Below are 60,948 nucleotides of genomic sequence, written 5' to 3' on the forward strand. Positions count from 1 at the left end.
AGAATCAGAGATAATATTTATTATTATAGAGATAATAATATTATTTATTATTATTTATTTTTATTCATTTATTTATTTATTTTATTATTAAATATTTTATTTTAACATTTATTAAATATTTTATTATTAAATATTATACTTTATATTATAAATATTTATTATTTATTATTAATATTATAGAGATAATATTTATTCTCAAGCCTACTCTTTTTACCCTTTAAACACTGCTTTTGTATGTGACCTGTTTATCCACAATTATAGCAAGTTATTCCTTTTTTTTGCGCCATCAAAACTGAGGCAGCCAGCCCTGCATTTGAAAGGGGTCCTCCTATTTCTCTACAGGCTTTCACCCACGCCTGCAGTCCTTTCCCTTTCCAAGGTGTGATAGCATTTCTGCATTCTTTGGTACATTGCTCATAAACTAATTGTTCAATTAATGGCATTGTGGCCTCAGAATCACCAAATATATGTCCAGCTGCTTCCATCATGCGACCCACAAATTCAGAGAATGGCGCATTAGCTCCCTGAATAATTTTTGTCAGATTACCAGATACCTCTCCTCGATTAGGCAATGCTTTCCAAGCTTTCACTGCTGCCTGATTGATTTGATCATAGACCTGCACTGGGTATCCTAATTCATTGTTTGTCCATATACCCTGACCTGTAAGCATTTCAAAACTTGATGCTGGTTGCCCTGCAGTAGCATTAGTGCGGGCCTGACTCAAACACAGATCATGCCATATAGACTTCCAGTCTAGATACTGTCCCATAGTACAGTATGCCTTTACCACACTCATCCAATCAGAAGGAGTCATGGCATGGTGAGCCAGTCTATCAATTTGGGACTGAGTAAAAGAGGCATTAACTCCATAGGTCCTTACTGACTCTGCTAAATTTTTCACTTGTTTATGCGATATTGGCTCATAATATCACTGTTGAGCTTGATCCTGAAAAACAGGAAAAGCCTGGCATATTTTCCACAACCCTCTAGGAGTGCAAAAAGAGTGGCCATTGCCAATTGTTTTCTTATCTGTATAAGGCGGAGGTGGAGGGGGAGCACTGATACTCCTCCCTATTGGACCATATCTTTCTGCCTCATACTCTGCAGCAGCCTCCTCCGAATCTTCCTCCTCCCCTGCTGATAATTCCGAGTCCTCCGAGCTAGATAATTCTAATAACTCAAAGTTCTCGAGAGGAGGGTAGATTGACTTAATTTTTTGATCTTCATTCTTTATATTATCTTTTGAATCTCTATATTTTGGTATCTTTTCCTTTTCTCTTTTTAATATCTCTTCCTTTACTTATTTTTCTGTGCGTTCCTTCCTTTTCATTTCTCTCTGTTTCTGACATGCTTCCCTGGTGCTCCTGCAAAAGTCGCTGCCCTTCCTTAACAGTTGGTTCACATTTCTTGTCCTGGATACAAGCCTTAATCAACTTCCATAGCTCCTACTTTCACTTTCCCTTCAGCTTCCTCTCTCGCTATATCTCTCCCTACCTTTTCCCAACTAGGTAGCTTCAGCGACCCAGTGGGGGCAAACCAAGGAGCGAGTCTGTCTATCTCTTTTAAGAACCCTCTCACTGTACTTTCAGAAATCTTTAGACCTCGTTCGTTAAGTAAGGTTTGCACCGGCCCTACTAACGGCATAGACTGGCCAGTACCCATGATTGTCCTGGACTAAAGTGTCCTCGAAACACTCACTTATCTATGTGCAATTCTTAGTCCCAAGATCAACTCACGAGTTTATCTACACTCGCTTTATGATCTTATGTATCTGCCAAGCTATTCCCAGCAGATACACTCGTGTCTAGGGTGATGAAAATTAAGACAATAGCACAATATTAGGACAAGAAAGAAAACAAGCAGCACAACCTCAGCAACAATTACATAGGAAAGCATACCTCTCAGAGACTTACATTAATTTCTTTTTACTTACTGGTACTGCCATTCGCCAGCTGAAGAGTTCTGAATCCAAGAAGTCGAATCCTTCTCAACAGCCTTTATTGCGGGAACACTTCTACTCCCCATGATGCAGTTCTGAATTCTCCCTGTAACAGGGGGTTTTCGCTCGTGCCTGAAGATGTCTTGTCCTGGTTTTCGGCACCAGTTGTGAGCGCCCAACTCTCCAGCAAGAAAGATGCCACAACAGGATCCTTCTGCACACGTTTATTGGGAGAGCTTGATCGCAGAGGCGAAAAGACCCCGACCCCAGAACTGGCGCTGCTTATATAGGCCTAGGAGAGGCATGTCTACACCTGATTGGTTACGCTTTCAGTACCTCATTTGCATGCCTCAGGCCCAGGCAGTGACTCGGCAAAAAACTCTACTGCACATGCGCACATTGGCTGTTTACTCAAACTTATGGGTGGTAGCCAGTGCCACCTTGTAATGGCGTATGTGGCTTCCCACACTACCTTCTGACTTTTGCCAAGACAACAGGCACCATATTCCCAGCATCCACTTGACTCACCTGTGTTACATCATTTTCCATATAAATGAGGAGAACACCCCTTCCTCACTCTCTCTCAACCTCTTCACTTTCTGCCACTACCTTGTCTCTCCCTTACAATAAAACCTCTTCCGCATGGAACTGCCTTGGCCGAGTGTGCTGTAGAGACCAGACCCGGCATTTTAACACATCAGACTGGGCCATATCCAGGCACCTAGCTTCATGGTCATTAATTTATTCTCCTAGACATTAGGTGCAGAGCTCAGAGTGATAAAGGGACAAAGGAGCAGGTCAGCAGCATGGAGATAAACTGTTACCTTGTTTCAACTTCAGTGAACTCTGGCTATTCATCTGATGTGTCAGCACAGCAACTGATCTGCAGGCCCAGGTAGAGCTCTCACAGAGTCCACACCAGGACTGGAAAGAAGTTCATGTCAGCAGGTTCTTGAATTCCAAGAAGGCCAGAGGAGTCCCTGGTCTGGAGCAAAGCAGGGATGTGTCCAACTCCTGTCAATTGAGTGGCACTGCTGAGACAGGATTGCGGAGAACAGCAGGAGGGGGGCTGCCTCTAACACTTGTCTATTATATTGAGAGAGAGAGAGAGAGAGAGAGAGAAACTGTGTGTGTGTGTGTGTGTGTGTGTGTGTGTGTGTGTGTGTGTGCGCTCAAGCACAGGCGTGCCAATGCACATATTTGCTGAGGTTTTGAAACAGTGCCTCTCACAGAATCAGAACCTCTCTGCTAGCAGACTAGTGAGCCTCAGGACCTTGCTGTCTCTGAACCCACCCCAGCCTTGGGATTACAGGTGTGAGACTCTGACTTAAAGTGATTCTCCCTGAAAAGTAAAGCCCCTAAACGTTCCCCCAAGCTTGTTTTCCCTGATCTCTAAAAATATAGCCAGAAAGAAGCTCTTTGTTCTCTATAGCCAGCAAAAAGCCTTTTTGTTTCTATACCTTACAACCAGAGATGCGATAATTGTAAAAAGACCTACCCAGGCACTTGCCTGGCTCCCTGTGCCAAAGACACAGAGATAAACTCCACAAAGAAGAGCTACAACTCACTCCCCAACCCGCATGCCTTGTATTTTACCAAGTACACCTGCCAGAGAAGAGCTGTAGCCAAACTCCTCCCAAGTTCTCCCAACTCCTCCCAATTCCTCATTTTTTTCCTTTAAAAGCCCCCTACTATTATAGCTAGTGGGTTGAACTCCCCTGGCTGCTCAGCTAAAAGGAGTTGATCCTCAGCTAGCTGACAATAAAGCCTCTTGCAGTTTGCATCAGGTGTGGTTTTCTCTCAAGTTATTGGGGTGCTGGCCAGCTCATCCCAGGACTTGAGCGGAGGTCTTCCCAGTTTCAGGGATCTTACACAGGCACACACTGCCATGCCCAACTTTTCACTGCAGATTCAAATTAACATCCCTGTGGTTGCATAACAAACCCTTCACGGAATAAGGCATCTCCTTAGGCTCTTAATTTGAATTTTTATTAGTCCACAAGGTGTCATAGACATACAGGCTGCTTGCTCTCCCTAGTGTGGTGCCATCCTGGACCACAACAACAAGAGAGTAGGTGTACAGTCTCCTGGCCAATTAGAATAGCGTCATAACTGAATAGCCCTCTGACCAGTTATGCCCATGATATTGTATACAAGGATGCTGTGTGGATGCTTCTGCTGTGATACTGCACTGCAGATTAAACAACAACCTGAAAAGCAGAACAGTAGCGATGAAGGAGGGGACTGGAATCCACTATTCCCTTGTTAACTAAGCTGATGCGGGAGACAAGATGGAGGCAGTAGGAGCCATAAGTAATAACGGAACCAGTGACAGAGGGATGGGAAAATACTAAGCATGGAAAGCCAGGTTTAATGTTCCTTTTAAAAATAGCATATCACACTGTAGCAGGAAACCTGGGCCACCTCTGTGTAAATGCTGGGAGCCTCAAACAATCACAAAAGCATCTCCTACAGGAGGACCTAATTGAAGACTGCCTGATGGGCCAAGGATTGCTGGTGCAGACAATGCCAGCCAATTGGGAGCTGCTGTGTAGAAGAAATGCTTGCTTTGGACCAATGTGGCTGAGGAGGAGGGTATGAAAGGAGCTTGTGCAGTTTCTCACTTGCTCCTGGAGTCTGTGTTATTCACTCCTATGCCATCTCACCTCCTACCCCCAAGAGCAGATAGGATCCAGCAGTGGGTAGTCCAGGGCACAGGCAACAACATCACACCACTAAAAGTTTAATAGTTAATGCATGAAATTATTTCACCCTTGTCCTAGTCCTTATCAGGGGAACATGTTTGGCCTTTTCCAGGAAGATGTTAAGAAATAAACAGTTATTGGTCTTAGAAAAAGTCCCCTCATCTACCAAGAAACATGAACAGCAGCTGAGGCACAAAGGCCAGCTCTGACTTTCCAGCCCTGCCCAATCTATCTCTCCTCACACTCCAGGCTTGCCTTGTGGCTGGGGATATGGGACTCAGGAAGGCGTACCTGGTGGCACTAACCATTTGTCTTCCCAGTTAGCTTGGTCCTCCAGTAAGATTTGCCTGTGTGATAGAGGTTCACAATTCCACCACCACCAGTGACTGCATAATGGCAGACAAGATCTCAAGTTTTTTCTGACTGGCCACTAGCCATTTCTAGTTGTTAAGGATGATACTTGTGGGTTCTTCCATATGGATTTCTGGGGACATGCTTGTTACATGTCAGGAGTAAATAAATAAATAAATAAATAAATAAATAAATAAATAAATATGTGTTTACATCAGCGCAACTACTGGCATGAAAAAGGGGGCAGGGCTTGTGTGGAGAGCAGGCTCAGAGTTCAAAAACACTTGCTGCTCTTGTAAAAGACCTGAGTTTGGTTCTCAGGCACCTACATCTGGTACCGCTCTCCCCAGTATGGGCAAATATATGGAATGGAGAGCTCTATGGCAAGAGGCTGCACAAATGCAGGCCCGAGCAAACGCTGCTGCTTTGACTCCAGAGCAGAGAGATTGGACTTTTGACCTGTTAACGGGTCAGGGAGCTTATACCGCTGATCAAACAAACTATCACTGGGGAGCTTATGCCCAAATTTCCTCCATGGCTATTAAGGCCTGGAAGGCGCTCTCCCGAACAGGCGAAGCCACTGGACAATTAACAAAGATCATCCAGGGACCCCAGGAGTCCTTCTCAGATTTTGTGGCCAGAATGACAGAGGCAGCAGAGCGTATTTTTGGAGATTCGGAGCAAACCGCACCTCTGGTAGAACAGCTCATTTATGAGCAAGCCACACAGGAGTGCCAAGCAGCCATAGCCCCAAGAAAGAACAAAGGCTTACAAGACTGGCTCAGGGTTTGTCGGGAGCTCGGGGGACCTCTCACCAATGCAGGCTTAGCGGCCGCCATCCTCCAATCCCAAAAACGCTCCATGGGCAGAAATGATCGGAGGACATGTTTTAACTGCGGGAAGCCTGGGCATCTTAAGAAAGATTGCAGAGCTCCAGATAAAAGGGGGGAGGACCCTCACTCTTTGCTCTAAGTGTGGCAAGGGCTATCATAGAGCCAACCAGTGTCGCTCTGTGAGGGATATAAAGGGCCGACTCCTTTCCCTGCCTGATAACCAATCAGCTGATGTGTCAAAAAACGGGCCATTGGGCCCTCGGTCCCAGGGCCCTCAAAGATATGGGAATCGGTTTGTCAGGACCCAGGAAGCAGTCAGAGAGGCGACCCAGGAAGACCCACAAGGGTGGACCTGCGTGCCGCCTCCGACTTCCTACTAATGCCTCAAATGAGTATTCAGCCGGTGCCGGTGGAGCCTATACCATCCTTGCCCCCTGGAACCATGGGCCTTATTCTCGGCCGGGGTTCACTCACCTTGCAGGGCTTAGTAGTCCACCCTGGAGTTATGGATTGTCAACATTCCCCTGAAATACAGGTCCTGTGCTCAAGCCCTAAGGGCGTTTTTTTCTATTAGCAAAGGAGATAGGATAGCTCAGCTGCTGCTCCTCCCTGATAATACCAGGGAGAAATCTGCAGGACCTGAGATAAAGAAAATGGGCTCCTCCGGAAATGATTCTGCCTATTTGGTTGTATCTTTGAATGATAGACCTAACCTCCGCCTTAAGATCAACGGAAAAGAGTTTGAAAGCATCCTTGATACCGGAGCAGATAAAAGTATAATCTCTACACATTGGTGGCCCAAAGCATGGCCCACCACAGAGTCATCTCATTCATTACAGGGCCTAGGATATCAATCATGTCCTACTATAAGCTCCGTTGCCTTGACATGGGAATCCTCCGAGAGGCAGCAAGGGAAATCCATACCTTATGTGCTCCCACTCCCGGTTAACCTCTGGGGAAGGGATATTATGCAGCATTTGGGCCTTATTTTGTCCAATGAGAATGCCCCATCGAGAGGGTATTCAGCTAAAGCAAAAAATATCATGGCAAAGATGGGTTATAAATTTTCATAACAATTTTCATGTGACGGCTGAAACATTACGCCGTTGTTTCTCCTTGACCAGAAAAGAAGCCTGTGACATTGTTACTCAATGTCAAAGCTGCTGTGAGTTCTTGCCAGTTCCTCATGTGGGAATTAACCCACGTAGTATTCGACCTCTACAGGTCTGGCAAATGGATGTTACACATGTTTCTTCCTTTGGAAAACTTCAATATCTCCATGTGTCCATTGACACATGCTCTGGCATCATGTTTGCCTCTCCTTTAACCGGAGAAAAGGCCTCACATGTGATTCAACATTGCCTTGAGGCATGGAGTGCTTGGGGGAAACCCCAACTCCTTAAGACTGATAATGGACCAGCTTATACATCTCAAAAATTCTAGCAGTTCTGCCGTCAGATAGATGTGACCCACCTGACTGGACTTCCATACAACCCTCAAGGACAGGGTATTGTTGAGCGTGCGCACTGCACCCTCAAATCCTATCTAATAAAACAGAAAGGGGGAGTCGAGGAGGCTCTACCCCGAGTACCAAGAGTGTCTGTGTCTATGGCACTCTTTACACTCAATTTTTTAAATCTTGATGCTCATGGCCATACTGCAGCTGAACGTCATTGTTCAGAGCCAGATAGGCCCAAAGAGATGGTTAAATGGAAAGATGTTTTAAGTAACAAATGGAAAGGACCGGATCCTATTTTAATAAGATCCAGGGGAGCTGTTTGTGTTTTTCCACAGAATGAAGACAACCCATTTTGGATACCAGAAAGACTCACCCGAAAAATCCAGATTGACCAAGGGAATACTGATGTCCCTCGTCTTGGTGATGTCCAGGGCGACAACAAAAAAGGGAGAGCAGCGTTGGAAGATACAGAATTGGACGGCTAAATTTGAACAGAGCCTTCGAAAATTGAGACTTGCCCCACGCACTTGGACCTGTCCCTGACCAAAGGATTATCTCCTCAACATTTTCCTTCTTTAAAGAATGGGTTGGGGTGGGATTATTTGGAGCTACACTTTGCTGTGGATTAGTGTTGCTTCTCTGGTTGGTCTGTAAGCTTAAGGCCCAAACTAGGAGAGACAAGGTGGTTATTTCCCAGGTGTTTGCAGCACTAGAACATGGTGCTTCCCCAGATATATGGTTATCTATGCTTAAGCAATAGGTCGCTGGCCACTCAGCTCTTGCACCCCACAAGGCTAGTCTCATTGCACGGGATAGAGTGAGTGTGCTTCAGCAGCCCGAGAGAGTTGCACGGCTAAGCACTGCAGTAGAAGGGCTCTGCGGCATATATGAGCCTATTCTAGGGAGACATGTTATCTTTCAAGAAGGTTGATTGTCCAAGTGTCCTTCCCCCAGGAAAAACACAGGACCAGACCAGGACCCCTCCGGGTGATGAGCCTGGGAAGAGGTTTTGTGTACGGCTCCTTTACCTGCACACTGGGGATTTGACCTCTATCTCCACTCTCATTAGAATGGGTGGCCTATTGCTCTTAAATAAAAGAAAAGGGGGAGATGTGAGGAGCCGCCCTCACATTCGCCATTACAAGATGGTGCTGACATCCTGTGTTCTAAGTAGTAAACAAATAATCTGCACATGTGCTGGGGTAGTTTTCCACTCCATGTGCTCTGCCTTCCCCGTGACGACAACTTGGCCGATGGGCTGCAGCCAATCAGGGAGCAACATGTCTGAGGCGGAGGACAATCCTCCATAAAAGGGACAGGGTTTTGCCATTCGCTCTCTCTTCTCCTCTGCCTCCTGAAGAAGTAAGCAATAAAGCTTTTGCCAAAAAGCTCTGGATATACCACTTTGGGTGTGTGATTAGAAAAAGCAGAAGAATAAAATGTTTTTGAGTAGCTCAGTGGAAGTTTGTAAGAATGACCCACCTGCTAAGGCTGTTAAGAAATCAGAGACAGAACCCAATGTGAAAGGGGTGAAAACCAGAAAGTGCTGCCACAGAAAAGCACAGAGGGAGTGAGGACAGTCTCTAAGGAGACCCACACTCCCTCAGGGTGCACTGCACCTCACAGTCCACCTCACCTCAGGAAGCTTCTCTTAGGGCCTGACCTGTCACCTTTTCCTTTGTGCTGAATTCATCAATGTTAGCTCTTACACTGCAGCTCATTCCTCACTCTCCCTCAGGCAAATGGTAACACCATCACTCTTACACCCTCCAGGCCACAACCCAGGAAGGCTCCTTCATGATTTTACAAAGAAAGGGGTAAACTGAGCAGCAATCAGGGACACCAGGAGGTTCAAATACAGCAACATGAGAAAAGGAATTGGGAGGTATTTTAACCTCTGAATTAGATCCTACCTATCCTGGCCTCTCACCCTCAGGAAGCAAATATAACTCATATGTTAATTAATATCAGATAATATTAATCTATACATTTTGAGCAGATAAATCAAGCAGCAGACCAGGCCAAGGTGATTCCACATGAGAGAGGTTTATTGTTCAGGGATGGGGGAGGGGGCGGCGAAGCAGGTAGAAGGGCAGAGAAGAGGAAAAAGAGAAGGAGGAGGGGTGACTTCCTAATTTATACAGAAATGACATCACAACAGTGAGGGTGGGAACTGAGACAAATGGGTTGTGGGATTGAGGGTCATTGTTCTGGCAACACAGGTCAAGGGTCACATAGTTAGGCCAGGACTTGGAGTGTCCTGGTGCTAACAATAACCAGACAGTGAATGAACTCTCCCAATCCTTATCTGGATGAACAACCCTGCTTCTCTGATAATGACAAAATGTAATTTGTGACAAGGACTGCACATCCCAGGTCTGGCTGCCTTCTATCCTGAATAGAATATGATAAGACTAAATCGCAATGGTCTCTTCCCACCTAGGCCTTATCTTACTTCAGAGGCAGAGTGCAAAGCTGGCAAGAAAGCTGCTCTCGTGGGGTCCCCAGGTGTGTGAAGGAGTGGGTCTGTTTCCTGTACCTTCTCTTGGTATTTTTCCCCTTCTGTTTGTTTTGTTCTATTCTGATGTGTTAGTTTTTGCTTTCTCTTACTTTATTTTATTATTGTTTCTAGAAGCCTGTTTCTTTTCTCATGAGAGGGGAGATAGGGAGGAGAATGGGGAGGGAAAACTGCAATCAGTGTTTATTATATTTGGGAAATAATGTATTTTCATTAAGTGGGGATTTTTTTTCACAATAGCCCGACCCATTTCTCTCAGACATACTTACGAATGTAAGAGAAAAGTATCTCTCCACTAGGTTATGAGTTTGTATGCATAATGTGTAAAAGCAGTTTCAGCAGTAATCAACTGTTTTATGGGCTTTTTTTTAAAGAGAAGGCAAGTTTTCTTTGAAGACAGCTTGGCAAGGGTGCCAACCATTATTCCCATACTGAGCTGTGTTTGTTTCTGATAAATACTGGAAATTCCCTTCTCCTCCCACCTCTCTCATACTCAGAGAACCTTAGCCATGGAAGCCAACAGGACTTTCTAAACTACAAAGCAAACAGAGACTACAAAATAAGTTGAGCCTACACAGTTAAGGCGATTTCCACAAGGTTGTCAGATGGAAAGCTTGGAGGTCACTGCCAGGCTTTCACAGAAATAGCTCATTGTTGCAGAAAGAGAATTTTTTATTATTATTTAAAAATTGTTTTAGGCATAGTTTATTTTATCTCTTTTGAAATAGGGTGGTATTTTCTTTGGTTTGAAAGCAAATACTGATGTGTCTTATAAAGCCAAGGATATGTTTTATAAAGCGCTGTATGGTGTGGTGGGAGGGGGGTACCTCAGCAGACCCATGCTCAGGCATCCCTGCCCATTCCCCAATTACCAGCCATAGAAGGAGTCTAATGTAGAATAGAGTATATACTGGGGCATGGGAAGGAGATTTGAGAGTGGATTAGAGACAGGAAAAGTGAGGAGACAAAGATACACACAAACTCATGCACCTGCACACAAACAGAGAGAGAGAGAGTGAAGAAGCAGAAGCAGAAGCAGCAGAAGCAGCAGCAGAAGAAGAAGAAGAAGAAGAAGAAGAAGAAGAAGAAGAAGAAGAAGAAGAAGAAGAAGAAGAAGAAGAAGAGGAGGAGGAGGAGGAGGAGGAGGAAGAGATGGAGGAGGAGGAGCAGGAGGAGGAGGAGGAGGAGGAGGACATGTGAAGAGAGAGGGGAAGGGGAAGGGCAGAGAGGGAGAAAGGGGTTAGGGAGAGCAAAAGGAGATGAGAGTCAGAGAGAGTCAGAGATGCCAACAGTCTCTTTTATAGCAAGCTAGGCCTACCTGGCTGTTGCTAGGTAACTGTTGGGCAGAGCCTAGAAGATATGCCAACATTCCTCCATTTTGGTTTGACATTAAAAAAGGAGAAACTAGAGAGAGGTGGTGGTGAAGCAGGAATAAGGTCGTCCTGATCTTTAGTTGTTTTCTGCTGACTTTGGGCAATGTGTCTCTGGGAAATCTAAGAAAATGGAGGTGAGCATGTAGGTCCAGTCTCAGAGTTAGCTGTTTCTTTGCTTTTCTGGGGTCTGTGGAACCATCTGTGGATAGGAAGGAGCAGGTCCAGTAGAAGTGTCTGTGTCTGTGAGAGTAGATTCGAGTGTTTCTGGGTTGCTTCTCTGGAGCTGTCCTGGAACAAACATTCACACACTCCCCCATATATATAGAAAATAAAGTTTAGTAGGTTTGGAAGAAAGACTTTTCTTAGGTGTATGTTTGAAACCCTTAGGTCTTGGTGGTTGAAGTAAGGGGAGGCCCAAAACCAGGGAACAGGGGAGGAATCCCACCCTCTGGAATAGGTAACAGTTAGAAACTTAGGCTATTGATTAGCAGGTATATTTATTCAGATGGAGTCTGTTTGGTCCATGAGAGGTGTGTATTCCTTAGAGCTTATAGAGAAATTTGTTAACAGCATGAACAGTTTTTAAGGTGAGCTTAGGGAAGACAAGAAACTTTAGTGGAGCCCAAGGAGGAAGAAAGGCTTTTCCCCTTTTTCCCAGGATAATAACTCTATGAAAACTTTATCTTAATTGGAAAGTGTCTTTGGAGACCTTAAATCAGGCTGTTGTAAAATGAGAGGACAGTGAAGAACTACCCATACCGAAGATGGTGGATAGCCAGGCGACTGCTTTTAACGAAGAATGGCAGTGAACTACAGCTAGCCTTCTGACTGCCCTTAGATAGGATAGCACTGACATGATAGTTCTGCCTGTCAGGGGAAAATCTTGTGTTTGTTCTACCTTAAAATGGAATGGCAGAAGTGTGGCCATGTATCAGCAGGGACAAATAGACACATTTTCTCTAGTGGACAGGGCAATTTGTGCATGTGAGGCAGCCTCTCCCTGTCACTGCAGGCAGCTCCTGCCACTGTGCTTGGAGTGGCAGAGTGGTGGGGCTCAGTTGTACACAGTGCATCTTGGTTGCTTCTTCTTTAGTCACAGCTGTCAAGGGCCAGAATCGAAAGAAACCAGAGATAAACTTTTCCAGGAAGTAGAAATCTAAGACTGGAGCAAGAGCTGGCAGCTGTGGTGGCAGGCTGTAGCTGCTCATTAGGGCAGGGAGCAAGAGAGCAGGAGGGGAGGGGTAGAAAGCAAGTTAATTGGAGCACAGGTGGGGAGAAGCATGCACATAGAAATCTTTTCATTTTCTGGATCACTGCTGAGGATTGTAAAAGTTTTTTACCTTTTAAGCACCATAAAGCAACCATTTAGAGTTTTCACTTAGTGGGTATTAGAGGCTAATTTAGTCTGAGAATTCAGAGGCCTTTAAGACTGGGAGGTATCTCAGTAGGGAGTCTGGAAGTAACAAGGAAGACTTTCCCTTTTGAGTGAGAATAGAAGTTATCCATTATCCCTACCAGTCCTGAAGGTAAATTAATAACTAGGAGCAGACATCGAGGCCAGATCATCAGGCCTTCATGACGTGAAACTAGAGACTGAACTCTGGGCCAGCACCACAGTGGAAGGAGAACGCTTTACCTAGGCCTAGGATTTTACAGCAGCAAAACCATCTCGAGGAGAGAGAAAGATCTCAGCCAAGGGAAAAGTTGATGAGTTGAAAGACTCCGAAAAGGAGCCCCTCGCTCAGGCCTCAGGACAATAGCGGACACCCAAGAACTCATGATAGACTGCGCTTGTTGCAAACCACATGAGGCTTTATTCGGGGAAAGCCAGAGCTCTGGGGACATCTCATATCCCACACAGGGGTAGAGGAGTCAATCTCGAGGGGAAAGAGGTCCCAGTTTTTATAGGCCCTCAGGGGAGAAAGGAGAAGGGGGGTGAGTAGGGAATTTCCAGATCTAAACAATGTCTGTTCTCAAGAAATGGGTATGGGAGGGGTACAAGGAAAGAGTCTGGTGCAGGTATAGCAACTCAGGATTGGCCGGGCTGTGGTTGCTGGGGAGATTTTCTGACTCTTTCTCAGCAACCAATATCACAAACACCTGGCAATGGGCTTCATCAGTGGGCACACACATGAGTCAAGGAACGGTCAAAACATTGGCAGACACACGGGTTCAAGGAGTGGCCAGAGCATTGTGTGCCTCTATTTTTCTAAATCAGTGAAGCTAGTTCTAACACTGACATCTATCTTGCCAATTTCAGGGCTTCTGTGACCTTTTACATTCTGTCAGGATCTTTCAGAGTCATCAGGAAGGCCAGTCATGACTGAATACCTCCATCAGGGCACCAGAAGGTTGCTATGAATTCAATGCCCCCCCCCCTTTGAGACCATGAGCCATTTAAGCTGACTAGAGGTGAGGGGAGCTTACCAATCAGCCAGTGATTAGTCTAGCAATCCAATGGCTGGAAAGTCCATGTGCAAGTGGTGGGAAATGGGAACCACCCATTTGTAAATTCAAGTTTCAGTACCAAATGAGGTGCTTTATAAAGCCAAGGATCTGTTTTATAGACTACATTATGTAGCAGTGGGAGGGGCTCAGTGGTCCCATGATGAGCCCAGCATAGAAGGAGTGCAAACAGATACCAACTGAGGCTGCATTCACATGGAATAAAATTTATTTCCTTGTTAGTAGAGTGGCCAGGGCACATAGGGTCCCTTTCGTTGGTTCTTAAATTCCTCACATAAAGGAAATCAAGAATGGGCTTAGGGACAAAGAGAAAGACAATTTTATTGGTGTTCCAGAGCAAGAGGGCAAACAAGCTGTAAACCTCATCAGCTACACAGAAGAGGGGGAGCAGACCAAGAGGAAGGAGAGTGGGTCATGCTTTCTGGTTGTGTACCAAGAAAGCAGGGAAGACCAACAGTGGGAGTTGCTAAGCGAAAATGGGGGAGGGATGTTGAGAGAGAGAGAGAAAGAGAGAGTATGAGCATGCCCACTGCCTCACATCAGGACAGCAGGCTAGGGATTTGGACTGGTACCCCTTCCATCCAAAAAAAAAAAAAAAAAAAAAAGAAGGCAAAGAAAGAGTTACACTTTCTAACTGAGGGTTGACTAACAACTACACTAATAGTACCATCTATAATTATGTTTGAGTATAATATGTGTTTTAAGTTACAACTTTTTGAGCGATATTTTCCTGTCCAGGTAGTTAGATAGGCTCATTTGGAAAAACTCTTAAAGACAGGAACAATAGCATGTTTTTTTATTACACCTGCCTCTTCCATACCTGCCTCTTCCACACTTGCTTCCTCCACTCCTGCCACTTCCACAACTGCCTCCCTTTCCTAGATAATTTCATCATATGTAAGGTTAATCATGCTGCTTCTTCCCTCCCTGCCCTGGGGTTTGATGTTCTTATGGGGAAAACTGTGATACTTTCCCGAAGTTCTCATGGTATTTCAAATTCTAAACAGACACGTGGGAGCAGGAGGCAATCACACCCTTCCTTAAAATGAGAGAGAGGGGTCCAAAGCTGGTTATTGGACAGTCCATTCTCAGTTCTCCAAAACCTGCTTATGTCTGAGTAAAGTGATGCCTAATTGTATATTCAGTAAGTAAGAATGATACAACTGTTTCTATTCATTGTGTGCCAGGTGGTACGGAGCACTTCTTCCAGCTGGGAAGGAGGAAGGAGCACATTCAGCATTCAGCATGTCACTAGGTTTTTCTGTATCCCTGTTGAGTTAATTATATCAACCATGATTACAATACTGTGGGTTGTGCACTTAGGAGTAACCATTCACTTTCCATTGGATTTAAGGCCTACTCCATGACATGGAGCCTACACATGGCATTAATAAAGAGATCTAGAACCTGAATTGCTATGCAATAGACCTAGAGGAAAATCAAATACTGATGTTCCAACAGAAGACCACAGCAATAAAGTGACTCCTTATGACATACCACTTTGCCCATGGAGTAAGGTCCCATGGGCTACCCTTGACCCCGTTCAGTCCACTTCAGAGATGCTTTCTCTTGCAGTAGATAGAAATCAACATAGAGACCTACAATCTCTTGGAGTAGATGAAAATCAACACAGAGACCTACAAATGGTCAATGTGCAGACAGGAAGACACTTTGGAACTCTCAGTCTTAACTGGGACAAATTCATCAAAACACTCTTCGCTGGGTTCTGGGAACTACGTGGAAGAGGAGGCAGAAAGATTGTGAGATCCAGAGGTGATGGGAGACAACAGGAAATGAATGTCTTTTAGACACAAAACTGACACACATATAAATTCACAGAGACGGTTGAAGCATGCAAAGGACCTGCACAGGTGTAAGTCAGAGGGGATCCCAGTGCTGAGATGGGACATGAGCACAGTCTCTATGCCTAACCAAGAAGGTATCTCTAACTGACAACTGCTTGCAAAGGAAACATCTGTTTTCTCCAAAGTACTCAGTGGGTAATGAACCACATTGATGGGTAGAACCCATGCCCAGCATATGATGGCTAACACAAAAGGAGATCAATGGTATTTGTGTAGACATTTTACCTCAAGTTGCTTTGGTTTTGTTTGGTTTCATTTTTATGGTGTGGGGGCAGCGCGTTTTCTTTTCTTATATTTATTTAATTTTTTTTCTTTCTTTATTCTGTTTTGTTTCCAAGGATTCTGTGAGAACACAAGGAGATCAACAAAGCACTTTTTTTCCCAATAGGCAATTTTACCCCCTGTATGCAGCCAATTCCAAGCAGAGTTAGCATCCCTGTGATGGGCTTGCCCTCCCCTTCCTGGGATGTTGCTCTCAGAGATCCACTAACACACTTGTTTCCCAAGGACTCTCTCATCTACTGAGTCCACGTCGGGTCTAACTTGAACATGCAGTCTCAAAGTACATGCCCACCAAAAGCAAAGGCAAATCAAAGACTCTTCCATTTTCCTGTGGTACTTGAGTAAGCTCAAAGGCTGACTCAGAAGCTACTGTGTCCAGATCTGAAGCCTGCTGCAGCAGACAAGATGCTGTGCTCAGGAGTGTGGCCCTGGGCTTGGAAACAGTGGCATCAGCTGACACAGAACTGGGTTCATTATTTGTGGGAACCTCACTTCCAAATGGGAGACCCCAAAACTCAAAGACTAGTGTGAGAATCTCACTGAAGATCTGGAATGCCATTTTTCTAAAGATGCTAACTGTCACAAGTGAGGGAACCCACAGGCTCTCAACCCCTTACACTTGGCTACACACTCTCCTTTACCTTCCTCTCCCACTCTTGTTGACCAGGAAAACATTCTCTAATGGGACTGTGGCGTCACTCTTTCATTGTTCAGGTCTCTTCTGGTGTTCATATTCTTATTTATGCCCCAGGCCTGCTCTGAACGTATGTCGAGAGATTTTATACATCACTTTTTATAAACATTTTTATCAAGAATTTTCATAGGGTCTTAAAATAATAAACTTCTGATATTGCATTTTTACTATGTTTTCTCAGTAGCTATTCTCTGACAGATGACAGGAAGACTCTGTGAAAACACAGACAGCTGAAAATCACACAGCCACACTCACTTTGAAAGCCCTGTGGGAGGTTTTCACTATGGAGGTCAGGGAGACAGCAGACACTGAAGGGTCACAATGACAGTTGTGAGACGTCAGTGAAGTTTTCAACAAAAACCACCAACCATGCCAGGAAGCCTTTCTAGATGTGACACATAGGTATGACAGTGGGAAAATCCAGTGTCTACAAGCACTCTGCAGAAGTACCCAGGGTGTGGAGACATGGCTTAGTTTGAAGATCCCTGGCCATTCAAGCCTGAGGACCTGAGTTTAGATCCACATGTGAGGCCACTTGCTGCAGTGTGCATATGCAACCTCAGTGCTAGTGTGGCAAGGCATGTGACAGAGGCAAAAAAATACTGAGAAACAAAAGACGTGCCCTGCCTCACACAGCATGGAGAGCAAGAGCCTCCACCACAGTGAGGCACACATGAACATGCATGCATTCATACAAACATGTGTGCACACAGCATGCACACACATATAGGGACAGAGTCAGGAAGAAAGTAACAGAGAGACAGAACGGAAAAAGGGAAAGACACAGAGACTTTTTAAAAACAAGAAAAATGGGCTGGTGAGATGGCTCAGTGGGTAAGAGCACCCGACTACTCTTCCAAAGGTCCAGAGTTCAAATCCCAGCATGGTGGCTCACAACCACCCTCTTCTGGTGTGTCTGAAGACAGCTACAGTGTACTTACATATAATAAATAAATAAATCTTAAAAAAAAAAACAAGAAAAATACCACAGGAGTAAGAAATTTAATAACCTTTGTACTTTAATTTTGTAGTTGGCTACCTTGTTGGAGCCTTCAAAAAATCACTTTCCTATTTTGCTGACACAAAAATCAACTGAGTTTCTAGAAATGCCTCGGTTACCACATCCACTCCAGTAGTGAGTGACTCGTGTGACAGGCCCAAAAGCTTGGACGCAGTCTCAAGGTGAAAAGTTAAATACAAAGGGGCCTCTCTTCCCAATGATGCAGAGAAGTGGGAGTGGGTGGGTAGGAGAGCAGGGCAGAGGGGAGTATATAGGGAACTTTAGGAATAACATTTGAAATGTAAATAAAGAAAATATCAAAAAAAAAAACCCCAAAAAAAAAACCTAATGATATTAAAGTGAGCTTCTGTTTGCAGAGACCTCCTTTGAAGTAGGGTGACTAATGCTTTGGGGGTGAATCATCATAACAGAATTGTGGGTAGTAGTTTCATCATAGCCTATGAACTAATTTGCAATCAAAGAACACTTTTATTTCTTTGTCTTATATAATCCAACATTGAAATATAAGAAATTTTCAATAAATAAAATAAAAACAAGGGAAGGATTCTGAATACTAAAAAAAGAAAGAAAGAAAAAAAGAAAAGAAAAATTCAAGGAAACTTAGTCTCCTGGACCCGTGGCATCCTGTAATAACGAATGCTCCAAATCTGTCCTTTCTTTAGTCGGTGAACAGATCTGTGTGCTTTTCCTCAATATTGCTTTATTTTGAGTGCCTCTAAGGACTGATTTTGACATATAGCTAAGTTAGGCTAGCCTCCACCAGTGTTCTAATGTCCTACCTAGGCAGTCCTTGAGCCGACCCTGGGCTTGGAATTCAGTAAGAATGTTACCTATACAGTTACATTCAGATTTAGCTCTAGTATTGTGAGAGAGATATTGAAAGAAATCAGGCATTATCTAGGAAGAAGGAAAGTTGTGGTTTAAGAAGGAACTAGAGTAAATATTTAGAACTATAGATAGTTGAGCCACTCCCATACACAGGAATTTACAATGGCCTAGAGGGAATTTGAACTATGGCAAGGGCATGAAGCCCCTACCCCTGGGCTTCTTTTAAAATTAAGCTGACCTTAGGTGGGGCTGCTTTTGATCCCAATTGTTAACATTGATTTTATCCCAGTTGGTTCCTGTTAGCTTTTAAGTATGCATTCCTCTGTTTTGTTGTAAAAGTAATTTTGCATCAGATAATTTCAATGTACCTTGAATGGCCTTAATGTATCAATTAACTTCTTTGTCTCCTGTAATATAAAAGACTTATGCTCACTTTGACAAAATACATTCAGATACACTCTCTTTGTCCTTGTCTGTTTGTCACCCATCCACACCAACTCCTTGCTCGCCTGTAACCAGGTCCCTGATTTTTTTCCCATTAATTGAAGTGGGGCAACTGAGGCCAGTCTGCAGAAGATTACATAAGAGCTCAGTTCCTTTCAGTTTCAATGAGAATCATGTTCCAGGAAATGCCTTTCAGGGGCTGAGCTGTGTCAGGGTTGTCTCTCTGGCTGCACAGCAACACTGCTAAGCTGAAAGTGCATTCAGTTTGGATGGTAAATTCTCAAAGGTCAAACCCCCAGACTCACGATTTCATGGTAGGTGTATGTATGACACACTTAAAATCTTTCTATACTTCAACTGCATGTAGACAGGCCTGCTGCATACATGAGCATGAACAGTCACACACACGTGCACACATATGCACATGTATTACAGTGTACAGACACACACACACACAAACACATGCACACGCACACATACATGCACACACAATACAGTGCACAAAAATGCACACCCACACAGACACATACATGTACACACATGCACATACATGATCTTGGGTGGTATAATAGGTCATCATTCAGGTCACTGAGTTTGGTTACCAAGGCTGAAAAGGGTAAGGTGCTTTGTTTTCTCAGGTATTTCAGGAGTTGTAGTGTGTCAACACCATCAGACACCTCCTCATGCTCACCTCATAGCTTCCGTGCTCCCTGCTCCTCACCCTCACTCCTCTCCTGTGCTCCCTGCTCCTCACCCTCACTCCTCTGCCATACTTCTTGTTCCTCATACTCACTCATCTTCATGCTCCCTACTCTTTATTCTCACTCCTATACCATGCTCCCTGCTCCTCACCCTCACTCCAATCCTGGGCTCCCTGTTCTTCACCCTTACTCCTCTTTCATGCTCCCACCTCCCTACCTTCACTCATCTCTTGAACAGCCTCCAATAGTTATGCTCAGTCTTCTCCCTCATGACCTCCAGACACTGAAACCTTAGGGGCTGATTTCTCTCTGTGAGAGCCCTTTAAAGCAGATCCAACTCTCCCTCGGTGTTCACAGATGTTTCTTCATTATTTTAAACACTGCCCCACCTTATATGCTACTGTTTCCTACAAGAAAAAATGTACAGAGATGTGACCAAATGGAAAAAAACCGAAAAGAACTTTCAAAGAAGCCAGTAAAAAAGTCATTTGACTACCTCTCATGAGAAGTAGTTTCTGGTGTATTAAGACTTGGAATAAGTCAAGAATCAAAAATGTGACTTACTCACAACTGAAAAGACAACAATGACTTCCTTCTCACAGGTTGTGTGACCATCAGCAGCCTCTGGAGCATGTCTGAGGGGACCCTCAGTCACTGTGCCTTCTGCACAACTACTGAGTTCTCATGCAGGACTAGAGTTGTCCCCAGACAAGGCACTAAGTATAGTTTGGGCAGCCCATACACTCTTGGGTGTATTACATTCACTGGATGTTGGTCATCCCACCAGGGGCTGCAACACTAAAAAATAAAAACATGACTCCCCAACCCCCACCAGTAGCTATGATTCCTTAGCTAAAAGTGAAATTCTGTGTCCCCTTCCATCTAGCCTGGACCAACAACAGCGATAGTATTTCTAGCACTTCTGTGACAGAAATAACTTTTCTATTACAACTGCTAAATTATTAATGGCATCCACCTAGGTGGTCACCTGAGTCCTCAAATCCTCTGTGAACTTTGTGAAAAGATATATAAATATCAAATCTCCAACTTCATTGCACTCTTCCATGGATTCTATCATTAAACATAGGTTATCATGTCTGTTGGTCCAGGCCAGTAGGAAATACAGTGTGGGGAGAAAACAGGGACACACAGTTTCATCCGTAGCTAAGGAGTCATAGTTACTGGGGAAAAGAGTCAGGTTTTTATTCTTTAATGCTGCAGAATCTGGTGGGATGAACCCCCTGAAGAGTATAGGGGCAGCACAATCTGTCCTTAATGGGACTGAGAGAAAAGATAGGAAGTTGGGTGTGTGGGGAAGGAAGGAATGTCAGTGGAGATGGGATCAAAATCAATTGTATGAAATTCTCAGAGAACTAATAAACTGAGAGTGTGGGGAATTGCAGGCTGGTCTAAGGTCTGAACCCCGAAGGGTGATAATTCACCTTCATGACACGGTAGGCATTCCCTCATGCTCCTGGAACTCTGGCTCCTGCCTAAGTTACCACTCCCCACAGCCCCCACAAGAGAAGCATGAAGAGAAGTCACATAGGCAATGGCCCTAGCTTCTGACCTTCAGGCTAAACTTTTCCCCAGTTACCTAGAAACAGTAAAGACCATTAAAAGGGCTGTTCAGCCCCACCTCACTCTCTTACTTGTCTCTCTTCTTACTCTCTTATCTCCCTCTTCCCCCTCACTCTCACCCCTCTCTCCTTTCTCTTTGTCTTCTCTCCTCTCTCTTCTCCTCTCCTCTCTCTTCTCTCTTACTCTCTAGCCCCCCCCTCTCTTTCTACCTTCTCCCTTTCTCCATGCCTTTCTATGATAAAGCTCTAAAACCATAGAATGTCTCTGCTCATCAAGGCCCACTGTGCTTGGAGGATGGGACAGGCTTTCTCATAATGAGCCATTTCTAATCTCCCAGTAGAAGGCCTTCCTGTGCTCCAGTCAAGATCTGCTGCCCTCACTCTCACAGGTGATGGGAACCTCTCTTCCCTCATCCCTCTCTCCCATAAGCCTGATGGCTTTAGCAAAGTAGCTCTGGGAATCCCAGGTAGGGCTTTCACTTGCCACCTCCCGAAGAGTGGGTCAGAGGTTTAAATGCCCACCTGTGAATGAGTGGAAGGTAGAAAGCAGCCCTCCAATGCCTGAAAGACCAGAGAATAGGTAAAACTCTGGCGGGGTGTGGGTCTTCCCCATCCCCCTCTCCTCTGGACCCCCCTTTTAGTTCCCAACACTGATGGAAAATAAATTATCAACTTTCTAAAATCATCAAGTTGTCCACAAAAAAAAATACTTTCATATTAAAAATAAAATTTGAGGGGATAAGACAGAGCTGGCAGGTGAAGCCACACTGTGTTCATTTAAAGTAATGAAGCATATGAATATTTTCAGGACCTTGTAAGTTGACACTTCCTTTGCCATGGTTAGAAATCCCAGTGGTCTTCTTAAGAAATAACTTCTCTATTAAAGGGACAGAGATGGTCAAAGGTTAAAAACACTGTCTCTGGCAGAGGACATGGACTCTCTCCCCAGCACACACATGGAGGCTTAAAACCATCTCTAATTCCAATTCCAGGATATTTGAATCCCTCTACTGGACTCCAAAGGCAATGCAGGAAAAGTCCCCATTTACAAAAACTAAAAAGCAAATCTAAATAATGCTTTAAAAAGAAATCACTTCTGTGACTTCACTGAAGAAATAATGTGTTCTGATATTTTTTGAGTTAATGCTATTTCATTAAAGATGGGGACCTTCATACATGTGGAGATACATAATGCGACCAACATTCTGAGAGGTTGTAAGCAATAACAGATACTTCAATATGGCATAACACTGTGGAGATTTTATCCTTAGGATAATGGATTTGAATGTTTGGTTCCCAGTTGATAGAACTGATTGGGAAGGATTAGGGGGTGTGTCCTTTTTGGAATTGGTGTCACTGGGGTGGGCTTTGAGATTTCAAAAGACTCAAATTCCCATATAGCTCTTTCTCTCTGGCTTGTGCTTGTGCTTGTGCGTCAGAGGAAAGTAAGACCTCAGCTACTGCTCACCTGTGCGCATGTTCCCTGCCATCATGGTCACAGAATCACCCTCTGAAACAATGAGCTTCAAATAAATTCTTTCGTCTGTACATTGCCTTGGTCATGGTACCTTAGTACAATACTAGAAAAGTTACTGAGAAATGAATATTATCAAATACCTATTTCTGTATAGAATTAAGCCAGAGTACTGAATAATGTGCTACAATAAAATACTCAATGCACAGCACCACACAGAAGTAAGAATTTAAAAGGGGGCTCACAAATCCTGTGACCTTGACTCCCCATCCTGAGCCTTGCACTAGTGAAGATGTAAGAGCAGAAAACATTGGATTGCTGTAGAATGTTTGTATCATGATGTTTTCAGATAACTATGCCATAGAATATTTTTTAAAATACTGGATGGTGGAAGACAGAACTTGCCACTCTGGAGAGTAAAATTGTAGTCTGTGGACATGTAGAAGCTTTCAGCCCTTGGGTTGCCTCCTGAGGATGAGGGGAAGGGAGTTACACTGAGCAGTGCTGCAGTGTCATAGGATTCTATTTCTTCATTTCTAACCAGGTAAACACTGCCATTACCAGTATGATGGTTTGTATATGATAGGCCCAGAGAATGGTACTGTTAGGAGGTATGGCCTTGTTGAACTAGGTGTCTCACTGTGGGTGTGGACTTTAAGACCCTCATTCTAGCATTCAGGAAGTCAGTATTCTGCTAACAGCCTTCATATGAAGATGTAGAACTATCAGCTCATCCTGTACCATGCCTGCCTGGATGCTACCATGGTCCTACCTGGATGATAATGGACTAAACCTCTGAACTTGTAAGCCAGGCCCAAATATATGGTGTCCTTTATAGGACTTGTCTTGGTCATGGTGTCTGTTCACAGCAGTAAAACCCTAAGACAGCCAGCAAGTATTTGGGGGTCCATGAGATACTGAAAGATGCCCGAGGGAGAATGTGATCCAACAGCACCCACAGAAGTGATGTTGGGTCATTGGTTTCATGATATGAAAGGATTTTACAGAGTCTGCTATGGACTTCGGTTTTGTTTGGGCAGAACAAATATCAAGTTATGAGTCAGCCTCTGGGGCAAATGGCTCTAGACACTTACACTTTCTGTCTGAGATGGATTTGCATGCTCTTCCATTTCAGGTACTTTTATATTTTCGTAGGGAAAGTCAGCAGAATACATTGAAGATAAATTGAAAATCTGGACTAACTATTCCAGAGAAAATGAATGTAGATTCAGTCATATAAGACCCCTAGTAGCATATAAGTAAGACATAGGTCTGATGATACTGAAGGTGACTTTGTGCACACTGGGCATTAGTTGAAATGGGTAGAATTCTCTGCCATTGGAACTTGGCTCGAGCTGATGCTTTGGTACAATTATTATGAAGAAACTCTGTGGTGGAAATAAAATTGAAGTCATGTGCGATTTCTAATGACTGGAGAACTGATTCATTCTTGTTACTAAGAATTTACTGACTTATCTTGAAGACTAATCCACTGTATTGAAAACTTCAGTTCAAGGGAGGTCAGCATAGCTGCTAAACACCAACAAGTAAGGGAGAAAATCATAATCTGGTTATGTCATTCTTTGATCACTGAGGCATGCTGTCAAAAAAACAAATGTCACATACTTGGGGATTTTTAGCCAGTTTTCCCTCAGAAATTTGCCAGGACTGACTATGAGTAGTTTCCTTAACTACTGGACAGGATGTCTTTCTCTGAGGGATGTAAAGACACATCCGTGTGCATGTGCACATGCTCATATGCTCTATTGAGTCTATTTGGTATTGCTGTATGTGTATCTATTTAGGACTGACCACTTATGACTGCATAATCTAACAGGGGACTCGTACTTGGAGAACACAGATTCTCCCTCTCAGCAGCATTAATTGCCTATGCATCTTCATCTCAGTGGAGTGCTTGGGAAATTCCCTTAATGTGGCAGCCTACCCTCTGAGGATTTCCTCCCATAGTGCCATGTACACTGCCATGGAAAAAAGCAGTCAGTAGTCCTACCCTGAGCTTTCTAACACCTTCCTCACAGCTGGGAGGCAGGCTGGAGCTCCACAAACCAACCACAGAGCATCCTTTGTCAGTAGCAATAGCCACATCAAAAGAAACAAAAGCCCAGGCTGAGCAAAAACCTGCACTACAGAAGGAAGCAGCAGGCAGCAGACTGCAAAGACCACAGCAGTACCCAGAACTCCTAAAAACCTTTGATAAGCATCTGCAGAGGGCTTAGGCTGGGACAGTTTTCCCTGCCTGGTCTTAGTTTCTTTATATGCTCACATTCAGACAATCTGGACCCAAGTGATCCTTAAATCTGTCTTCTGACTGGAACAGCTACACTGTGGCATGTGTAAACATGTGCATGCACAAAAATGAACGAATACATAGAACTTTTGCAGGAAAAACAAAAGACTGAACAAGCACAGACTAAACCTGAGAAAAAGTATCTAAATCTGAGAGAAGGGAGCACCCCAGGCTTCTCTCTCTAGCTAGAGCTCACTGGAGCTTCAGCATTTGTCTCATAATTGCACACTGGGCACAGGCTCTTGACTCAGCCTCTGCTGCTACTCCTGTTGTCTAGAGACAAGAACTCACTTAAAGATCCAGACCACCTGCATCAGAGACCAGGGATGCCATCACACTTCTCAGAGTGGCACTGGATCTCTGCTAACAGACACGACTCTCAAGAATTCAAATCCACTCCCAATGAATTGTTGGATGCCTGTGGCAATCAGTTTTATTTCATTTAAAGTTGTTAAACCTGAATTAGTAGACAAACACCTTTGTTAGACTACAAGTCTTGAGGTGGGGACACTATCATCCCCTGTAACATAACTCAGTTTAATATATATGTATAGCTATGCTCTCTGTAATCACAGGCCAGGTAGGATGTCCTCAACTGCTATAAGTAGCAGTTATGTCTTGAGGTGGCAACAGGTGTTTAATTGGACCTAATGTCCACTGAATAGTAACAAAAGGTAAAATTTCCTTGATATCTGCCTACCTCATTCTTAGAGAAGTCTGCTGAGACCCAGTTGGAGATATTCTCTGCTTACCACACCAGCAGGTCAGAAATGGTGTGTGTGTGCATGTGTGTGTGTGTGTGTGTGTGTGTGTGTGTGTGTGTGTGTGCATGTGCGTGCGCGCGCCTGAGATGTGAAGAGTATATGGTATATGTTTAAGACCTGGTGATGGGTTCCGGAACACTGCCAAAAGTAGTCTGCACAGGTGAGAGAGTGTGCACTACAGAAGCTAACAGTTTCGGTGACAGGCCAAAGCAACACAGCTTCTGGGAAAGGTCCTCTTTGGGGCCTTCATCCTCGGCCAGGAGGGAGGTCCGAACTCCAGATACCTGTGCACGTTCCCTGTAAGAGGAGAGCTTGCCTGCAGAGAGTGCTCTGACCACTGAAACTCAGAGGAGAGAGCTAGTCTCCCAAGATGCTGATAAAGAGTAACAGAATCACCAGAGGAACAATCTCTAAACAGAGACAACTATAACAACTAACTCCAGAAATTACCAGATGGCGAAAGGTAAACTTACGGATCTTACTAACAGAAACCAAGACCACTCACCATCATAAGAACCCAGCACTCCCACTTCGCCCACTCCAGGGCACTCCAACACACCTGAAAAGCTAGAACCGGATTTAAAAGCATATCTCATGATGATAGTAGAGGACATCAAGAAGGACTCCCAACACATAATAATCAGAACAACAAATGCACTAAATACAGATAGAATATTAAAAGCAGTAAGGGGAAAAGGTCAAGTAACATAGAAAGGCAAGCCTATCAGAATTACACCAGATTTTTCACCAGAGACTATGAAAGCCAGAAGGGCCTGGACAGATGTTATACAGACCCTAAGAGAACACAATTTCCAGCCCAGGCTACTATACCCAGCCAAACTCTCAATTACCATAGATGGAGAAACCAAAGTATTCCACGATGAAACCAAATTCACACATTATCTTTCCACGAATCCAGCCCTTCAAAGGATAATAACAGAAAAAAAACAATACAAGGACTGAAACCATGTCCTAAAAAAAGCAAGAAGGTAATCCCTCAACAACGCTAAAAGAAGACAGCCACAAGAACAGAATGCCAACGTTAACAACAGAAATAATAGGAAGCAACAATTACTTTTTCTTAATATCTCTTAATATCAATGGACTCAACTTTCCAATAAAAAGACATAGACTAACAGACTAGCTACACAAACAGGACCCAACATTTTGCTGGTTACAGGAAACTCATCTCAGAGAAAAAGATAGACACTGCCTCAGAATGAAAGGCTGGAAAACAATTTTCCAAGCAAATGGTCCAAAGAAACAAGCTGGAGTAGCCATTCTAATATCTAATAAAATCGACTTCCAACCCAAAGTCATCAAAAAAGACAAGGAGGGACACTTCATACTCATCAAAGGTAAAATCCTCCAAAAAGAACTATCAATTCTGAATATCTATGATCCAAATACAAGGGCAGCCACATTCATTAAAGAAACTTTAGTAAAGCTCAAAGCACACATTGCATCTCACACAATAGTGGGAGATTTCAACACACCACTATCACCAATGGACAGAACATAGAAACAGGAACTAAACAGAGACACAGTGAAATTAACAGAAGTTAGGAAACAAATGGATCTAACAGATATCTACAGAACATTTTATCATAAAACAAAAGGATATACCTTCTTCTCAGCACCTCATGGTACCTTCTCCAAAATTGACCACATAATTGGTCACAAAACAAGCCTCAATATATATAAAAATATTGAAATTGTCCCATGCATCCTATCAGATCACCATGGACTAAGGCTGATCTTCAATAACAAAATAAATAATAGAAAGACAAAATTCACAAGGAAACTGAACAACACTCTTCTCAATGATATCTTGGCCAAGGAAGGAATAAAGAAAGAAATTAAGGACTTTTTGGAGTTTAATGAAAATGAAACCACAACATGCCCAAACTTATGGGACACAATGAAAGCATTTCTAAGAGAAAAAATCATAGCTCTGAGTGCCTCCAAAAAGAAACTAGAGAGAGCACACCTTAGCAGCCTGACAACACACCTAAAAGCTCTAAAACAAAAGGAAGCAAATTCACCCAAGAGGAGTAGACAGCAGGAAATAATCAAACTCAGGGGCGAAATCAACCAAGTGGAAACAAGAAGAACTATTCAAAGAATCAACCAATCAAGGAGCTGGTTCTTTGAGAAAATCAACAAGATAGATAAACCCTTAGCTAGACTCACTAGAGGGCACAGGGAAAACATCCTAATTAACAAAATCAGAAATGAAAAGGGAGACATAACAACAGATCCTGAAGAAATCCAAAATACCATCAGATCCTTCTACAAAAGGCTATACTCAACAAAACTGGAGAACCTGGATGAAATGGACAAGTTTCTAGACAGATACCAGGTACCAAAATTAAATCAAGATCAGATTAATGATCTAAACAGTCCTATATCCCCTAAAGAAATAGAAGCAGTCATTAATAGTTTCCCAACCAAAAAAAGGCCAGGACCATATGGGTTCAGTGCAGAGTTCTATCAGACCTTCAAAGAAGATCTAATCCCAGTTCTTCACAAACTATTCCACAAAATAGAAACAAAAGGTACTCTACCCAACTCATTCTATGAAGCCACAATTACTCTGATACCTAAACCACAAAATGACCCAACAAAGATAGAGAACTTCAGATTAATTTCCCATATGAATATCAATGCAAAAATACTCAATAATATTCTCACTATCTGAATCCAAGAACACATTAAAACAATCATCCATCCTGACCAAGTAGGTTTTATTCCAGGGATGCAGGGATGGTTTAATATACAGAAATTCATCAACGTAATCCATTATATAAACAAATTCAAAGACAAAAACCACATGATCATCTCGTTAGATGTGGAGAAAGCATTTGACAAAATCCAACACCCATTCATGATAAAAAGTCTTGGAAAGATCAGGAATTCAAGGCCCATACCTAACCATGATAAAAGCAATCTACAGCAAACCAGTAGCCAATATCAAAGTAAATAGTGAGAAGCTGGAAGCAATCCCACTAAAATCAGGGACTAGACAAGGCTGTCCACTCTCTACCTACCTATTCAACATTGTACTTGAAGTCTTAGCCAGAGCAATTCAACAACAAAAGAAGATCAAGGGGACACAAATTGGAAAGGAAGAAGTCAAAATATCACTTTTTGCAGATGATATGATAGTATATATATTTGACCCTAAAAATTCCACCAGAGAACTCCTAAGCCTCATAAACAGCTTCAATGAAGTAGCTGGATATAAAATTAACTCAAACAAGTCAATGGCCTTTCTCTACACAAATAATAAACGGGCTGAGAAAGAAATTAGGGAAACAACACCCTTCTCAATAGTCACAAATAATATAAAATACCTTGGTATGACTCTAGCTAAGGAAGTGAAAGATCTGTATGATAAGAACTTCAAGTCTCTGAAGAAAGAAATTAAAGAAGATTTCAGAAGATGGAAAGATCTCCCATACTCATAGATTGGCAGGATCAATATAGTAAAAATGACTATCTTGCCAAAAGCAATCTACAAATTCAATGCAATCCCCATCAAAATTCCAACTCAATTCTTCAACGAATTAGAAAGGGCAATCGGCAGATTCATCTGGAATAACAAAAAACCTAGGATAGCAAAAACTCTTCTCAAGGATAAAAGAACCTCTGGTGGAATCACCATGTCTGACCTAAAGCTGTACTACAGAGCAATTGCGATAAAAACTGCATGGTACTGGTATAGGGACAGACAAGTAGACCAATGGAATAGAATTGAAAACCCAAAGATGAACCCACACACCTATGGTCACTTGATCTTTGACATGGGAGCAAAAAGCATCCAGTGGAAGAAAGACAGCATTTTCAACAAATGGTGCTGGCACAACTGGCGGTTATCATGTAGAAGAATGTGAATTGATCCATTCCTTTCTCCTTGTACTAAGGTAAAATCTAAGTGGATTAAGGAATAGGTTAAATCTAAGTGCCATATAAAACCAGAGACACTGAAACTTATAGAGGAGAAAGTGGGGAAAAGCCTCGAAGCACAGGGGAAATTTTTATGAATAGAACAGCAATGTCTTGTGCTTTAAGATTGAGAATCGATAAATGGGACCTCATAAACTTGCAAAGCTTATGCAAGGCAAAAGACACCATCAATAAGACAAAAAGATCACCAACAGTTTGGGAAAGGATCTTTACCTATCCTAAATCAGATTGGCTACTAATATCCAATATATATAAAGAACTCAAGAAGGTGAACTCCAGCAAATCAAATAACCCCATTAAAAAAAAGCAGAAAAAAGCAGTCAGTAGCGCTACCCTGAGCTTTCTAACACCTTTCTGAGAGCTGGGAGGTAGGCTGAAGCTCCACAAACCAACCACAGAGCATCCTTTGTCAGTAGCAGTAGCCACATCAAAAGAAACAAAAGCCCTGGCTGAGCAAAATCCTGCACTACAGAAGGAAGAAGCAGGCAGCAGGCTGCAAAGACCACTGTAGCACCCAGAACTCCTAGAAACCTGTGACAAGCATCTGCAGAGGGCTTAGGCTGGGACAGTTTTCCCTGCCTGGTCTTACTTCCTTTATATGTTCACATTCAGACAATCTGGACCCAAGTGATCCTTAAATCTGTCTTATGACTGGAACAGCATACACTGTGGCATGTATATACATGTGCATGCACAAAAATGAACGAATACATAGAACTTTTCAGGGAAAAAAAAAGACTGAACAAGCACAGACTAAACCTGAGAAAAAGTATCTAAATCTGAGAGAAGGGAGAGCCTCAGGCTTCTCTCTCTAGCTAGAGCTCACTGGAGCTTCAGCATTTGTCTCATAATTGCACACCTGGGCACAGGCTCTTGCCTCAGCCTCTGCTGCTATTCCTGTTGTCTACAGACAAGAACTCACTGAAAGATCCAGACCTCCTGCATCAGAGACCAGGGATGACATCACACTTCTCAGAGTGGCACTGGTTCTCTGCTTTCAGAGACAGATGACTCTCAAGAGTTCAAATCCACTCCCAATGAATTGTTGGATGTCTGTGGCAATCAGTTTTATTCCATTTAAACTTGTTAAACCTGAATTAGTAAGCAAACACCTTTGTTAGACTACAAGTCTTGAGGTGGGGACACTATCATCCCCTGTAACATAACTCAGTTTAATATATACATATAGCTATGCTCTCCGTAATCACTGGCCAGGTAGGATGTCCTCAACTGCTATAAGTAGCACTTATGTCTTGAGGTGGCAACAGATGTTTAATTGCACCTAATGTCCACTGAATAGTAGTAACAAAAAGTAAAATTTGCTTGATATTGCCTACCTCATTCTTAGAGAAGTCTGCTGAGACCCAGCTGGAGATATTCTCTGTTTACCACACCAGCAAGTCAGAAATGGTGTGTGTTTGTGTGTGTGTGTGTGTGTGTGTGTGTGTGTGTGTGTGTGTGTGTGTGTGAGTGCACACTCCTGACTGAGATGTGAAGTGTATATGTTAAAGAACTGGTGACATCTCAGTAGATACACTAGGGTTCACAATGAGTCCACTTCCTATGTCTTTAAAGACTGTTAAGTTTGAAGTCAGGATAGATCTTTCACAATTGCCTTCTCTGCATTTGGGAAGATAGTCATACCAGCACACTTCTTTCTTTTAGACTTGGCCTCTATAGAAACGTCTGCATCCCTTGGTGGTTTTGCTTTCTGAAAATTATCTAAAACAAACCCTGGAAATTCTTCCTTCATTCCATGTGAACACTGGTAGCAGCCCCACGTTCTGCTTTCACAGCTCACAGTTCTTCACCTTTCCCCCTTGAAGTGTCTTAGTCATTGTAGATATTAATTCTACTTCTTCATGTTATCCCCAGTAAAGCCACTGTTCTTCTTTTCCTCATTGGTGATTTACATTTGACTTGTCCTATTTTTTCTCCCATAACTAATATTGCCATTTACATAGGCTTGAATGTCCATGTACTGACCAACCTAGCACACTGTTTCAGCTCTTGTAGTTTCACTCTTTCAAAACCATTTTTAGTCACCAGACTAAAATCTAAAATATTAACAAGGTCTGATGTTTAATTTTTCGTTAGTGAGGACCACATCTGACATTATACTTGGTCAATGTTTTTTTGTAGTTTTATTTTTTCTTTTTCTGAATGTTCCCATGTCTGCAACTCTCCTTCCCCATCCATGGATCTACTTTTGACAGGACATGTTTCTGGCCACCTCAACAAAGTCACTACCAAAATTAATGGCTGTGCCTGTCCCTTCAACCCAAAGTCAAGCAGCCTCTGAACAGAGAGTGAGGATGATTCTAGGAAGTCAGAAAGAAGACTCAGAGACAAGAATTAGAATTGGGAAGCCTGAAGGTGAATACCACATCAGCCTCGAGTTTATTTTATTAGCCTTCTTATATCTCTCAGTGCTGTGGGAAACAAAGTCACAAGGTAGCAGAAACAATGGGTGATGTACACACAGGACATCTGTTCCCATCCAGAGGCTTCCCTGTTCCTTATACCAAGATTCATAGAATGTTCATCCCCTTCCTTGAACCCCATGTGTATTTCCTCTTATTGTTCCATGAGTCAGCAAGCCAAGAAATCTGGCAGGCAGGCTTTCACTGAAGCAAACAAAATGGATCCCAATAAAACAACACCAAGATCTCTCCTTTACACAGTTCATTCTTTTGAACATGACATCTTATAAGACATGAAGAGAGAGGAAGTAAGCTTCTCCAAGATTCCAGAAATCATAGTAATGTCTACACTTTAATTTTGAAATAATAAATGTAAGTACTTTAAAAAACAGGTCATATTGTTCTAAAACAATATTTTCTGGATATGACGGGGCTATGACAGTAGCTATGGTTGTTGGCACAAGATACACAACGACCAAGCCAGTCAACATCCAGTATGGAGAGGCAGTGAGCTCATGAGACCCCACCCCTAGCTGAGGAACTACTAGCAGTTGATATCTGGTCACTAGGAGATGGAGAGTGTGTTTCCTATGGGGGTGTTGGTCATGATCAATTGTCCATGGTCTGGTAGATGGTGTCTAATGCCAGGGACATGAGGCCAGCATTAATTTATTCACAGTAAGAAGAAAGAGGAAGAGGTAGGGGAGGGGGAGACATGAAGGTGGGAGGGGAATATGACGGTGACTTAGTGGAGCTGGGGGTGGGTATACTCTAAATACATTATATTCATTAATGCACTAATAAGGGTCCTTGGGTCTCTTTATTCATACAGCCCATTATCAATGTTAACAGTGTATTCCTTTAAATCATACTTGTAAGTATGTATACGTGTAAGCTGGGGATATGTGATGGAAGCACCAGGGGCCCTTGGGTTTGAGACAAGGAAGTCAGATCCCTTGGAGTTAGATTTACAGGCAGTTGTTACCTGCCCCAGGAACCGAGCTACCCTGGATGAGCATTGTGCATTCTTGACCACTGAGCCAATTCTGAGCTGTCCACCTCCCATGTGCCCCATGGACTCTCTTATACTCTATACAATCATTTCTCTTTTAATACAGTTTCCCTGCTACTTTACAAATAAATAAATATGATATAAAAACAGCATGCATAAATTGTATTGACTGCCTGTGGAAATAATATTTTGATATATTGGTTTACATAAAATGCATTATTTAAATTATTTTTTAAAAAGCAAAGCCTCAAAGAAAACATCATTGATCTATAAATGTTATGTTTCCTGGTACTCAAGTCTTGGTCATGGGTTCCCTCTAGTGGCTTATGCCATTCCTAGAAGCAGATGTTTCATCCTGCAGTGGTGAGTTTTAAATTATTGTCACTATCACTAATGTAAATTTGCTTTCCCGGCACTCTTCATGAAATGTATAAGACTGAGAATGTCATGGAATGCATGCATCCGTTAAACTTTTGACTCCAACTTATTTTCCCAAGATGAAGCCAGTAGATTAGGCTTTTTATTAATCTTCCAGAGGACATTTTATTTTTGTTCTTGCATGTTGGCATGATAGTAGCATTTCTAATAATAATCGCACAGTTGTATGGTGTTTTGACTTTATTTTAAAGATATACTTTAGCTCAATTTAGATCATTATACAGATAGCTTGACTGACATTGTTTCTTGACTATATAGTACTCCAAGACCAAGTCATATTAAAATTCATTGCCAATCTAACAAGTGATGTTTAAGTAGATTCCGGGATTATCACAGTTATGATATCAATGACTTTTCCTCTTGCTGAGATGAAATACCCTCACAAAACCAACTTAAGAAAGGGTTTGTTGTGGTCCATGAATCATGATGATACATTCTATCAAGGTTGGAGAATGCATTCTGAGAGAAGTCGAGGCTGGCTTGTTGTATGGCATCCATAGTCAGGAAGCTACAAGTGGTAGGGCCATTTGTTTTCAACTTTCTCTGAGTCTTCAGTCCACAAGAACAGTGCTGCCCACCCATAGGATGGGTTCCCTACCATATTAACCTGAGACAATCCCGCACAACCTATCCTGGGCTAAATGGTCCTCATAAGAATACAGAAAACCTTGTCTCCTAGCTTATTCGATTTTCAGTTAAATTGGCCAGCAGTGATCGCATGTAATGACTAAATGCATAGTTTCCATAGGAATGGTTTCAAAATGTGTTCTCTAAAGGCAAGCATTGTCTGTGCAGACACGTAGGAGCTGTTCTATGTCTTCTGTGTGGGGCACAGATGCCCTCTAATCGGCACTTTTTATGTTTAATCTTCTCTGCAGAGTGAAAATGGAAAACAGGCAGCTTCAAATAACACAAACTGTATATCACAGTCTCTCATTTCCTCCTAAAGAATGAAATAAGGCCGCTTATACCCTTTTCAATCAGTGAATAGGAAAGAAATAAAGCAAGATCTCTTACAACACTGTCCACAAAAAAATCACTGTCTTGTTTCATATCCTTGGTTTTATGTATCAGTAGATAGAACTCTCTTCTCATTTCCTCAGCTTTCTCCGTATAGCCTTCCTCAAGGAGAGCCTTTTGTTCCTAAAACAGTGAACATGACAGAAAAATAACTATTGTCAAGTTCAAACATTGTATGGCTTACAATTTGAAAGAAAACCATAGCAAGTGATCTTTAGAGTATCTAAAAACTTTCCCTTACCATGAAGAAGATGCACCAAAGTGAGACCTACACATTATGAGGAAGGAGAGTTGAAATTTTACTAATCCTCATCTACTATGTTTGTTTCAGTTGCGATGATAGCAAAGTTGTGCAAATGTGCTTAGGCTCATGTCCACAAAAATGCCACTGGGCTGACTGAGGAGAGCTCAATCCATGGAGAGTGTGTGGCAAATTTATCGTGCAGACAAAGGCAACTCATTGGATGATGAAGAAGCTAATTACCATTTCACTTGCAGCTGGACAATGGGCATTGCTCCAATGTCCTGTACTTCTTCAAGGAGGCTGTCTTTCCTGGGCACAGCTTCAGAACCCGCAGAAACTATCAGGTCACTGTGCCTTTAAACTGGACATTTCCTTCAGTTTTATGCAGCATAGATCATCCTGGGGAGGTTGGAGTGGGATGGGAGGGGTTGTGGGGTGCAGTCAGGTGCCTGATGATCTGGACAACCAAGACAGATCAGTTTCTGGCATTATTATATTGCTTGGTTGGGAAGTTTGTTTAGTGAAACCTCATAAGATCATTTTTAAATATCTCAAGTCTGTAAGCCAAACCATTGCAGTCATAAAACCCTGAAAGGGGAACAGAAAACCTGATGTCCCCAGAGTCTACATTAAGAGCAAAATTCAAAGTCTACAGGAAACATAACACATAATGTGGAGAGACTATTAGCAATAATATATTATGACTGTGTTCTTCCCATGACCTGGCTGACAACTTTCTCCTACAGCCTGGGGTACTAGAACCAACAGGAGGATAAGGAGCCCCACCTTCTTTAGCTTCTCCAACATCATGTTATGGTCTTTGATGAGCTGCTCTCTCTCCTGCTCCAGCTTCCTTCTCAGTTGCTCTAGGTTTTCCTTGTAACTTTTCTCTTGAGCCTCCATATACTCCTGCTGCTCCTTCTGCTTCTGTCTTAGCAGCTCCTGCTCCTTCTCAGCTGCCTCCTTCTTGGCATGCTCCTCTGACCCAGGAAGATTCAGGAGAAATAAAAGTAATGATTCAAATAAAATGTCAACATTCCAGAACCCAGAGAGCAATTCAAATATGAAAAGGAGCATAGGAAACCAGACTCAACTCTGGTCCACACTTGGGGAGCATGTTTCGAAGGTAATGGAGAAGACTGTGCCCATGTGACTGACACACAGCCAGGACTGCCTGTGACTTCCAGGGTGAGCATCCACAGAAAGATAGAAAGCTAATGCTCTTGGCATGGGTTTACTATGGCTTCTATCAGAAAGCCATGGTAGGAGTCTGACCTCTGCTGAGAGCAAAGAGACATGTTGCTGTACCTGCAATGGCCTTCTGCCCAGCAATGAGGGCTGTGTCTGCCTGCAGGATGGAACTCTCAATGATGGCCTGTGACTGGAGAAAGCTCTGGAAGACATCAATTGCCTGTAGGACCAAGAGGGTGCAAAGAACCCTGATAAATCCTGAGAGAGTGAGGAACCATGAGACTCAACATAGTCCTCACTGTACCTCATTGTCAAATGCCACAGGGAAGCCTGCAGATGGCCCAAGCTCTTCAGTGGCCCTGGATATTTCCTGACCTGTGGCTCCCTCCAGTAACCTCAACTAGAGATGCCTGCATCTCCTCAGATACAGCATATCCATGTCATGTGCAGCTGTGCATGCTGCTATCTATGATGCCTTTAGATATTGTATTCTACTGTAAAATACTGCATGATTGAGTATAAGCCAAGTCCTTCTCTCTTGCTGGGTGTATTCATAAGCAAATCACTTTACCTTCCCAAGCCTTGTGGGAGAGATGTGTGAATGTGCACAGTAGTGGAGGCATTGCTCAGTGCATTTAAAAAACTAAAGAAAGGTCTAAAAGAAGTACTTAAAATGGTATCACTGGCAATAACAGTAATATTTTAGCTATATTATTACTGTCACTACTCCACAGGTAGACCATCCTGACAGAAATATAGAGTTATCACTCAGAATGCTTTATGAGAATATTTCTAACAATTCATACTAAAAAGGAGCCATTTTGCACCTACCATGGTCAAGGTAAAGCACTTGCCTTGCAAAGCAAAGCCCTGGCTTTGGTCAACAACACCAACATAAAGCTAAAGGTATCAGGCTATCTTCATGTTTTCTCATTCCTCTAAGCATGGAGTTCCCGTGCTACCTGCTCCTCATCTTCACTATGTTCATCTTCACCCCATTCACAGCCTCAGAATGTTCCCTGCTCCTTACCTTGACCCCATTCCTGGGCTCCCTGCTTTTAATCTTCATCCCATTGATGTGCTACCTGCACTTCACTTTCACCAAATTCCCATGCTCCCTGCTCCTCACCTTCATGCCATTCCCCTGCTCCCTGCTCCTCACCTTCACCCCTTTCCTGGGAACCTGCCAGTAGTCATGCTCAATCTTCTCCCTCATGTCCATGTAGCGCCTGTGTCCCCCAGGAACAGAAAATGTTGAGATATTGTCCATCAAATCCTTTGAAAGTCGATCCAGTTCTTCCTGGCAGTATTTATCAGATGCCTCTTCATTCTTCAACACGAAAAGCACTTTCTTCTCACTTATTAATTCCTACAATGGAAATGTACAGAGATCTGATACAATTGAAGGAACAAAAGGGATATAATTCCAAGAAACGTCATAGAAGAGCCAACCTATTCCCCATGAGAAAGCATTCCAGGGTAATAAGTCCTCACGGGACTCAAAAAGATGGGGAAGCCCACACTAAATGCATTGGCATTCCTGGTCTTCAAGACCTTCTACAGAGAGATGGGGTACATCCTACCATCTCTGGTTCCTTGTAGTTGTCCAATCCTGGAATTCTATCTTCAAGAACAAAATGATATAACAAGGAGCAATAGAAGAACAGTGGGCTCTACAGAGACTCCAGTGAGAAACAGTGTCTTAGGAACACAAGAATATAGCAGCTTCAAGGATGCACTATAGATGTCCTAGGCAGGATCACAGTCCACAAACATTAGCTGGGTAAAGGATTTAGGATACTATATACTCATTATTCTATCTGTTAGACATTACTAGACTAAAAATACTGGAAATTTGGGGAGTAGACATGCAATCGTTCATCACTATACTCTTCATGATGCTCTGAAGCACATATCTTTGAATAATAAATGCACCTATGGCCAATGAAGGCTCATCAACACTACAATCTTGAAATGGTAGTGCCATGACAGTTAATGCCATCAACAGATTACCACCAGCTTCTTCAAGAATTGCTGATTTTCATCCTTGAAGGAATTCTCCATGAAGACAGCCATGGCTTCCTTCTCACAGGCTGCATGGACATCCAGCAGCTCCTGGAGCGTGTCTGTGGGAAGCCTCAGTCGCTGGGCCATCTGCTCACTGTAGTGGTCAGCTGCCTTCTGCACAGCTACTGAGTTCTCACGCAGGGCCAGAGTTGTCACAGCATCATCCAGACAAGGCACTGCTCCACTGTTGATGGCATCCACATAGGTTGTCACCAGAATCCCCAGTCCTTTGTTAATCAGGAGATTTAAAGGATAAATAAGAGGTATAAGTGAATGGGATGCAAGAATTTAAGACTATATTTTAAATCTCTCACAACTAGACATGCACACCCACAGACACACATGTACACAAGCACACACACAACCTCCTTCAGCAAGCTATCAGTTTTTTTGTCCTATTCTCACTTCATTTCTTTGGTTTTCTAGTTCAGATTGTTAAAAAAATTAATATGCATCCTCACCTAATAAATTCAACTGTCTATGAAAATATAATTTTGCATTTAATACTTTGAATGAATACAAATGCATGAACTAACAAGGAAAGGTATGTAACATTATTTCTGGAGCTAATTCTAAAAAATATGGGTTTGTTTTACAGACTAGTATTTATATTGGTAGTATTTAAATATACATATTATATTTCACATAGTCGTTCTAAAATGCAACATACAAGACATTCCCTGTAAAAATAGAAGGTATCAGCTTTAGTGGTTTAAACACAAATTCTATAATATATTAAGTACCTTTTCACTGGTGATTTTATTATCAGTTGAGAATTTTATACAGGTATGTTGCAGCTGTAAATACTAGTGATATGGTCTCCATTTTTAAAGAAAGGTTTCTAATCTACAGTTATAAAATATATACACTTTAGAATTGGGATGCATGCATACTACCATTGTATATAGAATTAAAAACTTGCATGATAATAAGTTCAGCATATACTACTCTATAAAGAAGTTTGATTTGTAAACAAAAAAACCTCACCATTCCCGGTGACCTTAATTCCCTCTTTGAGGGTCTTAATCTTGGCATAAGTGAAGATGTAAGAAACAAAAGCCTTTGTTCTTTCCTGAAACTTAGGATCCAGTTGATCATCTGAGATAGTCTCAAGTTGTTGTAGGAGTTCTATGTCATGAGTTGGCCATTCAAAGACAAAACACTTCCGATTAGGAAAGAAACGTCTGATGTATTCCCTGGCCAAATTGGATGCTTGGATTCTGGAATTGTTACCTAGTGTTGGAAAAAACACAAAAGAACAGGAGTTGTCTAAGCACAGAGAACAGATGAAGGAGGCCCTGGTCTATGTGAAATGTTCTGCACTTACAAACTCTTTACCATATCCTGCAACATTTCTTTGCATGGCAAAGGTATAACAAGTTTGTACTTGGTAGAAGTCTGATGAAATATTTAAGGAGTTATTTGACTTCAGTGGAGAAGCCTATGGCTGAAATCCATAGACCTGAACATGGCGTCAAGCATACTGTAGCTGTGGTGTCCTGTTGACTGAACAACAGGAGGATCAAGGTGATTTCTACCCTAATCACTGCTTGTAGAAAAAGATTTGTGGGACCAAAAAAAAAAAAAACCCAACAAATAAAGGGTAATCAAGTATTAAAAATAGCAACATTGGTAAATCTAAGATCAATTCCATAATTAACGATGAAGAACTACTTTAAAGTTAAACAGAACTCATTTTTGTAAAAGTCAAATATACACTCATAGAAAGTAATAGTGAGGAAGAAAGGAGGAGCTATGGACACACGTAGGATACATAAGTCTAGAGAGCTAAGGAGAAACATTAATATAGAACTTGATGAAACTGTGTATGTATGTGTTGTGTATGTGTGTGATGTGTATGTATGCATGTCTGCTTGAGTGTGGGTGCATGTAGAAAGAGTCATTCTCCACCTTATTAGTGAAGGGTCTCTCAGGTGAAGTGCAACTCTCTAATACAGCCAGTTTGGCTACCCATCATGCTCCAGAGTTTTCCTGTGTCCTCGGCCTCTGCACTGGATTGAAGATAGACTATCATGTCCACCCAGCATTGAAGTAATTCTGGAGATCTCACCTCCAGTCCTCACACTTGAGTGACAGCACTTTAAGCATGGATTCACCGCCTGGCTCATATATTTGGGATTTTTTTCCTGAATCAATTTTAGTAGTCAACAGAAAGTTAGCAACGTGAGGTGACAGATGTCTCATCTCCTCTACTGAGTAACCATTGCCATAGTACCTATATGTGTTCTATAGTATCCAGTTACAAAGCTCAAGTTCAACAAGGAAGTGTTTTCTGAAAATTGTATACAGTGTTGTTAACCTTTTTCATCAAAAAATTTATGATGATCTGCAGGAGTTTGAGGCTAGTATGATCTACATAGGGTATTCCAAGGTAGCAGAGTCTACAGTGTAAGATCTTGTCTTCCAAAAAGAAAACCAAAAACAAAAGTACAAAAGTACAAAACAAAAGGAAAGAAAGAGAGGGAGGGAGGGAGGGAGGGAGGGAGGGAGGGAGGGAGGGAGGGAGGGAAAGAGGGAGGGAGGGAGAAAGCTAGTCATATATCATTAATCCCAATACATAGGAGGCAGAGGCATATATGCTGTGATCTTCAGGTCAGCCCACCTGGTCTACATAGAAATTACTGACCAGCTAAGGCTACACAGAGACATACTGTTTACAATTAAACAGCAGTTGCAGATCATATGTAAATTATAAGACCATGCCTACTTAGGAAATGCTGCTAGATGAATAAATGCACTGATTTCCCAGGCTGGTCTCTACCAACTATATGTCCAATGTTTAGAGAAAGCAGACAGAAAATGAGAGCAGTGAGCATTCCAGAATTGGTGTGACTCACAACGCTCCATCAGCTTCACACTCATGCTGACAATGCCCATGCAAATAGTTTCCAAACCATGAATGTAACTGATCTTGACACTGTAGCATGAATTAAAATGGGAAGCTATAACAGTCAAATAGACTCAGGAAAAAACCATACTGACTATGGAAGAGGCATAGCCTGAGAAGACACATCTGTCACAGCTGCTTGTACAGAAAACGTAATCAAGGCAGCATTAAATACCGATGTTCCTGCATGACGAGAATGATGTATGTCTCTGGGAAGCCAATGGTTTCTTAAAGAAAAGCAGACACAAAGACAATACAAACACCTGGACTTCGAGATGCATTCATTGATTCTAGATGCTAAAGTACAAACTGTAAAGAATGTCACCTTGAATAACTTTGCTGTGCTATGGGCTCTACTCTTCCCAAATGAAATTAAACACCATTTCCCAAAAGTTATCAGCCAAAGACCTATCAGCACTTCTGCAGACCTCCATCCCATTGGGAACAGGAAGGATTCTACTGAGCATGGGAGACATTCAGCAGATGACACCCTGCCCCCACCCTTCCAATCCCAACCCTCCCTCCACAGCCTGCCCACCCCAGCCCTCCCTGTACCTGGGATCAGCTTCAGGGCATTCTCCAGGTACCCATCACTTGTGATGTCTTCCCCATTTAACTTCAGCTTCAGTGTGAAATCCCGAACAGTCCAGACAAAATCTGGAAAGAAACTCACAAACTCTGTGGAATTCTTTATTCCATCAGGATTTGGAGAAGACTTTGCTCTGATCAGTTCAGTGAGTTTTGTGACATAACTGGCACTTGGCTAAGGAAAAGGGACTTCATGCACACACTCTCATGATTCTCTTATTAAAATAAATCATCTTAAACACTCTGCTCTGCCCCATCAAAAGCCACATAGTGACAGGGAAGGGCAGTGACTCCATATTCATTCCAGAGCACTCCATGAAACATGGTGGCTCAGATCCCAGAAGGATACTGCAGCTTCTCCAGGACATCATGGTTGATGGTGCTCATGCTGTTGTAGACGAAGGTACTGCTCAGAAGCACGCTGAGGGCAAAGATCCACAAGTCGTTCATAGGATCACCCTGGAAGATATGTGAAGGAATAGGGCTGAGCAGAGCACTCCTCAGAAGGGACTTGGGCTAGTTCTGTGGCCTTGTTGTTCTAGGTACTCTGTGGGGCCAGAATAGGAGGTGCACAAGCCCTTTACCTGATTAAAGAAAGGATGTAAGGTCAGCCTGAGAAACTTAGTAGAATCTATATCACCCTACACAGAGCAAAAACTTCAAGTAGAGCAAGGATCTCAATGTATGATCAGGTACTCTGAATTTCATAGGCAAGGGGAGGGGAAAATAAACTGGAAGTCATTTGCACAGGAAGACTTCCTTAACAGGACACAGATCACACAGAATCTAAGAAAAACAATAAATAAATAATGCTTTGTGAAGAGGAAAAGGTCTTTAACAATTATAGGTCTGATAGATGGTTAGTATCCAAAATATATACAGAAAAAAAAAAAAACCCGACAGCATGCACTTCTTGGCATCCACAAAAGTGTCTGTGTTGGGTGATTGTATATATGGGATAGATCCCCAGGCGGGGCAACTACTGGATGGCCTTTTTTTTTCAGTCTCTGCTTCACACTTTGTCTCCATATTTGCTCATGTTAGTATTTTCTTCCCCCTTGTAAGCCTGACATAGCTGTCTCCTGATAGGCTCTGCCAGAGAGCGACAAATACTGAGGTGGATGCTCACAGTCATCCATAGGACTGACAACACTGACAATGGAGGAGTTAGAGAAAGGAATGAAGGAACTGAAGGGGTTACCAATCCCATAGGAAGAACTATAATATCAACGAACCAGACTCCCCAGATCTCCCAGGAACTAAAACACCAACCAAAGAGTACACATGGAGGGACCCATGGCTCTAGCCACATATGTACCAGAGGATGGCCTTGTAGGAAATCAATGAAAGAAGAGGCCCTTGGTCCTGTGAAGGCACTACACCCTAGAATAGGAGAATGGAAGGGTGAGGAAGGAGGAATGGGTGGGTGGGGAAGGTAGCACCTTCACAGAAGAATGGGAAAAGGAGGGGGTTTCTGGGGTGGGGGGGACTGGGAAAGGTGATAACATTTAAAATGTGTATAAAGAAAATATCCAATATAAAAACTGAATATCAAGAAAATAAATGGCCCAATTTAAAATTTTGGATAGAACTAAACATAGGCAAGTTCTCAAATGATGGGATACATAAAAGGTGAGCCACTCTTGTGTACACCTGGGACAGAGTCAGTAGAGGTGAGGTGCATGCTGTTCCCTGAGCTCCACTGTCAGGTCAAAGTCTCTGCCTGCCTCCCTGAGGAGTCCTATCAGCAGCAGGAATATCCAGCAGACACCAGGAACAACCAGATGGCTAAAGGACAGCATAACAACACAACCAGAAAGAGCCAGGGCAATATGGCACCACCAGGGCCTAGCTATCTTACCACAGCAAGCGCTGGATATCCTAACACAGCCAAAGCACAAAAAGATGACTGTAAACCCAATCTTGTAAGTATAATATAGGCTTTTAAAGAGGAAATGAATACATACCTTAAAGAAATACAGGGAAATACAATCAAACAGAAAATGAATAACACTGTTCAAGACATGGAAATAGAGCAACAAAGGAAACACAAACTGAGGGAATCCTGGAAATGGAAAACCTAGGGAAGAGTCAGGACAGATGCAAGCATCAACAACAGAGTACAAGAGATGGAAGGAAATCTCAGGAAGAAAGATACAACAGAAAAAAATTGATACATCAATGGGCCAGATGGTTTTTATGGAGAATTCTACCAAAGTTTCAAAGATGAGCTAATAACAACACTCCTCAAACTATTCCATAAAATGAAAACAGAAGGACCATTGCCAGACTCATTTTATAAGATCACCATCACCTTGATACCTAAAACAAACAAAGACTCAATAAAATAAGAATTTCAGACTAATTTCCCCTAGTATCATTAATGCAAAAATAATCAATAAAACACGTGAAAACCTAAGCCAAGAACACATCAAAATGTCTTCCACCATGATCAAGTAGGCTTCATCCCAGAGATGTGGGATATTTCAACATACAAAAACCCGTCAATGTAATATATCATATAAACAATATGAAAGAAAACACATATTATTACATCATTAGATGCTGGAAATAGCCTTTGACAAAACCAAACATCATCTCATTGATAAAAGTCTTAGAGATATCAGGGATACAAGGCTTATATATAAACACAATAAAGACAATATACAGCAAGCCAATAGACAACATCAAATTAAATGAAGACAAACTTAAAGCAATTCCACTAAAATTAGGAACAAGACAAGACTGTCCACTCTCTCCATATCTATTCAATATAGTACCTGGAGTTCTACATACAAGAAAATTAAAGGAGATCAATGGGATACAAATTGAAAAAGAAGATGCCAAAACACCATTATTTGTAGATGAAATGATAGTGTATATGAGTTTCCCTAAAAATTCAACTAGGGAACATATACAGCTGATAAGCACTTTCAATGAAGTGGGTGGGAACAAGGTTAACTTCAATAAATCAGTAGCCCTCCTATATACAAATGACAGACTGAGAAATAAAACAGGAAAACAATATCTTTCACAATAGTCTTACGTAATATAAAATATCTTGCTGTAACTCTAACCAAGCAAGTGAAAGACCTGTATGACAAAAATGTTAAGTCTTTGAAGAAAGAAATTGAAGAAGGTATCAGAAGATAGAAAGACCTTCAGTGCTCATGGATTGGTAGGGTTAACGAAGTGAAAATGGCAATCTTACCAAAAGCAATCTACAGATTGAGTCCACTTTACATCAAAATTCCAACACAGTTCTTTCCAAACCTTTAAAGAGCAATTCTCAAATTCATATGGAAAAGCAAAAACCCAAGATAGTGAAAAAGTTGTCTACAATAAAAGAACTTGTGGAGGTATCACCATTCCTGATTTCAAGCTGTACTACAGAGCAATAAAAAAAAAAAAAAACCATTGTATTGCCATAAAAACAGATTGATCAGTAGAATAGAATCAAAGACCCAGGAATAAATCCCCATACATACAGACACATGGATTTTTACAAGGAAACCAAAAGCATACAATGGTCAAAAGGAAAGCATCTTCAACAAATGGTGCATTTGAAGAATGCAAAAAGTGTATAAAATTTAAGTCCAAAAGGATCAAAGACCTCAACATAAAACTAGATACACTAAATCTAATAGAAGTAGGGAATATCCTTGAACAAATTGGTTCAGGAGATAATTTCCTAAACAGAACAAGGACAGCTCAGGCACTAAGGCCAACAATCAATAAATGTTACCTCGTGAAACTCAAAAGATTCTGTAAGGCAAAGGACACCATCAATAGGACAAAATGGCAACCTACAGAATGAGAAAAGATCTTCACCAGCCCTACATCTGACAGAGGGATAATATTCAAAATATATAAAGAATTCAAGAAATTAAACATGAAAGAAAAAACAAATAACCTAATTTTAAAAATGGGGTATAGACTTAAACAGACAATTTTCAACAGAGGAATAAAGAAATGTTCAATGTCCTTAGTCATCAATAAATGTAAATCAAAATGACTCTGAGATTCTATCTTATACCAGTCAGAATGGCTAAGATCAAAAGCTCAAGGGACAGTACATGCTGGTGTGGACGTGGAGCAAGGGGAACACTCTTCCATTGCTGGTGGGAGTATAAAAATGCACAACCACATCATAAATCAATATGGTGGTTGCTCAGAAAACTGGGTATAGTTCTACCTCAAGACTCAGCTATACCCCTCATAGGCATATAACCAAAAGATGCTCCAATATACCATAAGGACCTTTGCTCAACTATGTTCATGGCAGATTTATTCAGAATAGTCAGAGACTGAAACCACCTAAATATACCTGAAAGAAAGAATGGATAAAGGAAATGTGGTTGGTTGACATGATTGAATACTATTCAGCTATTAACAACAAGGGTATCATGAGATTGCAGTCAAATGAATGGAAATAGAAAATGCTGATGTCAATGGAGTCATCTGACAAACCACATGAACACTGGTCACAGTCAGACAGGGATAATTTATTGAGCATATGGCCCAGGATTTATCAACCAGGACTGTGATCCAGATTTGGAAACTAAACCATGTCCCCGGTTAGAGTCCTACAGGACTTATTAAGCCCAAGACCTATGAACATCTGTGTGCATGTTATTCCACAAATCAGGATTTAAGAACAGGGTAATTTCCTTAAGATAGATCATTGGAGCCTGATGCAAAATGGAGGACTTCTTTAACTATCAGGGATTCCCCTTCTCTGACCTTATCTGGGGATCCCTACTCCCCACAGCCTCGACCTGAGGAAGGTTGAGCAGTCTTTGGCAGACCTACAGAATTCCTCCCCCACCCCATCAGAACCCACCCAGTAAGTACCTGGGATTCCTGAACTGCCTCTCCATGCAAATGCAGTAATCAAAGAAATTTAAACCCTAGCCAATGATTTTCATTTGCGCTGAAACTCATTCTCATTCTCCAAGGTCCATATATACCCTCTGGTTCACCCTGAATAAAGTGTATGCTTTCAAGCCCATCCCCAACTTGAATAATGATATGTGTGCAAGCTAAAATTAACAGAAAGCCTGAAACACTGAGAAGTAAAATTGGGTTTCTAGTCATTAATCTGGATAACAGCATTGTTAGCTATGACACAAAAAGTATAAGAAACAAAATCAAAATTAGACAAGTAGGACAGAACCTGACTAAAAAGTTTCTCTCCAGAAAACAAAATGACCAACCAAAAATACAAAACAGAACAGGAGAGCATTCTTTGCAAACCACATGTCTTCAGGGGACATTCAAAACATATAAAGCTAGCGTGCAATTCAATTACAACACCAATCCAATAACCCCAGTAAATATGAGAAAGACTTGAATGTATGTTTTTGAAATGAAAGCACACAAGTGGTTGATGAGTTTACAAACAGACAGTGAACAACATCAACCCTCAGGGGAATGAAGTCAAACTGAGAAGGGCATCATCACCATCTTAGGGCCGCTGCCACTAAAAAAAACAACAGATAACAAGTTTTGATGAAGGGAGTTTAAAAACACACCCTGTGTGCTGTTGGACAGAACACCAATTGGTATACACACTCTGGGGTGCGTTAGAACGTTTCCTAAAATAATAAAAGTAAAAATGGGTATGATCCAGAGATCCCATTTCTATGCATAACTAATGGCTAATCTTCATTGTTGACTTGATGGAATTTTAATTCAAATCTCTGGGCATTTCTATGAGGGGTTGTCTAGATGACATAGCATGGGGAGACCCATCCTAAAGAAGAGTGGTCTGATTCCATTGGCTGGGTCTCAACCTGAAGAGAAAGGAGGAAGAGAACTGAACACAGCTTTTTTTCCTCGGCTTCACAATTGTAGAGGAGATGTGACCAACTGCCTCATGATCCTGATGACTGCCTTGATGGGCTCTTGTAGAATCTCTTAGTAAGCATCACCGGTCAATAAAAAAAAAAAAAAAAAGCCTACAGCCAATGAGCTGAGGCAGGAAATAGGAGGTGGGGCATCTGGCAGTGAGAGAGAGAATTCTGGGGAATAGTCAAGGAATGTGCCTGGAAATCTGAGGAGGAGATGTACGTTAACCAGCTACTTAGTTCAACTCAAGTTAGAATACGGGGAGATACATCCTGGGATAATGAGGAGAGGGATGGAGACAAGCAGAGGTAAGACCAGCCATGTAGGTGAACACAGGATAGAATAATTGGGATAATAAGTTAAGCAAGTTTGAGAACAAACTGCAGCTTGTGACCCAAGCATTTATTAAATAATTAGTCTCACACTTGTTATTTCTGGGAATTAAGTGGCCAGGAGAAAAAAACTTGGATTGTTTTATATAGGCTATATCTCTAGGAACACAACAGAAACCCTTTTTCCTGTAGATTGTTTTGTTGCTGTTGTTGTTATTATTGTTGTTGTTATTATTGTGATTGTTATTGTGGTTATTGTTGTTGTTTATGGTGGTGTTGGTAGTTCTTTTTCAGCTCTCAAAGACTAAACAACAAACCAAAGACTACATATGGAGGGTCACATGGCTCCAGCTGCATATGTAGCAGAGGATGGCCTTATCTGACATTAATGGAAAGAGAGGCCCTTGGTCATATGAAGGCTCGATGATGCCCCAGTGTAAGGTAATGCCAGGGTGGTAAGGTGGGAGTGTGTGGGTAGGTGGGAGAGCATCCTCATAGACGCAGGGGGAGGGGGAGAAGATAGGAGGTTTCTAGAGGGGAAAGCAGGAAGGGGGATATCACTTGAAATGTAAATAAATAAAATAACCAATAAAACATTTTAATTAAATAAAAAAGAATTTCCAGTATGCCCTCCCTTTGGACTGTTGATAAGTTTTACTATTTTTTTTTTAATGTAAACCTGAGGGTTCTTCAGATGACTCAGTGGTAAGAATACTTGCTGTTCTTCCAAAGGACTGGAGTTTGGTTCCCAACATCCACATCAGGCAGCTTCTAATTTCTGTAACTGCAGCTGTGGCCTCTGACCCCCAGGGATGCCTGTATTCACATGCATGACCACAAGTAGAAACATACACTACACATAAGAAAAATATATCTTTCAAAAATGTAAACAGAGCTCCTTAACCGCATCCCCAAAACACACCCTTGGAATCTCAGAAGACAGGGCAGAAGCCATTCTTCACCCACACAGATGGGCAGATGCCACCCACCTTCTCAGCAAAGCATCCTTACACCTCACTGCTCCTAGTAGAAGTGGTACTGTGCTGCCTGGGTCACCTTTCAAAACAGAAGACCTTGTTCCTCTAGCTTTGAGTACAGGTGGGTAACTGCACTCACACACCAGCACTCTGAATGACAAAGGCTTCCAGGGAAGACTTCCAGGAATAGAAAGGCAACAGGAATGGAGACCCAGCATCCTTGACCCAGCACAGACTAGGTCAGAAGTTCCAGCCATAGCTCTTCCTCTGGAGACTGACAGCTCAGAGGCTGGGCCATGGTAGCTCTTGCCTCTCCCTACTGATTCTTTCCAGTTCCTGGACTATATTGGAGTACACAGATTGGTTTATCAGTGAAACTAGAAGGGTTCTTGGAAATGAGAACCTTTAGTTTGTTCATTAAAATCTAAGTACTATGCCTGAAACACAAGAATTTTAACTGTTGAATAAACTTCTATCACACTGAATCAAATCATTTGCCCAAATGGCAAAAAATAAAAGCATATTTTGCCTGTCAGAATATGCCTAACCAACCTTCTCTGAGACTGAAGACTAAAAATAGCACTCTTTATATCACTGGTTGCAGTTCAGTCAGAATTCACACATACATCATAGTTAGATAACAAGGGCATAGAAGGGCCAGCCCTAGCCTCATCCTACCTTTTCCACATCCCCCAGGCCCTCGGTGTCCAGGAGGACCAGGGTGTGCTCTGGCTTGGTGGGGTGTGGCATGCACCACATCCAGATGCCCTTGGTCTGAGACTGCACGGTGGAGCCCAGAGGGAAGCCTGCAGGGAAGAGAGGAGAAGGAAAGTCAGGATGTGAGTGTCCTGCACAGGCAGCCTTGTGTGCTAAAACCTCAGTGCCAAGCTGCCAGCATTATTGTGAGGGATTCTGAAGGTTTTAGGACTTGAAGCCCAGTGGAGGATGTAGGTAACTAGAGAAGGGGTTTTGAAGGTTATAACTCAGTCTCCAGTCCCTTCCTCAGTTTCTGCCTGCCTCTTCTGTGAAGCCAGTCCCAAGATCAATGAACCAAGAACAATGGAGTAAAATCTAAGTCAAGATAAGTGCCTCCTCATTAAGGTTACTTCTTGAGTGTTTTGGTCACAGCCTCAAAAATGTATAAAGAGGGAGCTATGCCTGTGAAGATTGGATATAGCAGCAGAATGGAGGGAGTGTTGTACCTCAGCACTTGAAATGGTGCCCCGTCTCCCCTCAAGAAGGTCTTCCTTTATAGTTCATTCATTTCAAGTTATAAGGAACATTTATCAGGAGAACAAAGCCACACAAGGGCTCCAGATGGGAACTAAGAGGCACCCACAAGGCAGAAAACATAGAGTGCTCAGGAAACTGCACAGTCTTTGGAGCAGGCATGGTTGTACACACCTGCAATCCCAATAGGTAGGAGACACACACGGGAGGGTTGCCGGTATTTTGAGAGCCACTAGGACCCCATGGCTAGAGCCAAGCCAACCAACAAAACTTTTCAAAAAAGAAAGGAAAGAAGGAAGGAAGGAAGGAAGGAAGGAAGGAAGGAAGGAAGGAAGGGAGGGAGGGAGGGAGGGAGGGAGGGAGGGAGGGAGGGAGGGAGGGAGGGAGGGAGGGAGGAAAAAAAGAAAATAAACAACAAAAACAAACAAAAATGAAGGAAACAAACAGACAACAACAATAACAAAAAAACAAAAAAACAAAAACAAAAAAAAACCTAAAGGTGTTTTTGCAAATGGTGGGGAAATGGCATGGACTCCAACAGAGAGATACAAAAAAAATAGAAAAAGGAAATAGTTATCATAGTTTTTGCATTCAAAATGATTAAAGACAAAAGTGTGTGGCTATAAAAGGATATCAAGTTCTTTTTAAAGTGTTTTCAAGACATATATTTCTAAATAAATAATTTTTGAGATTTACTTATTTCATTTTATGAACATTAGAATTTTACCTACATGTATATAAGTTCACACTGCTCATGCCTGGTGCCCATTGAAGCCAAAAAACAAAAAACAAAAAAACAAAAAAAGAACATCGGTTCCTCTCAGGTTGAAGTATAAGTCACCATGTGTTTGTGAGAACCCAAACTTTGCCAACATAAGCAACCAGTGTTCTTATCCACTGGACCAACTCTCCATCTCTCCCTATCAGAGATTTTTAAAGTCGTTAAGTATTCAAAGACTTTCTATCCTGACGGAAATATCTTATTGAGAAAGGATAACCTGCTGTAGGAGACAGGGAACTGAGGCGCAGGATCCCATTGTTCTGGGCATCAGAAAAGGCCTCATCTTGAGCACTCAGAAGGGAGATTTTCTTTAATAGATGGAAGGGAAGAGCACAGGAGAGATTATTGGGGAGCAGTAATGAAGGGATTCAATTTAGCATGAGAGGGTAGCTTTGCTAAAAAGGAGTTCTGCTGTCCATTGTTATAATTGGGAATAAGAATTAAGGAAATGTGACAGAGACAGTCAAACCTTTGGCTGATACACAGCGTGCCACTCACCATGATTCTGTCCCGCCAGACGGTTCAGCAAATAGGACTTCCCTGTACGGTACAATCCAACAATAGCCACGACTACCACTGGCTGAGAAATCTTGTCCAGAATCTCTATGGCTTCCTGATTCACCAACAGCTGTTCATTGTGATTTTTCACAAGACAAATGGGAGCCATTTGTGGTTGAGTCATAGCAACCTGCCAACGTTGATGAATCTATAATAGGAGAAAGAGTGTAAGGTCATTCTCTGCTTCACTGACACCCAATAGCTCAGTGGCTAGGACCAATCCCTAGGTGACCTTTGCAGGTTTCCTGTTGGCAGTGCCTAGCCTCATCTGGCAGCCTGAATGTTCACATCTGCAGTACAGAGGCCCTGCTTCTCTTCATTATTCTTCAAAACTCCAAAGAAGCTTTGATAACACATGGGCTGCTCTCATCTATAAAGTTTTAGTTCAGTGTAATAAAACTCAAACCATAGTGATCTCCATCAAGGTCAACCCAGCAAACAACCAGCAAAATGGCAGACTAGTAGCCTCTCAGCCTTTGGTATCTCCATGAATAGATTTTTATATGGCTGAAACTATGTACAAACTGTGAACAAATCCCATGAGTTACACAAACACTGAGATATACAATTGAATAAAGGGTGGGAATTACATGCATCCTTGTTTGACTTTTTACTGCCTCCACCCCACCTGACACAGGTTCTGTCTGCAGGAAGCAACAAAGAGCTTAATTGCAACAGGCTATCCTGATCTCAGTTTTACCTAACTTGTGTTTCAAGTAGGAATTATTTCTGGAACAAAAAAACAAAATCTCAACATGAGCAAATAAATAGAAAAAGCAAACTTTATAAAATTAAGGACTTTTCTGCACCAAAGGATTCTCTAAACAATGTAAAAAGGCAACCCAAGAATGGGTGAAGACGACCTGTAAATCACATGTGTGATAAAGGGTTATTATCTTAAACAAAGTAGCAATACAATTCATAACAGACAACTCAGTTCTAAACTGAGAAAATCGCTGGGTTGTTATTTCTGCCGAGAAGGCTTACAAACTTCCCTGAGCACACAAGATAGTTTTCGTAGTTGCTAATCACCTTGTAAAAGAAAATATAAAATTAAAATATTATTATTTGAAAAAGATGGAGTGTACAAACTGGGAAGTACCAGGGTGAAAGGTGAAGTGTTTCTGTTCCCAGAACAGAATGTCAACCAGGCTTTATTTATCAGGGAAACATTGGATGCAAAATGAAGAAACTTTTCATTACACAATTTCTGTTTCGCCAGGCTGAGAGACATGGTGTAAAGGCTATAGTCACATGATCAAGTGTGATTTGGCTTCTTAAACCTTACTGAGGCTGAGGCTTGATTTAAGCTAACATATATATTATTAGAAATTGCTTGCTTAGTTTTGTGTATGTTTTCAATTTAGGGACGAATGAGGTTATTTTAAGAGCTACTTGGTTTTGTTGCTCAATAATTCTTCAGACCCAGTGTTCATTATAACAGGGCTTTGAAAAACATTGAGGAAATGCCAATCAAACCACAAAGCATCACTTCATACACACAAGGACAGCTACCACACAAGGGCAGCTACCTACCACACAAGGACAGCTACCACACAAGGACAGCTACCACACAAGGACAGCTACCACACAAGGACAGCTACCACACAAGGGCAGCTACCACACAAGGGCAGCTACCACACAAGGGCAGCTACCACACAAGGGCAGCTACCACACAAGGGCAGCTACCACACAAGAACAGCTACCACACAAAGCAAAAACAAATCCATGTAACCCGGAATTTAAACAACTCAGGTATCAGTCTTCTGCAGCTAAGAACACAGAATATTACCTCATGGGAAACAGTCCTGGTTTCTCAGAAAATGACTAGTTACATTTGGTCTAACAGCTCTTCTTTGATTTCAACACAAACAAACTAGAAAACAAGGACTCAGATGGACCTTTGAGCTGTGTTGTTCATCACAGCTGTGTTCACAGTACCCACAATGCGGAAACAGCACAGTCTCCCACCAACAGATCACCAATAGATGCATACATTAACACAGTCTGATAGCACACACAATAGAATATTTTTCAGCCAGAGAAGGGAATAAAATTAACTACTGTACACTACCTTGTAGACCTTCATAGACTTAAAGCCAGCCACAGACCCCTGCAGGTCAGACAACACATAGCCTGCCTGCCCTGCTCTGCCCTCTAGTCCCAGATGAGCCTCAGGACATTATGCCAAGGACAAAGAATGTGTCAGTCCCCAGAAGTCACTTGATTCCACAAGACAGTCTCTCTGCAGCTTAGTCCCTTCAATGAGATAAGAAGAGCACCCCAAACAAATTGCACAGAGCCCATGGGATCTCTATATCTCACAAAAAAAAAAAGAAAGAAAGAAAACCTAAACATCAAGACAGAACTGGACTATTTTCTTACACTTAATACAAAGTCAGTGAGGTAGGAACTAAGTTATTTCCTGATAGAGGTTTGCCAAGCTCTTGTGCTGAATTTTCTTCACAGGGTTCCTCCACAGAAAGACTTTCCTCTGCCTACAGTTGCCTGTGAACCAGGGAAGGAGCTCTTGCTGTGGTCCCAGCTGAGGCAGGACCAGGGCTCTTCCCACAGCTTCTCCAACAGAGCAGGGCAGCCAGGAGTGTCAGGCTGCCACTTTGTATCTGTCTTTTTTCAGAGGAAAGAATCTGACCTTCCTAGACCTAAAGCCAGCCACAGCCCCCTGCAGAGCAGAGAGCTCAGAACCTGCCTCCCTTCCCCTTCCCTCAGTTGCCACTTTGACTTGGAAATCAAGCTGAGGTCCTGACTAAGTTGCTCCTTAAAGAAAGGAAAAGTAAATGTACCTGGTCCCACAGCACAGGTCCAAGTGCAGTTCTCAGCTGCTGCTGCCTCCTAGGGATCACCTCTGCTCTCCTCCCTCCTGCTCTCTTTGCTCCTCTTTTATGTGAGCTGAACACACACACAAACACACACACACACAGAGACACACACACACATACACACACTGGAAAAAAATCACATGCTGTAGGAAAAAACAAAACTGAAAGTAAAGTAGAATAAGGCCATGTTAACTTAACCAAGGGTGAGGGGTGGGGGGGAGGTCAGAGGTTCCTGGCTATCAGAAAAGTCAGTGAGATACTCTGTTACAGCCAAGGGACAGCAGGCCTCTACTGTGAAATGTGTTTACCTTCTCTTTCCTTGGAACCCATCTACAGTGTCCTCCAGCCTTCTTGGCACAGATAAAACACAGTAAACCCAGGCCCCTATCAGTGGAAATGACACAATCCATGAGTATAACAAATTCCCAATGCTTCCTTAGAGAAGAGCTTTAGTGTTTAAAACATGTGTTTTCTAAAATAGGAACTGTCAAAGTTGGCATTTCTTCTGGGCTGCCCCACAGTTACTTGGCAACAGCCAGGTGGGCCTGACTCACTATAAAAGGGGCTGCTTGCCGACTCCCACCCCCTTTCTCTTGCTCAATAGTCCTCTCTTCCTTTTTTTTTATTAGATATTTTCTTTATATACATTTCAGATGCTATCCCAAAAGTTCCCTATACCCTCCCCCGGCCCTGCTTCCCTAGCAACCCACTCCTGCTTCTTGGCCCTGGCATTCCCCTGTACTGGGGCATATAAAGTCTGCAATACCAAGGGGCCTCTCTTCCCAGTGATTGGTCGACTAAGCCATCATCTGCTACATATGCAGCTAGAGATACGAGCTCTGGGGGTACTGGTTGGTTCATATTGTTGTTCCACCTATAGCGTTACAGACCCCTTCAGTTCCTTGGGTGCTTTCTCTAGCTTCTCCATTGGGGGCCCTGTGTTCCATCTTATAGATGACTGTGAGCATCCACTTCTGTATTTTCCAGACACTGGCATAGCCTCATAGGAGACAACTATAACAGGATCCCTTCAGCAAAATCTTTCTGGCATATGCAATAGTGTCTGGGTTTGGTGGCTAATTATGAGATGGATCCCTTGGTGGGGTAGTCTCTAGATAGTCCATCCTTTCGTCTTAGCTCCAAACATTGTCTCTGTAACTCCTTTCATGGGTATTTTGTTCCCTATTCTAAGGAGGAATGAAGTATCCAACCATTGGTCTTCCCTTCTCTTGATTTTCTTGTGTTTTGCAAATTGTATCTTGGGTGTTCTATGTTTCTGGGCTAATATCTACATATCAGTGAGTGCATATCTAATGACTTCTTTTGTGATTGGGTTACCTCACTAAAGATGATATCCTCCAGATACATCCATTTGTCCAAGAATTTCATAAATCCATTGTTTTTAACAGCTGAGTAGTACTCCACTGTGTAAGTGTACCACATTTTCTGTATCCATTCTTCTGTTGAGGGACATCTGGGTTCTTTCCAACTTCTGGCTATTATAAATAAGGCTTCTATGAACATAGTGGAGCATGTGTCCTTCTTACCGGTTGGGACATCTTCTGGGTATATGCCCAGGAGAGGTATTGCCGGATCCTCCGGTAGTACTATGTCCAATTTTCTGAGGAACCACCAGACTGACTTCCAGAGTAGTTATACAAGATTGCAATCCCACCAACAATGGAGGAGTGTTCCTCTTTCTCCACATCCTCACCAGCATCGGCTGTCACCTGAATTTTTGATCTTAGCCATTCGGGCTGGTGTAAGGTGGAATCTCAAGGTTGTTTTGATTTGCATTTCCCTGATGATTAAGGATGTTGAACATTTTTTCAGGTGCTTCTCACCAATTCAGTATTCCTCAGTTGAGAATTCTTTGTTTAACTCTGAACCCCATTTTTAATGGGGTTATTTGAATTTCTGGAATCCAGCTTCTTGAGCTCTTTGTATATATTGGATATTAGTCCCCTATCAGATTTAGGATTGGTAAAAATCCTTTCCCAATCTGTTGGTGGCCTTTTTGTCTTATTGACAGTGTCTTCTGCCTTACAGAAGCTTTGCAATTTTATGAGGTCCCATTTGTCAATTCTTGATCTTACAGCACAAGCCATTGCTGTTCTATTCAAGAATTTTTCCCCTGTGCCCATATCTTGGAGACTTTCCCCCACTTTCTCCTCTATTAATTTCAGTGTTTCTGGTCTTATGTGGAGGTCTTTGATCCACTTAGATTTGAGCTTTGTACAAGGAGATAAAAATGGATCAATTAGCATTCTTCTACATGATAACCACCACTTGTGCCAGCACCATTTGTTGAAAATGCTGTCTTTTCTCCACTGGATAGTTTTAGCTCCCTTGTCAAAGATCAAGTGACCATAGGTGTGTGAATTCATTTCTGGGTCTTCAATTCTATTCCATTGATCTACCTGTCTGTCACTATACCAGTACCATGCAGTTTTTATCACAATTGCTCTGTAGTACAGCTTAATGTCAGGCATGGTGATTCCCCCAGAGGTTCTTTTATTGTTGAGAATAGTTTTTGCTATCCTATATTTTTTTATTTTTCCAGATGAATGTGCAAATTGCCCTTTCTAACTCTGTGAAGAATTAAGTTGGAATTTTGATGGGGATTGCATTGAATCTGTAGATTGCTTTCGGCAGGATAGTCATTTTTACTATATTAATCCTGCCAATGCATGAGCATGGGAGATCTTTCCATCTTCTGAGATCTTCTTCAATTTCTTTCTTCAGAGAATTGAAGTTCGTATCATACAGATCTTTCACTTCCTTAGTTAGAGTCACACCAAGGTATTTTATATTATTTGTGACTATTGTAAAGGGTGTTGTTTCCCTAATTTCTTTCTCAGTCCATTTATCATTTGTGTAGAGAAAGGCCATTGTTTTATTTGAGATAATTTTATATCCAGCTAGTGCACTGAAGCTGTTTATCAGGTTTAGGAGTTCTCCGGTGGAATTTTTGGGGTCACTTATATATACTATCATATCATCTGCAAAAAGTGATATTTTGACTTCTTCCTTTCCAATTTGTATCCCCTTGATGTCCTTTTGTTGTCGAATTGCTCTGGCTAGAACTTCAAGGACTATATTGAATAGGTAGGGAGAAAGTGGACAGCCTTGTCTAGTCCCTGATTTTAGTGGGATTGCTTCGAGTTTCTCTCCATTTAGTTTGATGTAGGCTAATGGTTTGCTGTAGATTGCTTTTATTATGTTTAGGTATGGGCCTTGAATTCCTGATCTTTCCAAAACTTTTATCATGAATGGGTGTTAGATTTTGTCAAATGCTTTCTCCGCATCTAACAAGATGATCATGTGGTTTTTGTCTTTGAGTTTGTTTATATAGTGGATTACGTTGATGGATTTCCATATATTAAACCATCCCTGCATCCCTGGGATGAAGCCTACTTGGTCATGATGGATGATCGTTTTGATGTGTTCTTGGATACGTTTTGCGCCTCTCTTTCTTTCTTACTCTCTTTCTTCTCTGTCCCTACTCCTCCTTCCTCCCCCCGCCCCCCATCCCTCTTTCTCTGTCTCTACTACCTCCTCAGCTCCCCTCTCCAGGTCTTAAATAAACTCTGTTCTATACTATACAACTGCGTGGCTGGTACCTCAGGAGGAGGAAGGGATGCTTCAGCACTGACCCTCTGAGGCACCCCCACCACCTCACCATACCCCGCCTCCACCACTCATGTCCCTGACTTCTTTCTCTTATTCAAAAAACACAGCAATCAATCTGAAAACTGTTTCTTAAAAGAAGTAATTTAAGAATAGTAAGTAGGAGTTGTGTTCCACGTAGAAGCTAAGAAAACTCACTTCAGAGATGGAAACTTAAAAATGAAAGCTTTATTTTCTGAGCCCTTTGGGAGGCAGCCAGTGTGTGATCTGAACTTTGTCCCTGATGGAAGATTGAACAACATTTGTAAAGGATGAAACACAAAGTGACGGGGAACTTCAGAGTTAGCCATTGTGCTTTCACATGAAAGATTAAACAAGGGACTACCAGTTGGAGACTGTGTGGCATGAAGATATCCCAAACCTATGACATCACATAGGTAAGAGCACAACCTGCAACCTGCAGACCAGTTGCCAAGACAACAGGCATCATATTCCCAGCATCCACTTGACTCATCTCCCACCTTTACCTGTGTTAAATCATTTTCCATATAAATGAGGGAGAATGGCCCTTCTTCCTCACTCTCTTTCCCCCCTCTCCTCTTTCTACCACTACCTTGTCTAATAAAACCTCTTCCATGTGGAACTGCCTTGGCCAAGTGTGCTGTAGAGATGAGACCCGGCATTATAACACATCAGACTTGGCCATATCCAGGCACCTAGCTTCAAGGTCCTTAATTTATTCTTCTAGACATTAGGTGCAGAGCTCAGAGTGATAAAGGGACAAAGGAGCAGGTCAGTGGCATGGAGGTAAACAGGTACCTTAATTCTACTTCAGTGAACTCTGGCTATTCATCTGATGTGTCCGCACAGCCACCCAACTCTCACAGAGTCCACACCAGGACTGGGAAGAAGTTCATGTCAGCAGGTTCTTGGATTCCACTAAGGCCAGGGGGGGTTCTCTGGTCAGGAGCTAAGCAAAAATGTGTACAACTCCTGTCAGTTGATTGGCACTGCTGAGACAGGATTGAGGGGAACAGCAGGAGCAGGGCTGCCTCTAACACTTGCTTAAACCTTTTGTTCACTTCAGCACTCAACTGAATCTACAAAACATCAGGATAAATGCTATTGTTCCTTTCCCACACCTGCCTCCCCTACACCTGCCTCCTCCACATCTGCCTCTTCCACGCAGGCTTCTTCCATACCTGCTTCCTCCACTCCTGCCACTTCCACACCTGCCTCCCTTTCCTGAGATAATTTCATCATATGTAAAGTTAATCATGCTGCTCCTTCCCTCCCCACCCTGAGGTTTGAAGTTCTTATGGGGAAACTGTGATACTTTCCCTCAGTTCTCAAGGTATTTCAAATTCTAAACAGACACGTGAGAGCAGGAGGCAATCACACCCTTCCTTAAAATGAGAGAGAGGGGTCCAAAGCTGGTTATTGGACAGTCCATTCTCAGTTCTCCAAAACCTGCTTATGTCTGAGTAAAGTGATGCCTAATTGTATATTCAGTAAGTAAGAATGATACAACTGTTTCTATTCATTGTGTGCCAGGTGGTACGGAGCACTTCTTCCAGCTGGGAAGGAGGAAGGAGCACATTCAGCATTCAGCATGTCACTAGGTTTTTCTGTATCCCTGTTGAGTTAATTATAACAACCATGATTACAATACTGTGGGCTGTGCACTTAGGAGTCACCATTCACTTTCTCATTGGATTCAAGGCCACTCCATGACATGGAGCGTACACATGGCATTACTAAAGAGATCTAGAACCTGAGTTGTTATTCCATAGGCCTAGAGGAAAATCAAATACTGATGTTCCAACAGAAGACGACAGCAATAAAGTGACTCCTTCTGACATACTACTTTGTCCATGGAGTAAAGTTCCATGGGGTACTTTTGACCTCATTCAGTCCAAATCATTGATGGTTCCTCTTGCAGTAGATGAAAATCAACACAGAGACCTACAACTGGTCAATGTGCAGACAGGGAGAGACTTTGGAACTCGCAGTCTTAACTGAGACATTTTCATCAAAACGCTCTCCTCAGAATTCTGGGAACTACATGGAAGAGGAGGCGAAAGATTGTGAGATCCAGAGGTGATGGAAGACAACAGGAAACAAATGTCTTTCAGTCACAAGACTGACACACATATAAACTCAGAGACAGTTGACACACGCACAGGACCTGCACAGGTGTAAATCAGAGGGGATCCCAGTGCTGAGATGGGATATGAACACAGGCTCTATGCCTAACCAAGAAGGTATCTCCAACTGACAACTGCTTGCAAAGGAAACATCTGTTTTCTCCAAAGGTGTCAGTGGGTAATAAACTACACTTATAGGTAGAACCCATGCCCAGCATATGATGGCTAACACAAAAGGAGATGAATGGTATTTATGTAGACATTTTACCTCAAGTTGCTTTGTTTTTTGTTTGGTTTTGTTTGTATGGTGTCAGGGAGTGCGTTTTCTTTTCTTATATTTTACTTATTTTTTTCTTTTTTTATCCTATTTTGTTTCCAAGGATTCTGTGAGAACACAAGGAGATTAGCAAAGCACTTTTTCCCACAACAGGTAATTTCACCCCACATATACAGCCAATTCCAAGCAGAGTTAGCATCCCTGTGATGGGCTTGTCCTCCCCTTCCTGGGATGTTGCTCTCAGAGATCCACTAACACACTTGTTTCCCACGGACTCACTCATCTACTGAGTCCACGTCGGGTCTAACTTGAACATGCAGTCTCAAAGTACATGACCACCAAAAGCAAAGGCAAATTGAAGGCTCCTCCATTTTCCTGTGGTGCTTGAGTGAGCTCAAAGGCTGACTCAGAAGCTGCTGGGTCCAGATCTGAAGCCTGCTGCAGCAGACAAGATGCTGTGCTCAGGAGTGTGGCCCTGGGCTTGGGAACAGTGGCATCACCTGACACAGAACTGAGTTCATTACTTTGTGGGACCCTCACTTCCAAATAGGAGACCCCAAAACTCAAAGACAAGTGTGGGGATCTCACTGAAGATCTGGAATGCCATTTTTTCTAAAGACTCTGACTGTCACAATTGAGGGAACCCACAGGCTCTCAACCCCTTACACTTGGCTGCACCCTATCCTTTACCTTATTCTCCCACTCTTGTTGACCATAAAAACATTCTCTAATGGGACTATGACATCACTCTTTCATTGTTTCAGGTCTCTTCTGGTGTTCATATTCTTATTTATGCCCCTGCCCTGCTCTGAAGGTATGTTTGAGAGATTTTATAAATCTCTTTTTACAAACATTTTTAT

General features: G+C 42.3%; 1 protein-coding gene across 3 annotated transcripts; it reads right to left on the reverse strand.

Moving 5' to 3' along the window:
- Positions 1-31,930: 31,930 nt before the first annotated feature.
- On the reverse strand, positions 31,931-54,092 carry LOC110294282 (guanylate-binding protein 6-like). 3 transcript variants are annotated; one of them, XM_085836956.1, is made up of 11 exons: positions 53,999-54,092; positions 51,135-51,342; positions 49,304-49,431; positions 41,816-41,925; positions 41,434-41,630; positions 38,958-39,203; positions 37,917-38,197; positions 37,066-37,272; positions 36,021-36,123; positions 35,499-35,692; positions 31,931-34,591 (listed from the first exon to the last, which is right to left on the reverse strand). In XM_085836956.1, exons 2-11 carry the CDS (start codon positions 51,316-51,318, stop codon positions 34,382-34,384), a joined length of 1,860 nt encoding a protein of 619 aa, XP_085693082.1. In that variant the 5' UTR covers positions 51,319-51,342; positions 53,999-54,092; the 3' UTR covers positions 31,931-34,381. The 3 variants fall into 3 exon arrangements, with proteins under 3 accessions (XP_085693082.1, XP_085693081.1, XP_085693083.1); XM_085836955.1 differs by lacking the exon at positions 53,999-54,092 and adding an exon at positions 53,269-53,351; XM_085836957.1 differs by lacking the exon at positions 53,999-54,092 and adding an exon at positions 52,987-53,007.
- Positions 54,093-60,948: the final 6,856 nt, after the last annotated feature.

Source organism: Mus caroli, unplaced genomic scaffold (assembly GCF_978045245.1).
Source record: "Mus caroli unplaced genomic scaffold, Mus_caroli_1 scaffold_4, whole genome shotgun sequence".
In the NCBI taxonomy this organism is placed as follows: Eukaryota; Metazoa; Chordata; class Mammalia; order Rodentia; family Muridae; genus Mus; species Mus caroli.

Bases quoted from the DNA above. Each gene is read 5' to 3' on its own strand.
- LOC110294282 (XM_085836955.1), bottom strand. The intron at 38,198-38,957 runs GTGAGGTTTTTT...TGATTAACAAAG, and splicing joins AATTAAGGTCACCGGGAATG to GACTGGGGATTCTGGTGACA. The intron at 34,592-35,498 runs GTGGGGCTCCTT...TCACTGTTTTAG, and splicing joins TGTTGGAGAAGCTAAAGAAG to GAACAAAAGGCTCTCCTTGA.